The 71,342-nt window shown below is 45.0% G+C and overlaps 3 protein-coding genes across 5 annotated transcripts; 1 reads left to right on the forward strand and 2 right to left on the reverse strand.

Annotated features, from left to right (window-relative positions):
- Nucleotides 1-733: 733 nt before the first annotated feature.
- Nucleotides 734-2,654, reverse strand: mrpl27 (mitochondrial ribosomal protein L27). Its single transcript, XM_079334151.1, has 4 exons — nt 2,554-2,654; nt 1,847-1,975; nt 1,326-1,393; nt 734-1,246 (listed from the first exon to the last, which is right to left on the reverse strand). Exons 1-4 carry the CDS (start codon nt 2,591-2,593, stop codon nt 1,040-1,042), a joined length of 444 nt encoding a protein of 147 aa, XP_079190277.1. The 5' UTR covers nt 2,594-2,654; the 3' UTR covers nt 734-1,039.
- Nucleotides 2,655-3,196: 542 nt separating this feature from the next.
- Nucleotides 3,197-7,371, forward strand: eme1 (essential meiotic structure-specific endonuclease 1). 3 transcript variants are annotated; one of them, XM_079334221.1, is made up of 9 exons: nt 3,197-3,303; nt 3,775-4,416; nt 4,506-4,633; nt 4,936-5,025; nt 5,252-5,373; nt 5,723-5,861; nt 6,036-6,151; nt 6,248-6,437; nt 7,040-7,370. In XM_079334221.1, the coding sequence occupies exons 2-9, from the start codon at nt 3,801-3,803 to the stop codon at nt 7,214-7,216; spliced, it is 1,578 nt and encodes a 525-aa protein (XP_079190347.1). In that variant the 5' UTR covers nt 3,197-3,303; nt 3,775-3,800; the 3' UTR covers nt 7,217-7,370. The 3 variants fall into 3 exon arrangements, with proteins under 3 accessions (XP_079190347.1, XP_079190349.1, XP_079190348.1); XM_079334223.1 differs by having other exon boundaries at nt 3,207-3,303; nt 3,793-4,416; nt 7,040-7,371; XM_079334222.1 differs by having other exon boundaries at nt 3,299-3,387; nt 7,040-7,371.
- Nucleotides 7,372-11,024: 3,653 nt separating this feature from the next.
- On the reverse strand, nt 11,025-60,575 carry LOC306842216 (NACHT, LRR and PYD domains-containing protein 12-like; the record flags this gene model as incomplete). The annotated part of the gene is made up of 17 exons (XM_079372340.1): nt 11,025-11,650; nt 12,134-12,307; nt 13,375-13,548; nt 14,630-14,806; nt 15,674-15,850; nt 16,491-16,664; nt 17,019-17,195; nt 18,095-18,271; nt 19,074-20,919; nt 21,071-21,198; nt 22,482-22,622; nt 23,344-23,383; nt 24,026-24,336; nt 25,402-25,542; nt 58,136-58,413; nt 59,514-60,106; nt 60,197-60,575. The coding sequence occupies 17 exons, from the start codon at nt 60,573-60,575 to the stop codon at nt 11,641-11,643; spliced, it is 5,097 nt and encodes a 1,698-aa protein (XP_079228466.1). The 3' UTR covers nt 11,025-11,640.
- Between the last annotated feature and the right edge of the window lie 10,767 nt (nt 60,576-71,342).

The following is a 71,342-nucleotide window of genomic DNA, read 5'->3' on the forward strand; positions in this document are numbered from 1 at the left end:
AACTGACTCCGACCCGGACTGTCAACAGAACGCGGTTATTCAGTAACTGGCTCTTTTCTTAAAGGCGTAGAACATGTTTAGCGTCAGACATGCTTCATACACATTTATAACACATCGGGCTGAGAAGATCACAGAGTCTCACATCCATCATCAGCTCCGCCTGGTGACAGCGCTCGCCCTCCCGTTCAGAGTACCAGGCGTCGCCCTCACTCCCTCCGCATACCACCGCCGCTCTCCGTCTTCCTGTTTACCTCCCCTGCCCTGCAGACCGCTGACTAATGATCTCTCCGATACGCTCGTACGCGGGGGAAAAGTTCATGTGAAGACGAGATTAAGGGAGCTAATCAATCAGGGGACGGGTTGATCATAAATCTCAGATTCAATCTTTGCATAATAAACAACAACATACAGTGCAGTTAGATTCCATTGAAGGAGCCAGAACAGTAAATCAACAATGAGTGCGACATCTTGTGGTCAGATTGAGGTACTGCATGCTCTGAACATCAGAAACGGAATGAAGGATCTTTTTTTGTTTTGTTTTTTAGGAATGCACGCAGCCATTCATTCTGTTTCTAAACCAGCACAGGGTTCAACTCGAGGGTTGGGACCCAAAAGAGGGTCGCAGAGACCTTTTCAGCGGGTCACGATTCTTCGCCTAAAGTTCCAAACTTCCATGAATAGTTTGAGGACAGAGGAGAAAATGTTAAAGTTGTTTTAAGAAAAAGACATCTGCCCCGTTCTGCAGATTTTTAAGTATAAAACTTTAATACAGAACGTACAGCACATATTCGGGTTGCGTCTGTTCTTTAAGGATGTACGAGCTGACACGCCTCTGACTCGTCTTTTGACCGTGGCGACCGTTTCAAGGAGAGCTCGGGGCGATTTCTTTCAACTTATAAATAAACAACAAAAAAAAGTCCAGTTGATTTTTCTTCAGGCGGTAAAAGTGAAACGATCTGTAAAGAAACCTCTACGGGCAAATACTCCACATCGAAGTGCGTCCACCAGGTGTCGGGAGGAGAACGAGTCCGGTCCAGTTTCAGACCATGTCCACCAGTTTGAACTTGCCCTCCTGTTTGAGCGGCAGCACGTTGATGAAGGTCTTGTAGAGCACGGCTCCTTTGGGCAGCTTGGTGATGATCTTGGTGGACTCGGGGCTGCGTGGCGCCGGGACGTAGACCTCCTTTGTGAAGCGGACGTATCCGTCCTCCAGAGCGTACAGCGTCTTATTGGTCCCCATCCCGACCTGAGGAGAGAAAGGACGGGACTCAAGACGTGTCGACCGCATCAGATTAACATTCTGAGAGACAGAAAGTTAAACTCACATGAGCGCCGGGCTGATACCTCATCAGCCTCTGTGTGGCCAGGATGTTTCCTGCATGGACAAAGTTTCCTGTTGAACACACAGAAACAGACGTTAGGTCTCGTTAAGCTACTTGACTTAAATATTTAAACTTCAAGCTTAATCTGATGTCATTTATTCGAATATCACTCATTGATTAGACGCTGCAGCGGATCAGACTACAGTGAAACTTCTGAACGTGAGCGGAGTTTTAAACATTTAAAGGGATTATAAACATCAGTGAGTTTGTAAAGAGTCGGTCTGTGATGAGCTGGGATTAAAAAGATAGATAGATAGATACTTTATTGATCCCAAGGGAAATTCAAGTTCAAAAAGAGTGACATGAAGATTAACAACCAAATAGGAAGCGCTATAACGATAACGATATAATGACCCCTCAGAGTTTCTGAATGTCTGACGGAGACGATGATGAGGATGGAGACTGTCAGACACGTTTTACATTCACACTTATTTATCTCAGTAATGTTTTTATCTTTTATTTACCGTCCTGTTTCTTGAAGCCGTATCTCCTTCCGGCGCTCTTTCCTCCCACGTTCTTGCTGCTTCCTCCGGCCTTCTTCGACGCGAACCTCACAGAGTCCAGGAGAACCGAGGGAGCACGTGACAGCACACCTGGGTCCAGCAGAGACACACACTGAGAAGCTGCATGCATGCTTTAAATCAGGGGTGTCCAAAGTGCGGCCCGGGGGCCATTTGTGTCCCTTGAGTGGATTTTTTGTGGCCCTTGACTTCAAATCAAAGAATCAGAAGATTTTGGCCCCAGGCCTCATCAGATGGCATATTTCGTTCTTTTTTTCTTTATCATGTTAGCGAGGGAGACCTATAAAAGCCTGACTATTCTCTCCAAAAAATTAGAACACAACAGTTTCCCACTGCCATTAGTTATTGTGTATTTACATTATTTTTTGAAGAGGTCAAAACACAAAAAGTTCCTTCCAATATTTAAAAAAACAAAAAAAACCCTGTGGCCCGTGAGCGATTCTAACGAGACAATTTTGGCCCGCAAGAAAAAAAGTTTGGACACCACTGCTTTGAATCAATCAGGGGCACGAGCGCATGAATCTATAACATGAACTACAAACGACCTTAATGTTTCCAGAAACTTCTCATGACGCTCAATACAAACAAACACGTCGATGTTTTACAAAATGAAAACGTCTAAAAACGTGTTTTATCAAAGAAACTGTTACCTGCTCTGAACCTGGACATCAAGGACGCCAGCGCCGCCATCTTGAATGACGTCACTGGCGAAAATGTCCGTATCGCTTCTTCTGGGTATTTTCTGGCAGTTGGCAAGTACATTTTGGCGCCCTACCGCCACCTAGTGGTACGGAGTGTGGGTCATAACGTCTCATGTGGATCTTTGTAAATAATAAAATAAATAAAAAAACATGGATTAAATAAATGAATACAATGAAATAATAATTCTATAAATGAATTAATGAAAAAACAATGTAGCACATAAAATAAGTAAAATACAATAAAATGTTATAAAATTAAACAAACTAAAATAAGATAAAGGTGTATATTTCAATTTTTGATTTTAGATGAGGATAATGATAATAATAATAATAATAATAATAATAATAATAATAATAATAATAATAATAATATCCACTTGTGAGTTCCTCGAGAACTTCACACCATGGAGACATTTTTTTTTTCAGTCCCTGAATGAATGAAAAAGGGGAAGACAGTTTGGAGGAAGTCCCCGGCATCCGACCAAGTCTGACTTTATCCCAAAAAGGAGCTCAACTCATGCAGTCCTCTTCTATTCGTCTTTGTTTGTCTCATTTCTACAGCCTGTGGACGTTGTCCTCCGGTCCAGGAGGTGGCGGTAATGCACGTTCAAGCTGGCTGTTGGCCGCCATTAAACACCACAGAAGAAGAAAACTAGAACCCGGGGAAACCAAACGAGCTGAAATGTAACTTCACCTTTGGTATGTTGATTTTATTACAGAGTTACACTCAACATATCTTATTTGATAGTTAACTCACGTATGTGAATAAATGTGTTTTTAAAAGTGAGTAAAGTTTCTCTCAGCGTGACGTCAGAGATCAATTCGCCAGTTTAAAAAAAAAGTAAAATTCTAGTGAAATAATAAACGTTTTCTTTCTTATCTACGCGGCGAATTGTTGAAAAACGTTATGTCTAGTGTGTTATTTAATTATAATCCGGTATTTAACATTTAAATCAAACGAGTTTCCTTTGAGTGCTGTTTGATTTGTATAATGTGCCAGGTCATGTTTTTATGGATAACATGCATATACATTTAAAATTAGCAGGTTAGTGAGCAGTTTGGTGTGGAGTCTGGAGATCATAAAATTAACTGTTAACTGCTGTCAAAAAGTTTCAAGTATTTGATCTGAACGTGTTTCTTCATGAATTCTGTTTTATTTCTGGTTAACAGTCTTTTTCGGCGTGACAGGAAGTGACATGGGCAGCTACAGTGACTCCACCAGTGACCTGGACGAGGAGCTGCCCGTCTTTGACTTCCTCAGCCAAGTCTCCCAGAGACGCACGGAGAAACCAGAGGAAGCGGCCAAGTTCACCGCTGTGAAGGGCATTGTGGGTAAAAGAACGGTGGATGTGATGACGGTCAGCAGCGATTCTGATGACGATGCACCTTATGTCCCGCTGGCACAGAGACTCAAACAGAGACAGGACGACGTGATTATCTCCTCCTCCGCCGTCACTAATGGGAAAGATGCTGAGTCGTGTTTAACGTCCAATCTGTCCAGCTTCCATCAGGTGAGGACGGCGACCAACACGGCGGCGTCGGATGGCTCAGAGGACTCAGCGGCGCTTCCTCTCAGGCCTCTCTCCTCCCCCGCCAAGAAGAAACCTGCCAAACGCTCGGCCGAGGAGATCCAGGCGGCAAGAGAGGAGGCCGTGAGGAGGAGGCGGGCCGGGGAGGGACAGCAGAGAGACAAGGAGGCGCTCAGGCAGGAACAGGAGAGGCAGAAAGCGGAGAGGAGAGCTCTGGCGGAGGCGGCGAAAGCGCTGAGGCCGGAGGAGTGCATCAAGCACATGGTGGTGGCGGTGGACCCAGGTAGAGACATGAAAACACTTCGTGGTCAGTCGTTTAAAAGGGTTGTGAGCACACGTGACGGTTTGTTGTTGTTCTCTTTCTGTCTGCAGCTCTCCTTCAGCTCGAAGGAGGCGGGGCTCTGCTGGCGTCCGTACAGGCTCTGGGCTGCAGCTGCGCCATCGAGAAACAGCTGCTCCCGCGCAGTGTCAGCTGGATGAGGAGGACTCCCTGTGCTCAGGTGATTACACACACACACACACACACACACACACACACACACACACACACACACACACACAAATAGAACAAAAGTTTCCCACTGAAGTAAGTTATGTTTTTTAAGTTATTTTTGTAGAGGTCCAAATACAAAAATATTCCTTCCAGTATTATTTAAGAAAACAAAAAAAAAAACCTCTTGCCTGCGAGCGAATCTAACGCGACAATTTTGGCCATCAAGAAAACAAGTTTGTTACATCATCCTGCTTGAAGTGTAGGCTGTTTCTAAAAGCAGCCTCTCTCTCTTCTCTCTGTGTGCCTCAGAGCGAGGGTGGCGTGTGTGAACCGGAGGCTCAGGTTGTGATGCAGATGACCGTTGACGACTTCATTACTCTGATCCACAACTACGTCCAGGTCAGTGTTTGGACACCACGGCTTTATAGGAGCCACGTCTTACTTCCTGTCTGATCACACCGTGAGGTCACATGACACCAGGGTCATTTGTTCTTCTCCATGTTTAGAGTTTTAAACCCTGTTTCCTCTGAACCGCTTGGTGGAAACAGGCTTTTATGTTTAAAAGGTACCAACCAAGGCTCACCTGTGGGTGTGTGTGTGTGTGTGTGTGTGTGTCCCCCTGCAGGAGGAGAGACAGGGCAGGTCTGACTCCGGTCCATCTCTGAGCTCCTGGGTCCAGGAGCAGCAGAGACGCCATCCGGACAAAATCCTCAGCCTGGTGGTCGTCGATCTGGAGAAATACTTCAGGTAGGCCGAGGCGACACCTGATCCCAAAACTAAAATCCACGGACCCTCCGTTTACCGCTGCAGGTGGGCAACAATCTACGGAGCTTTTCTGAGATTCGTTCTGCAGCAGCTTTTTCAAAAAGTTGCAACGTTTTGAGTTTGTTAACGTTGAATGACGTTAAACATCGACCAATCAGGTTAAAGCTGCCTATTGGCTGAGAGAACTGTGACATCACTCCACACTGCACGTCCCCTTTTCAACACTTTAACAACAGCATAGGGAAAAATCAAACTTCTTGTTTTCAACGGGTGGATTCATATCACGTGACACAAACGCTCTTTGACGTCAACATGATGTCTCCGTCCTCAGATCCAACAAGTCTCAGAGTCAGAAGAGGTTTCGAGAGGCGGTGGCGGGCGAGGAGCAGGCGGGAGGGAAGGCGAAAAAGAGGAAGAAGAACGCCACAGCCGAGGTTCTTCCTGAAGTGTCGCGGGTGGAAGTGGAGGAGGTGGGTTTGTATTTTCATTCTTTTCTGTTAATGAATCCACGAGTCAGCATGTAGGCGGTTAATCAAAGCCCGGTGGTTAGGGACCCCGGAGTTAGAGCGCCGTTCTCCCTCTGTGCGAGCGTTGAAGTAGGACCGTCTTAACTGAAATCCTTCCGTCCTCTGATTTCCCATCAGGCAGTGGTGCATCTCCAGCTTCACACGGGCGTCTCGGTCCGCTTCCTGTCAACCTGGAAGGACTTCTCCGATCACATCACCATGACAACCAAAGCGGTCGCAGAAGCTCCTTTCAAGTAAGCCAGCTTCATTGTTCACAGGCTCCGCCCCCAACCGTCCTTTTTCTGTCTTATCGTCACACTGACATTTCCCATGATCCTCTGTGGTTGCAGGCGAGAGAGGGACAAGACGGGCTTCTCTTTCCACCTGGAGAGCGAGTGGGCGGGGGGGCAGAAGGTGGATAAGTCGGGGAAGGGGCTGCTGCAGGCGTGGAAGAGACAGATCCAGCAGCTGAACAGAGTCAGTCCAGATATGGCCTCGGCCATCTTGGCGGCGTATCCGTCCCCTCGGCTGCTGCAGAAGGTAAGACCGCCAATCACTCCCATGATTCCCCGCCAGCCTCGACGCCATCATTCGTCTTTCTTCTGATGGAGAGCCCCCTGGTGGTGGAGTTCACACACTGCGTTTTAATATTAAATTAAGTTTTAGTGTTTAGCAGACCAATCAGACTCCAGGATTTATTTACCAAAGAATTATTTTTATTTTTTTTGTGGGCGCTAAACTTTTGCAAACAAGACGAGAAAACATCTTATTCACAAAGCTCAGGGCTCGTCACAAAAACAGTATTTTATTTTTAGATACAACGCATAGCGCATGGGATTTTCTAATTTCTTGTTTTGAACCAGAAATGAAAGAACAACTCCCGCACACCATCCAAACCTAAAAAGTACTTTGACAGCGTCTTATTTAATTTAATTTTAACATTTATTTAATGTGTGAGCGTTGCATTAAAAATGTTTTCCTACAAATGAATCACATTTTACGGCTCCTGCCTGACTCATATGTGGCACAGTGTTGATCCCTCACAGTTATCTAACACTGCTTGTTGTTACAGCGCCCTCTGCTGGTGAAAGACAGCTGCTGGTGTAATAAAATGAAACTGCAGCTTTCTCGTCTCCCTGCAGGCGTACGGTCTGTGTAAGAGTGAGAGTGAGAAGATCGCCCTGCTGTCTGACCTTCTGATCCGCCGAGGAGAAGGCGTCACCTCCACGACTCGACGGGTCGGCCCCGAGCTCTCCAAGCGCCTCTTCCTCCTCATGAACTCCCGCGATCCGGAGCAGACTCTGGACTCCACCGTGTGACCCAGCAGAGAGCGAGACGCCGTTTTTTGTCAGTTTATAATCTCGATGTCTGAGGCTGTTTTTGGTTCACTGTTTTTCAACGGATATAAAAGTCATTTTTAATGTTTTGTACATATTAAAGTTTTATAAAAAAAACGTCTGTGTGGGTCCTTTTCTCCAAGCGTCCTGTCTAATCTGAGTAAATGAAGCATCATGTGCAGAGTAACACCTCGCTCCTTGTGTGTGTTAACCGCTGTCCAATCGAGTTACACGTCACACTAACCTCTGAGCTGTCGGTGCCGTTGGGTCCCCTCTTGTTTTCATTACCTGTGTGTGTGTGTGTGTGTGTGTGTTTTCCTGGTCATGTTTGTGTTTATTCACCGTGTGTCATGAATCTGCTCCAGCTCACTTTGCAATGCCCACGGCTCATTTCCAACACATTAGCAAAAAATGGAACCTGACCAGGAAGTGATGAGTGGCTGGAAGAGAGGGGGAGAAAAGAGGGCGAGCGAGAGGGATGTGTAACGAGCCGTTAAATGGGCTTAAGAGATGAGCAACGTGCCTCACCCGGGGTCCTGCAGACCGAGGAACACAACAGGAAGTGAAGTGAGCTCCCGAGAGGAAAATAAAATGTGTGTACGACATTATTTTACACAAACTTTGAAAATGAAAGTGTGTGTGGACCAAATCTTCAGCTGGAGAGGTGCCAGTCCACTTCCTGAGCACTGCAGAGATGCTCTTGAGCAAGGCAGCGACTGAGGCGGCCCCCCCACTCTGACATCTCTCCATCAGTGCATGTTCACACGATCCTGTTTGTGCGTGTGTGTGTGTGTGTGTAGCATGTTCAACAACAGAGTGCAAACATGACATTTTCCCAGGATGAATAAAATTAATGAATAAAAATCTTCTTATCCCCCTCTGGTGAGAAGTGTGTACGTCTTTACCGCACTAGTTCACACAGCAGGACACGATGTTTACATGCACAAGTCCACATCGACGCACAGAATGTGACGGGTCGGGACCCAAAGCACCTTCCAATGGGTTGGGAATTTTGAGACTTACAAAAAAATGGCGTCAAATATTTTAAGAGTTGATTTTTAAATATGTTTAATATGTTGAGTCTCTCTTTTTTTACAGATTTTTTTTTTTTTTTACTGTCTGAGGTCCAAACTGCAAAATGTTCATCAAATAAATCTCAATGGTCACGACGGAGGCTAACAGGAAGAAGACGGATGAAGCAAGAAAGAGAGAGAGAAACTGAGCGAGAGAGAACTACTTCTGTGCAGAATCACATTTGATTTGAAAACTTTGTGTAATGTAAAAAATAATTGATTCTGATTCTGGTGCAAGAGCCCAAACAAAACGAAAGGAGCAGTCTGTAACTCTGACCCCTAGTGTTTAAAATGGGTACTGCAGTCCAAATTCAAACCATCGCAGAGAAAGCACAGTGTTCTAGTTTTATCTGCAGCAGTCATTTCTGTTCTACATTCCACATTCTATACCTGTGGTGTCACAGACTTTGACCTTCAGTCATTCTATGTGAAACATTCTACACATTTCTGTCTGATCCTGAAGAAGCACGTTGAACCACTTCATCAGACACCTTGCACAGAATGAGTTGCAATTACAGTACCTCCCCTCTGAGGTCCTCAGAGACCGACGTCCTCCACGTGGACCACAAAGGAGAGGGATGGAACAACAACGCCTTTATTCTGGCAGAAAAACAACAACAGAACAGGAAGTTTCCAGTCCATAAGCTCGAGAGACAGCTTCAGAGCAGTGAGAGTCCGGAAACAACATGTGATGCATTGATGGCAGAAGAAAAGGCCGCCTGGGGAAAATGTAACACCCTTCAAAAAAGAAAGAGCTACCAGCAGGAACAGCTCCAACATGAAACAGCTTTGGGGCAAAACGTCGCCTTGCAAAAGGAACTGATTGAGCTCCAGTTCAGGTGTCAACATGTGAAAGCTATGGATGAATCCTATAACGTCTCAAAGGCGAACAGAGAGGCGATTAGCAGGCAGAACGACGCTTTGCTGCAGGAGCTCGATGACCTCCACATGGATCTCCAGAATGAAAAAGCTTTGCACAAAAAGAACGAGGACATGAAAGAACTGGAGGAGTTCATGAGGCACCAAAATGAAAGCCTGCGGCAGGAACTCCAGGAGCTGAACAAAAAGTACAAGGATTTAAAGGTCTGGGGTGACTTGTGCAGGGAAAGGCTGCAGCGCGTGGAAGACTTAAAGAAAGGAAAGTACACTTTGGAAATAGACATCAAGCGTGTCACCAGACAGCTCCAGATCACAGAAGCTTTGAAGGTCCAATATAAAGGACTGAGAGCTGAGGAGAAAGTCCTGCAAGCCAAGAATAACATTCTGATTAAAATGCACGATGACGCCGTCAAGAAGCTCCAGAACAAAGAAGACTGGAGACGCAAGAGCAAATTGTTGACCGAGCAGGTGGAGGACTTGAAGAATCAAAACACAGCCATCACTCAAGACATCCAGATTTTAACCGATAAATGTATAAATCTGAGAGCCTTCAAGGAGAGTTATAAGTCAGCCAAGGCAGAGAAAGCCGTCCTCCTGGTCCAGAATCAGGCTCTGATGAAAGAAGTGAAGAAGCTGGAGAGGAAGCTGTCAAAGGAGGAAGCTTTGGAGCAGAAAATGAACGCGACAATGACAGTGAACCAAGCGCTGAGCCGAGAGAACTGTGCTCTGCAGCTCCAAGTTCAGACGCTCTGCAGCTCGATGCGAGGTGAAAAAGTCCTGGCTGTCAGTCACTATAGACTCAAAGAGGAGAAAAAAGACCTGAGCCGACAGAATGAAGCTTCGCATCAAGAAACCAACAGCTTTGAAATCAACAGCTTTAAAAGGCAAATGTGATTCATATAAATCACGTTTCCTTTCTTTGTGCCGTTGATGATCTTTCAGGGACACGTGGTGTGAAAACCTGATTCCATCTGAACTCTCAACATGCTGTCTGGCTGTTTGCAGGTTCTTTGGTTTCTACCACATCTAAAAACTAAAATAAAAAAGTGACTAAATAATTTGTTATTGTGAGAGTCAGATATCTTTATGTATCCAGGTTTCACTGTTTGTGTCGTCACCCTGCCAACACACAATGACTGACTTAAATGGCAGTGAACTACGGCACAGTGTGGGGGGACACGGAGTTACCACAAAATGTGGGTAACTTTCTGTCAACCTGACACGAGGCAAAGAAAGTGATATTCTCCTTACAAACAGCTTCAGTATGACCAATGTCAGCGGGCTCAACCGCACTCCTAATAATGTGTACCTCTTGGCCTGATCACAATGGATGAAACATTAAATCCCTCACAGCAGAGTGCAGATGAAGAAATCAGCTAATCAGATACACTTTCTGAATAGAGCTGTAATTGTATGTGTGTTTTTTTTTTTAAATATGTGTGTTGTGGGGACGTTTGGGGCTTTTGCAGACGACCTCAAGTGGACGTTTTTTGGAACTACAGTTTCTTTGCTCTTCCACTTTGGTTTTATTTTCAAACATCTGGAGGTAAATTGCAAGTAAAAAGGTGCAAAAGTCTTTTTTGTGTTAATAAAGAGGCTTAAAGGAGTAATATGTAACTCTGACCTCTAGTGTTTACAGTGGGTACTGCAGTCTAAATTTTGAACATTACAGTGAGCTGTATCCCTTTAATCTTTTTTTTTTTTTTATTATTGCAAGACAGTATACTCATAAAGCAACATAAGAAACAATTACAATGAAAACAGGCCAGACATTAACTCTGTTTACGTCCTACATTATGGGGACATCTTGTACCTGTTGGGACAAAGGCCACGTCCCCTCAATACACGCAATGTTTTGGTCCTCAGCATGCTGTAACCAACTCCCTCCTGCTTTTCCTTAAACTGACCCCATATCCTGAAAAAACACACTGTTCTTTGGGTGTCAGTGTGTTTCAGACCCTACATCTCAGTTTCTCTTAGATGCCGTCTCCTCGCTCCTCGTCTGAACAGGAAGTAGTTCTGGACCTGCCATGTTTATGGTGAAGGGTACGTGTGATTACCAGATGACATCAGTTAGTCAGGTAGATATTTAACAGAATAAAATCTGTGTGTTTACAGGAGGGATGTTGTAAGTGTGTGTGTGTGTGTGTGTGTGTGTGTGTGTGTGTGTGTGTGTGTGTGTCACAGTTAACAGGAACAGCAGAGGCAGAACAAGCTGAGTATACCAAGTCTCACTGACTCTCAGTAAATGAATCATTATAGCAACCAAAGTCTTTAAATGTTTAGATTAATAGAACCAGGGCCGACTGGTTTGTGTTCAGAGATTGTAAAGAAAATTAAAAAATAGAGCAGATGAAACCAGGTTCCAGGTGGAAGAGGTGGTCGACTGTGTAGCAGGAGGACAGAGCAGCAGCAGAGCAGTCCTCAGTCTTCATCCTCACATTATGACAGAGATCACGGCCAGCTGAGGAGAGAAGAAGAGACGCCCTTCTTTAACTGGAAGTCATCAGATTCTCTGTCAGCGCTGTAACAAAGCTCCGCCCTCACTTATCAAACACTGAACGCTATGGTTGGTTTGAAGGTGAACAAATATAATAAAACGTAGTTTGGACATGAATACTCACTGGTGTTTCCTTTTTTCTGCCAGTTGTCCTTCCTGCAGCCTGTTTGTCTTCAACTTCTTCATATTATTCATACAGTTTGTTCAGAGTTTGTTAGATATGAGGATCTGCTGACAGCAGATGATTGTGATAGGTTAAGGGGAGTTAACCCCGCCCCTTTTATGTTAAGGTGCTCTCTGAAACTCTGATTTCACTTATCAGGATGATAACCAGCTTCATGTGACTGTTGAACAGCATCTCTTATCTCAGGGTTAGTGAAGCTAGATCACAGAAAACAAACCTAAGAATCTAAATATATGTATGACGTGACATGTGGAGAGACTGACCTCAGAGTCTCCAGTCCATAGTTTGGATCCTTCCTAAGATCACCCAGCAGCTTCACTCCTGAATCCTGAAGCTTGTTCCCTCTCAGGTCCAGCTCTCTGAGATGGGAGGGGTTGGACTTCAGAGCCGAGGCCAGAGAAGAACAGCTGATCTCTGACAAACCGCACCAACTCAATCTGAATAAAGATTAAAAGATGTAAATGAAGATGACAGCTTTATGCACAAATGCAAAACAACAACAACAAACTGTCTTTAAAAAAGAGGAAAGAAGAGTAAAACATACACAGTGTCAATTATTCTCATGTGTCTTATTTTTCATTTTTTCACTGATCGAGGTAACACAAGAGTGTTTTTCCTGACCTCCTTCCTGAATGTTACTCATTGATTGTCTCTTTTACAGGTTATACTGTTTTCCTGTCTTGTCAATTTAATTGTAAGTAATGTTTATATATTTATGTTTTTAATACTACTCTCAAATTTATATACTACTTTTATTTTATTTTTTTTACGTTTCTTTGTTTTTATTTGGTCATTGTATTTTATTCATTAATTTTCATATACATATTTATCATTTTTATTTATTCTAATTAAGAGGTCTATTTGTTGGTCTGGGAGGGTTGTTTATGAGGCGAGTGATGCAGGGTTTTTGAATGTTTCTGGGGAAAAAAGTAAAATAAATAATGTTGACCAGTTGCACTTTATGTCTTGAACTTGATTTGATAAAATATGTTGATAAAAAGTGTTTTCAAAAGTGTTTTAAAACGAAATGTTAAGTATAACTTCCGAGTGTAGGTCCATCACTCCCGATTTTTATTTAATTTGTCTCCTGATTCACCATCAAACCAAAAGTCTGTTTAGTTTTGAAGTGTTAAAATGAAAGGATCATAAATGACTCAGACTGCCATTTTTAATCTGATGATGATGAGAATAACAGTCTGACAGTCAGAAACACATTTTACATCCATCATGATTGTTAAAATACTAAAACGTTTTGCCTGTAGAAATTATCTGAAATGTGCAGGTGTTTGTTTACAGGTAAAGTACTCAGACTACACACTGTTACTGTCTGTATTTTTTTTTAGAAATAATACAGTGTGTATTTGTGCAAACATAAACTGCTGTCAAAGAGGCAAGTGGAGGAAACCTGGATTCAATTTAAGAGACATGAGAAGTTCCCACAGTGTTCATCATTCCTGAGGTGTTGAACAGCAGCACAGACTCAAAGAAAGAAAAGGTGTCTGACCTCAGAGTCTCCAGTCTGCAGTTTGGACTCTGCAGATAGTCACACAGCAGCTTCACTCCTGAATCCTGCAGCCTGTTGTAGCTCAGCTCCAGCTCTCTGAGATGGGAGGGGTTGGACTTCAGAGCTGAGGCCAGAGAAGAACAGCTGATCTCTGACAAACCGCATTTCAACAATCTGAATAAAGAACAGAAGATGTAGATGACAGTGAGCTTTATACATGAATGCAAAATACAATAAACTGTTTTGATATATGATCATAAAAAAGATGAACAGTATGAAAATGATCAGGTCCAGCATGTGTATTTTATATTGAGCTTGTTTGGAAATGAAAGGTGATGCTCATGAACTGTTTGTTATTATCACCACACATTCTTTAAACCTGTGAGCTGTACAGGAAGCTTTTCTTCCTCCTGAAAAAAGCTGATGTACACAGATTTTGCATTTGAGGAACAAGAACAAGGCTGGAGTACACAGGTGCTCCCAGTAGAGGTTGGATGCAGAGGATTTGTGGCCACACCCAAACCCTAGCTCCTGAAGAGGGGTGGGAGATCGGGGACAGTCCCTCAGGAAAGCCATCAGATCACTGTCAGAGGCAGCACAGCCAAGCAGCAGGTGGATTTGGATAAAAAGAAAGGACACCAACTGCAAAGACCAGTAAAGAGGGGTCAAAGCAGAAGGAGGCTCACCTGGGACATCAGGTGTTTTAACATTGAGCCCTCTGGAAGTGTCGTGGGCCTATCAACGAAACACCGGTGAAGGAGGCTGCCCACCTGATGACCCTGATTACATTATTACCCCTCTCCCCACCAAAAATCCTTTGTGAATTACTTAGAACTCAATTTAAAATTATATAGAAAAGACCACAAATCTTCAATCTGAACTGCTGAGCGGGTAAATTTCAAGCCAGCAGAATCAGCCATTTTCCTTCCCCATCTCCTGTCTTCCTTTCATTATTACCACGGATACAAACAACAAGTCCTATGAGCGGAAACTTAGATCAGAGGCTCGACCATCTAACAATGTAATGAGTCATGAAGGCAGGCAGGACAAACACAACATGACATCCAGAAACATGAGATTAGCAGACCCTCTTCAGTGGACTCAGGAGGTTAGTGGGGGATGGGAGCAGAGCTGCTGCTAATGTTAGCTTGTTTCATGGTGCTCAGCTTGTTTTTAGGTTAGGATTCACACAGTGTTCATCATTCCTGAGGTGTTGAACAGCAGCACAGACTCAAAGAAAGAAAAGGTGTCTGACCTCAGAGTCTCCAGTCTGCAGTTTGGACTCTGCAGATAATCACACAGCAGCTTCACTCCTGAATCCTGCAGGTTCTCGTTGGAGGTCAGGTCCAGCTCTCTGAGATGGGAGGGGTTGGACTTCAGAGCTGAGGCCAGAGAAGAACAGCTGATCTCTGACAACCTGCAGCCCCACAATCTGAATAAAAGAAGTACATGTAGATGACAGTGAGCTTTATACATGAATGTGTGATGTTGTCCACATGAACACACTGATGTGATCATCATCTGTTCATTCCAACATTGAAGGACTTTATTAGGATGCATTAATACTTTAGTTCTTCCTGATCCTTCTTAGATTCAAACACTCAAAGCTCCTGTGAGGAACTTTCATTGCGTGTCTGTTTTGGCGCCCCCCTGTGGACAAAGTGAAACCTCTTCTCTCTTTACTGATCTTGTCCTGTACAGTATTCCCTCACTAAAAACTCCTCCTGCTTTCTTTGAACTCTACAAACTACAAGTCAGTGTGAATCTCTTCTGTAGGAAATGTAAAGAAAGGCTTTTCCAGACAGCGTCCTGTGATTCTCCTCATGTGACAGCGAGCAGCTGGAAACAGGCAGACTTTCAAAAGGACTTTATAATGTTGGTGGTCTCATTGACTTTAGCCAATCATCAAGAGAAATAAAGAGGTGTTTCATCAGCAGATCAAATCTCCTCAAAGTATATTTCAAATCACAGAGTTGATTTTACAATATGATCATAAAAAAACGGTATGAAAAGGAAGAAGAATGATCCATAAACAGATGTATATAAAATCTCTTAAAAAGTTGACTGTCATGAAGAATGACTCGGTCCAGCATGTGTATTTCATATGAAGCTTGTTTGGAAGTTAAAGGTGATGAGAGGCTCATGATCTGTTTGTAATTATCCTCCACACGTTCTTTAAACCTGTGATCCGTACAGGAAGGTGAGCTCAGCTTGTTTCTAGGTTAGGATTCACACAGTGTTCATCATTCCTGAGGTGTTGAACAGCAGCACAGACTCAAAGAAAGAAAAGGTGTCTGACCTCAGAGTCTCCAGTCTGCAGTTTGGACTCTGCAGATAATCACACAGCAGCTTCACTCCTGAATCCTGCAGCTTCTCGTTGGAGGTCAGGTCCAGCTCTCTGAGATGGGAGGGGTTGGACTTCAGAGCTGAGGCCAGAGAAGAACAGCTGACCTCTGACAAACTGCAGCCCCACAATCTGAATAAAGAATAAAACATGAAAATGTAGATGACATTGAGCTTTATACATGATTGTGTGATGTTGTCCACATGAACACACTGATGTAATACTGACGAAAAACGTATAAAACTTAACTTTGTACAAATCAAAGGAGTAAAAAACCAACAACAACATTGAAGGACTTTATTAGGATGCATTAATACTTTAGTTCTTCCTGATCGTTCTTAGGTTCAAACACTCAAAGCTCCTGAGAGGAACTTAAAATGATTGTGTTGTTTAGATGTTAAAGGTGTAATGTTAGCACCCTCTTTACGCTAGCGATATAACAAATGAATACACAGAGGACCCACGTGTTTGCTCAGCAGGAACATTTACGTACAACCCGTGTGTTAAGCACATACCGCTCCAGGTTGCAACAACTCATGAAAGATCCCTTTACAGAACAAACAAGGTGATGAGAGGCTTGTGAACTGTTTGTGATCATCACCACATGTTCTTTAAACCTGTGAGCCGTACAGGAAGCTGTTCTTAGATCAGAGGCTCGACCATCAAACAACCTAATGAGTCATGAAGGCAGGCAGGACAAACACAACATGTGTTTATTGATCCTGAGGTGTTGAACAGCAGCACAGACTCAAAGAAAGAAAAGGTGTCTGACCTCAGAGTCTCCAGTCTGGAGTTTGGACTCTGCAGATAATCACACAGCAGCTTCACTCCTGAATCCTGCAGCTTGTTCTCACTCAGCTCCAGCTCTCTGAGATGGGAGGGGTTGGACTTCAGAGCTGAGGCCAGAGAAGAACAGCTGATCTCTGACAAACTGCAGCCCCTCAATCTGAATAAAGAATAAAAGATGGTGAGATAGAGTTTAGGCCAGCGACAGACAAGCTCGTTGGTGTGGTTTGACCTTTTAATGTTTTCTTTCTCTCCACAAGCGGAGATGATTGGATCTTCTCATTGTGCTATTGATTAGATGCTGCATCTAAGTGGTTGTGCTAATCTTGTTTTACAGCTGCTGATGCTAAAATAAATGATTGCAATCAATTTTTCAGAGTACAGCTGTGAATCTTGACACTTTTGAAATTAATTTTTCACGATTCCGCGATAAATCTTTACGTCTGTAAATCAGAGAGTTGATTTTGACAAAAAAAAGTCTTTATAAAAAAGAGAGAAAGAAAAGGTGTCTGACCTCAGAGTCTCCAGTCTGCAGTTTGGACTCTGCAGATAATCACACAGCAGCTTCACTCCTGAATCCTGCAGCTTCTCGTTCTCACTCAGCTCCAGCTCTCTGAGATGGGAGGGGTTGGACATCAGAGCTGAGGCCAGAGAAGAACAGCTGATCTCTGACAAACTGCACCACCTCAAACTGAATAAAGAATAAAAGAAGAATAAAAATAATGTGTAATCCAGTCACATGTGTTCAGGTTGTGATGAGTATCTAACATCACTTTGTCCTGATGAATCAAGTTTTCTCTAAATGATTAGAGGATCATTTCTGATTGTGTATTCACTAAATCTAAATCCTTCAAATGTCAGCTCAACATTCATCCAGCTGTTCATGTGCACAGATGAAGAACAGGCTGCTGATGTTAGTACAGTTATCAAACCAGACATTATTGAATCACAAGTCTTCATGATTTTACTTCTTAACAGAACCAAAAGAAACCAGAGGCTTCATGTGCACATTGTTTTCAATCTTCATGAGAAGTTTTAAACTTAACATTATCATACATCTTTGAATGAAGATGATTCCTAAATCTGGAACAATTTCACAGGTTATAGAACTATAGATTCTCAACCAGTGGCTCTCGGGCCACATGTGGCTCTTTTGTGACTCTTTGGAAGAAAATAAATACTCCTCTTCCAAAAAGCCGAGTGCTGAATCCCCAAAAATGTTCAAACAAGGTTAACATACAATTTTGGAGTGTGGCCCTGATTGTCTTTGTCTTTTCAGACCGAGCCTTCTTGAAAAACAATTCCCTAAAAAGGAAACACTGATTTTTTTTATTAAAGTCACATTACTGTGTTTCCATGGCAATGTATACAACCCCCTCCCCAAAGAATCATTGCTGACCTTTTTTAAATCTGTATTTAGAGAGAGAGAGAGACTGTAGAGCAGTCTGTATTTGTGTAACTGTCAGTATGTCTGTTAAATAATGCTTGTTTGGATGTTTGTGTATTACTTTAAATTTGAATTAGGACCCCATATCTCTTATTTTCATATATATATATATATATATTGAATATTACAGTCAGTGATCTGACCTCAGAGTCTCCAGTCTGCAGTTTGGACTCTGCAGTCCCTCACACAGCAACTTCACTCCTGAATCCTGCAGGTCGTCGTTCCCTCCCAGGTCCAGCTCTCTGAGATGGGAGGGGTTGGACTTCAGAGCTGAGGCCACGATGTCACAGTGAATCTCTGAGAGGTAGCATTCAGAAAGTCTGTTGTGACACAAATGATAGAGGAATATTTATAAAAGAAGCGTTTGATATTGATGCCTCACTGTTGAGTAAACAGTTTGTCCTGTTTGGTCTTAACTTTACACATCAGTGGAATCTGTCACTGACACAAAAAGTCTCATCACTCGTTTTCAAACCTGTATATTCTTCACCTGTCAATCATTCACTAAATGTTACTGATGAATGGAAACAAATCTAGTTTTATTTAGGATGACTTCAAGTCTGTAGTCTGTGATCTAAAGTGATCTATTCAGAGGACTCTCTCTAGAGTAGAAAACCATTTGAAACTCATTGAACAGTAACTCTGGAGGAGGACCATCTCATTCTCGTCTGGCTCACTTCTATAAAGGTGAAAATACAGAGACTGCTGCAGAATGATCCAGAAATCAAACAAGTCAGCAAAGAATCAAATGTAGTGAGGTGAAGGATCTCCTGTATGAACAGTTTATCTGTGATCGACCTGCTGAGATGATGCTCATGATTGATTAGTAATGCCTGCACAGGCTGGAAGGGGGCGCTCACAGCATCTGATATCTCTCTTTTCAGGGATTAACACTATCACACATCTCAGTCACTTCTTTGGGAATTCTCTCCTGAATGTGTTCACAAAAAACTATCAAAGACGTTATGAACTCAGGACAAAAAGTTAAAAAGCTACGACTGACTGTTTCTCCTGAACATTAACAGATGAACATTATTTGGTGAACAGGGATTTTGTTTAGTTTATATTAAAGTAAATTAGTACATGACACTGATTTATAATGTTCATCACATCTGGACTTACTCTGCCTTCCTGCAGTTCCTCACAGCTGGAATCAGTCTCCATCGTCCCTGGGCTGTTGTGTTGTACTTCTTCAGGTCCAACTCATCCAGAACCTCCTCGGACATCTGCAGCATGTAGGCCAGAGCAGAGCAGTGGATCTCAGAGAGTTCCTCCTTTGATCTGTTCTTTGACTTCAGGAACTCTTGGATCTCCTGATGGACTGAGAGGTCCTTCATCTCCGTCAGACAGTGGAAGATGTTGATGCTTCTGTCAGGAGAGATATCTCTACTGTTCCTCTTCTTCAGGTTGTTGATGACTCTCTGGATCATTTTTGGACTGTTGTGTGTCTGACCCAGCAGGCCTCCTAAGAGTCTCTGGTTTGACTCCAGGGAAAGACCATGAAGGAAGCGAACAAACAGGTCCAGGTGACCATTTTCACTTTTCAGGGATTTCTTCATCGCTTCATTTAGGTGAACATCCAGAGGTGAATCTACATGCTTTTCTCCTAGAAAATCCTTCACTACTGATGTGTTCCTGTTGGTGAAACAGTGGAACATGTAGACTGCAGCCAGAAACTCCTGAACGCTCAGATGAACAAAGCAGTAGACTGGTTTCTGGAACATCACAGACTCTGATTTGAAGATCTCTGTACAAACTCCTGAGTACACCGTGGCCTCTGTGACATCCAGACCACACCGCTCCAGGTCTTCTTGGTAGAACAGGATGTTTCCGTCCTCCAGATGTTCAAACGCCAGCCTCCCCAGCTTCAGAAGAACTTCCCTGTTGGCCTCCATCAGCTCATGTGGACTCATCTGATGTCCCTCACCAGACTTGTTCTTCTTCCTCTTTGTCTGAACCAGCAGGAAGTGTGAGTACATGTCAGTCAGGGTCTTGGGCAGCTCTCCTCTCTGCTCTGTGCTCATCATGTGCTCCAGAACTGTGGCAGTGATCCAGCAGAAGACCGGGATCAGACACATGATGTGGAGGCTCCTGGATGTCTGGATGTGTGAGATGATTCTGCTGGACAGATCTTCATCACTGAACCTGCTCCTGAAGAACTCCTCCTTCTGGGCGTCAGTGAAGCCTCGTACTTCTGTTACCCTGTCAACACATGAAGGAGGGATCTGATTGGCTGCTGCAGGTCGAGAAGTGATCCAGATGAGAGCTGAGGGGAGCAGATTCCCCTTGATGAGGTTTGTGAACAGTGTGTTTAACGATGACTTCTGTGTGACATCAGACACAACCTCCCTGTTTGTGAAGTCCAATGACAGTCTGCTTTCATCCAGGCCGTCAAAGATGAACAACAGTTTACAGACAGCGAGCGTCTCTGCTGCTACCTTCTGTAATGTTGGATGGAAAACACGGAGCAGCTGAAGAAGACTGTAGCTCTGATCTCTGATCAAGTTCAGCTCACTGAATGAAAGCAGGATCAGCAGACTGACGTCTTGGTTCGCTAAGCCCTTGGCCCAGTCCAGAGTGAACTTCTGCACTGAGAAGGTTTTTCCAACACCAGCCACGCCGTTTGTCAGAACCACTCTGATGGGTTTCTGTTGGTCGGGTTGAGCTCCTGTCTTTGGTTCCTGTTGGTCGGGTTGAGCTCCTGTCTTTGGTTCCTGTTGGTCCGGTAAGGCTTTAAAGAGGTCCTGGCACCTGATTGGAGTCTCATGGACGGTCTTCTTTTTAGAGTCTGTCTCCATCTGTCTCACCTCATGTTGGGTGTTCACCTCTTCACTCTGCCCCTCTGTGATGTGGAGCTCAGTGTAGATCCCGTCGAGGCGGATTCTACTTCTTGTTTCATCACTTCCTTCAGTCACATGTTCACATCTCAGACTGACCTTATGTTGATCTAAAACCTCCTGCTGATCTACTGAAAGAGAGAATGATAGAATCTGATTATTGTTTTCCGATGTTTCTGTAAAAGAAGTAAAAAGAGTTTTAATTTCTAGACTTTTGACATTGACCAATAAAAGTCGTGTTTTAGGAGGAGATCACAGAAGCACAAAGGTGTACAGTCTTACTTTGTTCAGACTGGTCCCAGTATGAGGTGATGCACTGTCTGCAGATCCAGTATCCACAGCTGGTAGAGACGGGATCCTTCAGGACGTCCTGACACACAGGACAGGACGTCTGAGTCCTTTTCGTCCTCCTGTGAAGACATGTCTTTAGAACTAAACTGATTGAACAGATGAAGATTCATAAAACACGATCTAAACACTCAGATAATCAGGTCCTTCCATCATGCTGCACTCAGACTGTTTAACCAGCCTGCTGTAGAACAATTCACTCCTACTTCTAGTGCAATAACAATGTTATAAGATGTCATCGCCACTTGATCTTATTTGCATTTTTAATTTGATTCCCATTGCAATAATTATTTATGGGACGAATTGTGCAATAACATTTCCATCCTTATACAGTACGTATGCACTGTGTGCATGATAGAGTTCATACAGTTTATACAGACTTACAGCTTGAAGTTAGAGGCTCCTTTAATGATTTTTTGATGCATTTTCTTTTATATATTTGTATATTTTTATCTAATTTATTTCTGCACTGTGTGATTTTCTTCTGCTATCCTACTTTGCCGCTGTAACTCTGTAAATTACTCAGTTTGCGAGATGAATAAAGGATTATCTGATCTTTTCTTATCACAGAGAGCAGGTAACACCTTTTTACTTATGTTTGGATTTTGTATTTATTTTACTAAGTAATGCACAATGCACATGGTCCGTGACTTTCCTGCTACCATCAAGGCAAAAACAGCTGTACCGTTTAAAACAGACCAAAAAGAGTCTGGGCTCTCTCTCTTCTTAACTCTGTTTTCTTTGTAACCGACTAAATATTATGATGCTTTAGTTGAATGTCAATTTCAGTTCATGATCTTCTCACGCAGATGCAGAGTTCTCGTTTTCGTTTTCAAAAAGGGGAAGCTGTGGTTAAGACACCGTGTGCATAAAGCACGTTTTATAGACCGCGTTCATAAGTGTAACTATGCAGGCAGTTGACAGGTCGGGTCATCATGAGGTCTCTCCAACTCAGTATTTTTCCATCACATATTTATTACAAAAAAATGCATCTGCTTCTTTATCTGCACGTCGGAGAACAACACAGAACATGGCGGCTACTTGAAGGAGTTTGTGGTTATTTTGAGTCATTTAGTCACATACAAACAGAACACTCAGGGGTAATACTTCATGTTCACGTCGTGCTCACGTACTTTGCTTGTGCATGAGAAACCGTACCGTGCCTAAGCCAACCCTTTTCCATCCATCCCAAGACCACGGATCAGAGCACTCCCACGAGTCAAACTAACTGGACTTTAGAGGTCAAACATGCCCGGGCATGGTTTGGATTGTCAAGAGTGAGTGTGCACTTAGTGACCGTACAAGGAAACATCTGAAGGGACAAGGAGTTAGCAGGAAGACTTACTTTGTGTCTGAGGGTCCAGTTTCTTTACTGAAGACTGGAAGTTCATCATCATTGGACGGAGACGGACCGCTGGATACAGGAGACTCTGCTCCGTCCTCCTCGTCCTCTAAACGCTCACTCATGTTCTGATGTGAAGTCAGCCTGAAAGGAAACACAGTAACACTCACTGAGAGATCAAAAGAAGAAAAAAGCAGTTTGATCTAACGCCACACACAGACGCAGTCAGAGCTGATATCAATCTAAGTTGACTTCAGTTCACAGGAAGAAAACTGAGACCACAGAAGTGAAGATATAAAAACACTGACCCCACTTCACACTTTGCTCTCTGCTCGATTCTGTCGACACTAAATGGAGTCCTAACTGACCGAACTCTTTAACACTTTCTCTTCCAGTGTCCCGCCTCCTCTCATGTCTGGCTCATGTGTTGCCCCTCCCTCTTCCAGTTGAAGGAAATCAGCTGGGTTCTCACAGATTTACGTTTTTAAACTTCTCTCTCAGCTTGAACACTCTGACAAAGATTTCACACTTTACACCTATCTCCTGAAAAAAACCAACAAAAAAAAAACTCCCAATATCTCCCAGATGAGCTGAATGTGAGAACACAAACAGCGGTGTGTGTGCACGCGACCTCTACGATCCCCGTGCACGTAGTTAAATGGCTGCATTACGTTGTCTGTTGGCCAGTACGTTGTTCTCCTCTCTTTTGTTGTTGTCATTCTGTTGGTCGACATTGTGTTACATCAAAACACAAAGTAGATGCAAACACACAACTACATGATATAAACACATTAAAAGTCACGTCGAGTGTCCAATGCAGGGCTGTTAACACAGAAAGACACCGTGAGGTTCATGATCTTCTCACGCAGATGCAGAGTTGACGTTTTCGTTTTCAAAAAGAGATGCTGTGGTTAAGACACCGTGAGGTCGAAGCACGTTTCAGAGGCCTCGTCTCGACACCGTGTGTATTTTAAAAACAGCTGTGTTTACTTAGCATGCGGCCGTTATCGTCTCTGTGCATGTAATTAAACGTTTGCATGTTGTTCTGCTCTTTTATGGACGTTGTCACACATAGCATAGATATAAAGACAAAATACTTCCATTATAGCGTCGTGTAGCAGAGTCTGTTGTCTGCATTGTTTTCTTCCAGGGATAGTCTCCAGCTGTGAGGAGAATATGTAACCAGCCAGGTGCGGAGACAATCCAGATCCGTCCCCCTGATATGATCCAGATATTTTCCAGAAGTGTGATACGTTTCTGAACTCGTCTCTCAGTGTAGCTTGATCAACGCATGAACTCTAGACCTCAGTAAATGACGACAGTAATGTTGTGGCAAAAGCAACCGGACAACTTTTTTTTGTCTGATTGGCACGGACTAAAAATACTTCTGTGAAATTTTTGGAAATCTGTTGTAGCGACGGAGAACTCAACATTATCAGTTGAGTTTGATCATTTGAGGTTATCTGAATGGAAGGCAATTTGCTAAAGTAAACTTTTATTTTCTCTGCAGTTCTTGTAGCCATATATATTCATCAGGATGAATTTGCCCTCATCAAGGGGTAGGATCTGGGTCAGGGTCTGGGTTAGGATCTGGGTTAGGATCTGGGTCAGGATCTGGGTTAGGATCTGGGTTAGGCTCTGGGTCAGGGTCTGGGTCAGGATCTGGGTCAGGGTCTGGGTTAGGATCTGGGATAGGCTCTGGGTCAGGGTCTGGGTCAGGATCTGGGTCTGGGTCAGGGTCTGGGTCAGGATCTGGGTCAGGATCTGGATTAGGATCTGGGTTAGGATCTGGGTCAGGGTCTGGGTCAGGATCTGGGTCAGCAGAACCAGCCTGCTGTAGAACAATTCACTCCTACTTCTAGTGCAATAACAATGTTATAAGATGTCATCGCCACTTGATCTTATTTGCATTTTTAATTTGATTCCCATTGCAATAATTATTTATGGGACAAATTGTGCAATAACATTTCCATCCTTATACAGTACGTATGCACTGTGTGCATGATAGTGTTCATACAGTTTATACAGACTTACAGCTTGAAGTTAGAGGCTCCTTTAACGATTTTTTGATGCATTTTTTTTTATATATTTGTATATTTTTATCTAATTTATTTCTGCACTGTGTGATTTTCTTCTGCTATCCTACTTTGCCGCTGTAACTCTGTAAATTACTCAGTTTGCGAGATGAATAAAGGATTATCTTATCTTTTCTTATCACAGAGAGCAGGTAACACCTTTTTACTTATGTTTGGATTTTGTATTTATTTTACTAAGTAATGCATAATGCACATGGTCCGTGACTTTCCTGCTACCATCCAGGCAAAAACAGCTGTACCGTTTAAAACAGACCAAAAAGAGTCTGGGCTCTCTCTCTTCTTAACTCTGTTTTCTTTGTAACCGACCAAATATTATGATGCTTTAGTTGAATGTCAATTTCAGTTTATGATCTTCTCACGCAGATGCAGAGTTGCCGTTTTCGTTTTCAAAAAGGGGAAGCTGTGGTTAAGACACCGTGTGCATAAAGCACGTTTCATAGACCGAGTTCATAAGTGTAACTTAAAAAAATGCATCTGCTTCTTTATCTGCACGTCGGAGAACAACACAGAACATGGCGGCTACTTGAAGGAGTTTGTGGTTATTTTGAGTCATTTAGTCACATACAAACAGAACACTCAGGGGTAATACTTCATGTTCACGTCATGCTCCCGTACTTTGCTTGTGCATGAGAAACCGTACCGTGCCTAAGCCAACCCTTTTCCATCCATCCCAAGACCACGGATCAGAGCACTCCCACGAGTCAAACTAACTGGACTTTAGAGGTCAAACATGCCCGGGCATGGTTTGGATTGCCATGAGTGAGTGTGCACTTAGTGACCGTACAAGGAAACATCTGAAGGGACAAGGAGTTAGCAGGAAGACTTACTTTGTGTCTGAGGGTCCAGTTTCTTTACTGAAGACTGGAAGTTCATCATCATTGGACGGAGACAGACCGCTGGATACAGGAGACTCTGCTCCGTCCTCCTCGTCCTCTAAACGCTCACTCATGTTCTGATGTGAAGTCAGCCTGAAAGGAAACACAGTAACACTCACTGAGAGATCAAAAGAAGAAAAAAGCAGTTTGATCTAACGCCACACACAGACGCAGTCAGAGCTGATATCAATCTAAGTTGACTTCAGTTCACAGGAAGAAAACTGAGACCACAGAAGTGAAGATATAAAAACACTGACCCCACTTCACACTTTGCTCTCTGCTCGATTCTGTCGACACTAAATGGAGTCCTAACTGACCGAACTCTTTAACACTTTCTCTTCCAGTGTCCCGCCTCCTCTCATGTCTGGCTCATGTGTTGCCCCTCCCTCTACCAGTTGAAGGAAATCAGCTGGGTTCTCAAAGATTTACGTTTTTAAACTTCTCTCTCAGCTTGAACACTCTGACACAGATTTCACACTTTACACCTATCTCCTGAAAAAAACAACAACAACAAAAACTCCCAATATCTCCCAGATGAGCTGAATGTGAGAACACAAACAGCGGTGTGTGTGCACGCGACCTCTACGATCCCCGTGCACATAGTTAAATGGCTGCATTACGTTGTCTGTTGGCCAGTACGTTGTTCTCCTCTCTTTTGTTGTTGTCATTCTGTTGGTCGACATTGTGTTACATCAAAACACAAAGTAGATGCAAACACACAACTACAGTACATGATATAAACATTAAAAGTCATGTCGAGTGTCCAATGCAGGGCTGTTAACACAGAAAGACATCCACTGATTTAAATTTGTGGTCTTTCAGCGTCGCTTTAAATTCAACTTGAGTGACCAGATCTCTCAGCTAGTGAGCTCCAGGAAGAGGGGGCGGAGCTTCCCAAGGCCTCATTACCTGACTCTGTGCAGACCTTAAGTACAGGTAGTGAAAACAGGTCAGACGAGCGTAGGCTACAGCGTGACATTAGTCTGCAGTGAGATGATTATTTCTTGTGTTTTCATAAAGACTAAAGAACTACATGTTCTCTCTCGCTGTCTTTGGAAACATTAATCATCTGTTTGTTTTATTCATTCAGACTGAAGACCACGTGCAGCTTCTTAGAATCAAAGAGTCTGATCCTGTCATCGACTGTTTCCCCGTCACTTCAGTTTCAAAAAGGGAAGTTGTGATTAAGACACCGTGAGGTCGAAGTACGTTTCAGAGGCCTCGTCTCGACACCGTGTGTATTTTAAAAACAGCTGTGTTTACTTAGCATGCGGCCGTTATCGTCTCTGTGCATGTAATTAAACGTCTGCATGTTGTTCTGCTCTTTTATTGACGTTGTCACACATAGCATAGATATAAAGACAAAATACTTCCATTATAGCGTCGTGTAGCAGAGTCTGTTGTCCGCATTGTTTTCTTCCAGGGATAGTCTCCAGCTGTGAGGAGAATATGTGACCAGCCAGGGGCGGAGACAATCCAGATCCGTCCCCCTGATATGATCCAGATATTTTCCAGAAGTGTGATACGTTTCTGAACTCGTCTCTCAGTGGAGCTTGATCAACGCATGAGCTCTAGACCTCAGTAAATGACGACAGTAATGTTGTGGCAAAAGCAACCGGCCAACTTTTTTTTTGTCTGATTGGCACGGACTAAAAATACTTCTGTGAAATTTTTGGAAATCAATTTGCTAAAGTAAACTTTTATTTTCTCTGCAGTTCTTGTAGCCATATATATTCATCAGGATAGATTTGTCCTCATTAAGGGTTAGGATCTGGGTCAGGATCTGGGTTAGGATCTGGGTCAGGATCTGGGTCAGAGTCTGGGTTAGGGTCTGGGTCAGGATCTGGGTCAGGATCTGAGTTAGGATCTGGTTTAGGATCTGGGTTATGATCTGGGTCAGGATCTGGGTTAGGCTCTGGGTCAGGGTCTGGGTCAGGATCTGGGTTAGGGTCTGGGTCAGGGTCTGGGTTAGGATCTGGGTTAGGCTCTGGGTCAGGGTCTGGGTCAGGATCTGGGTTAGGATCTGGGTCAGGATCTGGGTTAGGATCTGGGTCAGGATCTGGGTCAGGATCTGGGTTAGGATCTGGGTCAGGATCTGGGTTAGGATCTGGTTTAGGATCTAGCGAGCAGGACGTTAACTTTGGTCAGTGGAAGAAAACAAGCCGTAGACAGACTGCTGCACAGCAATAGACACACTTCTCTGTCATCCATGTTGCTGTTGTATTTCCTGGGCGTAACCTGTTACCATAGAAACCAATGTGGACAGTCAGTCAGTGAGATCAGATTCTGATTGGATGTGGATGGCAGTCTGAACAAAGCCTTTGACCTATTCCCTGCACGTCTGTGCTCTCCGCCATCTTGCCGCCGACTCTCGAGAGCAGGCCCCATTAACCTGAGCTCCAGCTCCAGCTAGTGGTGGCTGGCTGCATTGCAGTTTGAGAGCTTTAACATTTGACAGCATTGAGAGCCAATATAAAAAATAATTAGTGAGGGGGATGACAGATGACCACATCATGTTTAAACAATAACTTTAAATAACTCATTAGCAGTCAACGGCAGCTAACATTAGCATTCAGGTTCTCATCAACCAAAAAAATTACGAAAATATTCGTTGACGAAGGTCTTTTTAGATTAGTCGACTGTTACGACGAGGAGATGAAACTCTCGCCTACCTTCTCTGGTCCAAACAAATCCAGACCCTCAGAATCTAAAGTTAGAAGGAGGACATACTGGCTGCTGCATTGTTGTCAGAGAAGCTTCAACACAGCAGGTTTCCTTCATGATCACAGAGGAAGAGAGCAGCTCTCTGATTGGATCTTTTCTTTATTGGGACCGAATGTTGCTGCAACATGTTTGCATTTATTCAAATCAGCACAAACTGTTAATGAACATGGAAGGTCCTGAGGCTCTGGAGCTGCTCCTCTCTTTGCCTGGTTGGAAATCCCGCGTTTCTTTGTGTTAAACCCCTGAGGAAGCTTAACTGGCTGATTGTGTTAAAAAATGTAGAATAATTATGTGTTACTATCTGTGTAAATCTTCTTGAAGTTATTATTATTGTCTCTTGACAGCTTGCAGGTCTAAAGCTGTGTGTGAGAATGAATGTTGAAGAACAGAAAAACACACTCACTAATTAGACGAAGGCGATAATGAATCTACACATGCTCGTCTTTAGATGGGGAAACAGATGTGTATGCAGGGTTGGGCTGGTTTCACAATTATGATGCTGTTCGGCCACTAGGGGGCAGGCTTGTGCCGCATACAGAGCCAGATGAGGGCTATGGAAAAAACCCAAAAAAAACCAGCATCATATCAGGAGCTCTGAGGCAGGATGAATTATCAGGCAGGCAGAAAATATAACCTGTAAACTAAAAGATGGAGGAAGATGAATATGCACGGAGGAGAGGGTGAAGATTGTGATAAATGTCTGAGAGAAGTTTCAGATGATTTGCTACATGTTCAGAGAAGATCTGAAATTGAAGGGTGTGTCCGCTGGTGGTTTATGTTCGTGTGGATCGTGTAGGTCGCCTTGTGAAGAGGCTCATTGTGTGGAATAAGGAGGGCGTGTCAGTCTTCTGTACGCCCCCAACAAAACAACGATCCTGGAGTGTCAGCCTATCAGGGGGATCGGGCCGCCTCGCTGTGCACATGCACAGTGTGTCTCTCTTCTTTCTTCCCCGCACACGTCAGAGATCTCTCTGCATGTGTTTCTCCGGTGACAGAAAATGGCAGCTGTGACATCACAGTTTGACAGGTGGCCAGATGTGCAGCACACTTTATATATCTGATCTTGAAACTCTTTCCTTTACATGCATACGCCTTAATAAGAGAAAGCTGCTAGGAGGGAAAGGTAATAAATACAATTAAAGGATTTCTTGATTCTAATTAACCTCCCTACTCTACATTGAAGGAAGGGTTTGTAATTTGGGAAAATTAGCACCCACCTCTTCCCCTCTGTGCTCCCTCTGAAGCCACGCCCCCTCACTTATGGCTGTGGCTCCAGAAGGTGAACTCAGCTCATCTCTTCATCGTGTAGAAACAACGTTGTCCCATTCAGCGGTGAGTAAACTCTCAGTATAAACTCCGTCATCGGTGACGAGCTTTGAGTGTGAGCTAGAGAACGAGCAGGGAGACAGGGAGGCTGTGATTGGTTCATCAGAGAGCAGGGAGACAGGGAGGCTGTGATTGGTTCATCAGAGAGCAGGGAGACAGGGAGGCTGTGATTGGTTCATCAGAGAGCAGGGAGACAGGGAGGCTGTGATTGGTTCATCAGATTGGTACCTCGTGGCAGACATTGGTTAAAGTTTTTACAGACTTACAAACTGATACAGATGATGGATTTACTTTGTTCCTTTTTCAGAGAACCTGAGTTATTAATTTCTGTCAGGACCTAAAGACAATTTCAACCAGAAGCTTAAAAAGTGGATCTGGAGGAAATGACCAACCTGGCCTAAATGTCCACAGACATTTGAGTTTAAGAGCTTTTTCACACCTAACCAGCTCGATTGGTTAAAATGAACTTGAGTCTGTTTGTCTGGTTAGTTTGGTTCATTTGCGCCGTTCAATCAAACCTATACGGACCAAACAGAAGGTGTCAGCTATTCAAACTGTGGTGCAGTAAGAAGATAAATCTGCATGAAATGAAGGAAGCTTTGTGCTATTTCGACTGTAGCCAGTCGTGCAGTGCATTATGGGTAGGATTATTGAAAGGCATCCCAGCATCAAACTACAGCTCTCTTCTAACCTGAATGCACCTGTGTGTGTCACTGCACCATCCCTCACTCTCGCTCGTATCTCCCTCTCTCACTTTGAGCGCACTTCACCGTAACACCATGTGGTCGCAGAACGGACCCGGCTGGTAGCTTTATGAGCTTTTCCTCCTCATTATGTCAAATAAACAGGGATATACTGTTTATGTCCTACACTTTATGGAGAGGAGTTTTTATTTATTTATTAGTCTGAGACAGCAGGTGAGCAGAGTCATACACAATATGTGCCTGATTTCATCCCTGAGCTAATGCGTAGGTAGGCATTATGAACTTTGCACCCTTGGAATATTTAACTGCCCCCTCAGCCTTTTTATCATGGCGCCAGGCCTTAGCAGCATGACGAATCGCACGAGGACGTGGACTCGGGAGCAGGGGAAGTTGCTCACAGAGATTTGGTCGAGGACTTTATGAGCTCACAACTTCCAAAAAATGCACACGAACACAGAAATCTACAGAAACACATTAAAAACACAGCCGACATCACTCTGTGTAGTCGTCTGTCTATTTACGAATTGGAAAGTGTCTTTAGAGCAGCCACAGCCAATCAGGAGTCGACTTGTCCGTTAACTATCAAAGATATTCTGAGCAATCAGATGGCATTTTCCTCGTGCCTCACACATTTTGGTCCACTAGTGAATATCCCTGCGTGAACACAGACCAAACCTGATGAAATATGCAACACTGGAACAAACTGTTCCATTATTCAGACCAGAGCAAACGATGGGAACATGCTAAAACTAAATCTCATCCCCAGTAGGGAAGAGGGCTCATCCTCATCTTTTCTTCTCTCTTTCACCACAAACTTGAGAACCTGACCCTGTTACCATGGTGAAGAAATGGACTCCATAAGAGTAAAGTGTTTCAATCAGACGGGCCTGGTTTTCATCACTTGAGTGAGTGAGGTCCATGAAGTCACAGTCAGTATGATAAATGGCAGATGGGCGTGAGTTTGTATCTTTCTTTTCTAGTCTTCTACTCAAAGTGCTGCGAGCCCGTCCACTTGGGATGCAGAGCTGCCAAAAGGAGAGCCATCAAGGCCACCATCGAGGCTGCAGAGAGGGCCTCTCGGTGGCTTTGGATCTAGAGGTCCGAGTCCTGGGCCAATGCTGCAGGGACAGAAGCCAGGGCCGGATCAACCTCGGCTGGGTCGCCTGATGGAGGGATTCTGATGTTTTAAACGTTTAATTCAGGATCATCACTGATGATCCCAGCGCATCCTATGGGGTTTCTTTAAAACAACACATTCACACACTGATGGCAGAGGCTGTTATATGCAAAGTAAAGGGAACATCAGTGTTAGATAATCCATTCATACATATTCACACCCCGCCGACGAAGCAGTGGGAGCAATTCAGGGTCAAGTGTCCTGCCCAAGGATCCATTGGACATGTTGCTGCAGGAGCTGGGGGTCAAACTGTCGAGTGTGTACTTGAGGCTGACTCCAGGAACGCTGGAAGTCACTTACACATGACCATGAGGCAAATAAGCCGTTTTGACAGCATAAATAAACATGATGTTTCAGATGGGACTCCCTCATACAGGCCTTTTGCCTTTTAGACAAAATGAGGAAAACTCTGGATCAGAGTAAATGACGGATCTCTTCAGCATGCTGCCCTCTTCTTGTTTACAAAAAAACTAGAACTTTTAGCTCATCAAAAAACAGCCCGCAGAGGATCTCTACGGAGGCTTAGTGCATCCCTGAAGATGAGAGTGTAAAGACTCGACCGGACCCCCTGGCCCCTGCAGACTGCCGCCTCAGCCCTCAGTATTCACTCCACACGGGTAACAACAGCAGCTCGGGCGCTCCCGCAGGCATTTCTTTTCATTATTAACATTCCAGTCAGCTGCCATCCCTGTTGCTTGATCCGCAGAAACAAATTGGGAATAGCCTTTGATACGGGGAGTTCACAGAGCACAGTTTCCTAATCGCACATATCGCAGACACGGACAAATAAACGCATAGGATGAAAATAAAAAATGCACGCATCTTCCACGCGGCACTCCCCTGATGTTTAAGGACTTCCTCAGTGGATGTTAGACCCTGGATTGTCTTCCTCCATTCAAATCAATCACACCTCCTTGGACGTGAAGTGTCCGGCTCCCCTCGGCCCTCCAGCTGCATGGCAGGAAGCAGACAGGCCCTCCAAGTGGTGCGCAAGGCCTTCTTTTAAGCGACTGCCAGCAGCAGCATCGTCATGTCTGGCTGCACCGCTGTGAGATGCTGTCCGCTCTTTGTGAAGCATCACAGTTACATCCGCCGCACACAACGGGGACGAAGACGAGCCTCTTCTTCCTCAGAGGGAGAGCGGTGAGATAAAGAGGGTGAGGGAGGAAGAGAAGGAGAGAGAGAGGAGGAAGGAGTGTGGTGTCATTCATCATCATCTCTTCTCTCTCTCTCCCCAGTGAGCCTCCGTAACCTGAGCCGCACACACAAACACACATGGTGGGAAAAATGTAATTCTGATCAACGCCCCGTGGTGCAGCGTGATATACGAACTATAAGAGATATATAAAACAAGCCTTTACTCAAGTATACACTGAACAGATGCACTTTTAAAGCTGCATTCATTGATTTTCTATCAGAGCCAGATTTATGTCTCAACAAGCTGAAATCAACCCCTCACTTATTTCACCCTCTCATTTGTGCTCCACACATTACTTCCATGTTGAAAGAAAGACAGACAAGCTGTAGACTACAATAATATTAATATAGAGAATTCTCAATAGACTCAGACTGAACTTTATTGATCCCTTTGGGACGACTCCCTCAGGGAAATTAAAGTTTCCAGCAGCATATAAGACAAAAATAAGATGTAGCGGGTAATAAAAAAGTAACAATATAAAAAATAAGATAAAATAAATAATAGAACACTCTCTGTTGGAAAAAAGAAAAAAAAAAAATATATATACAAATATATAAGCAGAATATACAACATATGGCTAAAAAACAATGATTATTATTATTGCACTTTGGGTGAGATTATTGCACATAAAAGTCAAACAGCTTCAACTTCACAAATAATAAAAACCTCGCAGGTGCTCTAGCTACAAGCTGCCTCATCCTGATTGGTTGTCCTGCTTCATAACCACTAAAAACCTTCATGAGGTCATTTTTTATCAACTAGTTTTTATGTTTTATGGCTGCATTAAACAACACGGTAAGACTGCACCACGTGATAGGTGTTTGCTTTGTAGTCCATCTTCACAGATTGTAGTTTTTAAAACATCTTATTCTCTTATCACCACGTTTCCCTTTTTCTGTCCTTTACCCTGGGACCTTGCCAAGGAAGGAAGGAAGGAAGGAAGGAAGGAAGGGATCGGAAAGGACTTGGGTGGTAGTTTTTTTGGAAATACTCAATTTGAAACCGAACTATGCCAAAAATGGCACGCTTAGCAGGTACGCAACGTTTGTTGTGGTCTCCAAAAAGGCCCGCAAAAAGTGGAAGAAGAAGACAGCTATTTTTGTCAGTTTTTCACTCGTGTTGAAAATTGGCAAAGAAGGATGTGTGAAGGCTGGAAATAAAAACAAACTTAACGCTAAAAGACACCAAAATGAGTGTAGACCTGAGAGGGGCCTGCAGAGTGTTACGCCTGTACGTTCATCACTGTAAGCTGCACCTTTCAGAACTCACATGCTCTTTGATCCATTGTGAATTTAAAAAAATATTGATTAAAAAACGTTAAGGATGATAGCTTCTGACAGCACGCTGTGTCTCCAGGGCACTAAAAGCATGTTGACTTGAGTTATTACACGTCTCCCGCTGTTCCCCGTCTCTGTTTAGCCCCCTTGATTGAAAACCACGACCAGCCAAATGACTCCTGTCAAGCACCTTCGCACAAGATTTCCGCTTCATAAAAACTTGAATAAATGGTATCGAATGCAACCCTGGCCCCCGGTGTTGCTCTCTATCAGCACTTCCTCCACCTCAGCCCCTGTTTACTCCCTCCTGTCCAGCCCATTAACCAAGATGGAGGGGGGAGATCTATTACTCTGACTGGCTGCTACATTTGAAAATCGCCTCGTGAATAGTGTAAAAAAGTCATGTTTGGAATCAGGCAGGAAAATCAAACTACTCCTGCACTGACAATTAACAAGATAATGAGGTGATAATTAATTCTAAACTTGAATTTAGATGCTCTGAAGTTGTGTAGTGTTGCTTTTCTCTTGATAAAAAGGCACAAAATCCGAAATATCACAAACGGGGAGAGTAATTTTCTGCCTTCTGTCATCGAGACGGACCGCAGCCTCAAGAGTGAGGAGAGAAAAAAAAGTGCAAAGTCATTTTCTGCTGCCAGGATTGGCTAAGTGTTGTGTGTAAGTAGAGAGAGTGATGTGGCCTGCCAGATAAATTCAGGCTTCATTGCCATTTTAAAATTGACCCTGATGGAAAAGAGACGGTAGGCTGGTGCTGAGATGCGACTGCAGCTCAGGTCTGACTGAGTCCAGTCTTTGGCTCCAGTGAGTCTTGGATTCTGTACTCAAGGTCTTTGTGACCAGATATTTATGTGTTTCTTTTAATTAAATTGGATTGGACTAATCTTTATTCTTTGTTGTTTATTTGACTGGTGAAAAATGGATGGATGGATGGACGCCATGGGAGGGTGGATGATAGAAGGATGGATGGACGCCATGGGAGGGTGGATGATAGAAGGATGGATGGATGGACGCCATGGGAGGGTGGATGATAGAAGGATTGATGGACGCCATGGGAGGGTGGATGATAGAAGGATTGATGGACGCCATGGGAGGGTGGATGATAGAAGGATGGATGGACGCCATGGGAGGGTGGATGATAGAAGGATGGATGGATGGACGCCATGGGAGGGTGGATGATAGAAGGATTGATGGACGCCATGGGAGGGTGGATGATAGAAGGATTGATGGACGCCATGGGAGGGTGGATGATAGAAGGATGGATGGACGCCATGGGAGGGTGGATGATAGAAGGATGGATGGATGGACGCCATGGGAGGGTGGATGATAGAAGGATTGATGGACGCCATGGGAGGGTGGATGATAGAAGGATTGATGGACGCCATGGGAGGGTGGATGATAGAAGGATTGATGGACGCCATGGGAGGGTGGATGATAGAAGGATGGATGGATGCCATGGGAGGGTGGATGATAGAAGGATGGATGGATGGACGCCATGGGAGGGTGGATGATAGAAGGATGGATGGATGGACGCCATGGGAGGGTGGATGATAGAAGGATGGATGGATGGACGCCATGGGAGGGTGGATGATAGAAGGATTGATGGACGCCATGGGAGGGTGGATGATAGAAGGATGGATGGATGGACGCCATGGGAGGGTGGATGATAGAAGGATGGATGGATGGACGCCATGGGAGGGTGGATGATAGAAGGATGGATGGATGGACGCCATGGGAGGGTGGATGATAGAAGGATGGATGGATGGACGCCATGGGAGGGTGGATGATAGAAGGATGGATGGATGGACGCCATGGGAGGGTGGATGATAGAAGGATGATGGATGGACGCCATGGGAGGGTGGATGATAGAAGGATGGATGGATGGACGCCATGGGAGGGTGGATGATAGAAGGATGGACCGATGGAGATGTTGGATTGATTGATGAATGGATAGACGGATGAATAATGGATCAAAAGATGGACGAATGGACAGAAGTATTAATTGATGGATGGCTGACAGATGATGGATATGTTGGTGGGAGGATGAAATGGAGGTAGAGGAGAATGGCGGCAGTAGCTCAGTCTGTAGGGACTTGGGTTGGGAACCGGAGGGTCGCCGGTTCAAGTCCCGGCACGGACCAAGTCCGGAAATTGGTCTGGTAGCTGGAGAGGTGCCAGTCCACTTCCTGAGCACTGCCGAGGTGCCTCTGAGCAAGGCACCGAACCCCAACAACTGCTCTGGGGCGCTCTCTGTGGGCAGCCCCCTCACTCTGAGACCTCTCCATTAATGCAGAGTGAAAACCGAATTTCCCCTCGCGGGATTAATAAAGTATATGAAAAAAAAAAAAATGAAAAAAAAAAAAAAAAAAAAAAAAATGGACTGGATGGTTTGATGGATAATGGAGCAAAATATGGATGGATGGACGGATGAATTAATGAATAATGGTGCCAAAGAAAGGATTTCCCCAAACAATAATTTGATGGGTGGCTGTAAGAACTTATGGATGGACAGATGGATGGAAGAATGAACGAAGGGATAGAAGAATGGATGGATGGTTTGATAAATAGATGGAAGGAAGAAAGGATGAAGGGATGGATGAGGGGCAAAAGATGGATCAACAGAAGGATTAATTCATAGCTACCCTGCTGGTTGGTTGGTTGGCAGTAAGGATGGATGGATGGATGATGGATGGATGGATGATGGATGGATGATGGATGATCGATGGATGGATGGATGGATGGATGGATGGGTGGATGGATGGATGGGTGGAGGGATGGATGGGTGGATGGATGGATGGATGGGTGGAGGGATGGATGGATGGATGGATGGATGATGGATGGATGGATGGATGATGTATGGATGGATGGATGGATGATGGATGGATGGATGGATGATGTATGGATGGATGGATGGATGGATGATGGATGGATGGATGATGGATGGATGGATGATGGATGATGGATGGATGGATCATGGATGGATGGATGGATGGGTGGATGATGGATGGATGGATGGATGATGAATGGATGGATGGATGATGAATGGATGGATGGATGGATGGATGATGTATGGATGGATGGATGGATGGATGATGGATGGATGGATGGATGGATGGATGATGGAAGATGGATGGATGGATGGATGGATGGATGGATGGATGATGGATGGATGGATGGATGGGTGGATGATGGATGGATGGATGGATGATGAATGGATGGATGGATGATGAATGGATGGATGGATAAAAGAATGGATGGGGCTTTGGCGGAAGGATTACTGAAAGGACAGGAGGATGGATGGGTCGATGTTTGTATTTTCCAGTGGAGTTCATCCATCCATCTATTATATTTCACACTTGCTCGTTGTATGACTCTTGTTAGATATTCACATCACAGGAAGTATTTAAAGTATTTCACTGTCCGGTTACATCAGGTGACCAGAGGTCCCTGTTAACTAAAAGGTTGTAGCCTATAGATCAACGGCTCCTATTTCTAATCGGGACTGAAACTTTTCAGTTTGAAGACGGAATAATCCAAATATGCAAACGGATATCTGAAATGTCTTTGAATCCCAAAGATTCATCAATTCATTGTGTTCTTGTAGAAAAGAACTGCAAGCAAACTTCTGAACACGGTCTAACTAGCAAAAAACATTCATTGGCAATGTTTGAGTACATGACCTTCTTCACACACCTTCTGTCTGATGAAGACTGCCAATAAGCTTCATTTCTCAAGTGTGTTTGTTTGAAATGTCGTTCTCTCTATTTCTCTCTAGAAAATGGATGTGTAGTTTTTTTTTAAACTTATTGGATGTCATGTAATTTTGCATCAACACATGAAGGCTTCACAGTAATGTTTACTTGCCTCCAAGAAAAAGACGCTTCTTAACATGTCTTAAAAAACATCTCAAAACTCACATTTTATTTCTAAAAAAAAAAAAAAAAGGATATTTTTAAGACTGAAAACGCATAAATATGAATCCATGCTACAAAATAAGCTGCAGTCAATCTATAAAGCTTAAAGAAACAGGCTGGCTGTTAGTTACTTAGTTTCTATCAAACGTCTACGTCCATCCCTTCAGCTTACCTGAGGTTGGGTCAACCCAGACTTCCCTCTCCTTCGAAAGGTTTTCCATCTCCTCCTGGGGGAATCCCAGGTGTTCCCCAAGAGTTACTGGTGGTGAAAACTGGAGCCAATGTGGAAGTGCTAAATCCTGCAGTTGTGGGTGTCCGTTTGAGGCTCCAGAAACACATGACACACAACATTTACAGCAGGTAAACTAAAACACATTGTATGGTCGGGATTTTACAGTCTGTGGCGTTCCCTGGCCAGACGGGATATGCAATCCATCAGGCCAATTTAGGGTCTTCCTCTGGGTCTCCCAGAAATATTCCAAAGAAAGGCATCAAGGAGGCATTATATCTGACACTTTTAAAATACATAAATGAGCCTTTCCATTATCAAAATTCTGAAAAATAAATAAAAATCTCAGAGATGTAATGGCCACAGAAAAAAACACATTTTCCCCAGTTATGATAAAAACATCACAATAAAAAAAATGTAATCCAGATATCATTTAGATGTGTATCTTTGTGTTTGTGAGTGGATGTGTTGTACGTGTGTTCGCTTTGGTATCACAGATATTCTGTTTCCATGACAACCTCTCTGACAACACCATCCTGTGATCCTGTTCGAGCTGAGCTGGTCCTGATTCCTTTTTCTCTGCGAGAGGTTTCCTTAAAAAGATACGAGCTTTAGATGAGGCCTCTAACTCCTTTGTTGCCTTTTATCTGAAAAATACCAGGATTGTCTTACAAATGGGGTCCATAATAATTTTCTATAATATGCCGATAATGTTCCTGCAGTGACTGTGTGCCAGTGTAGTGAAGCGGGCTGACTTTATGAAGCAGGTTTTTATCATTTCTCGCAGCACTCCCTTGATAATGCTTTAACCCTCCTTCAGGACGAGTTATACAGCTGATCATTTGGGTCTGATATCCCTCTATCAATTACCATCAGACATTATAGTTATTTTACATCGTGAAGCCTCCCAGACAAAAGGTAAATCCAGGGAGCAGTGGGGGAACATTCTGCTGTGAGATGCTGCAGAGAAGATAAGGAATGACTGAAGGTCTAAATCTCTATTAACTGCAGTCTTCCTCGGCGCCTGGATGAAATATAAACGCTGATGAAGTTTACAGATCTGACGAGTGACGACAAGGTTATCATAAGTTAGGCCAGCACATGTCCCGCCTGTGTTAATCTCTCTGGTGGAGCATTGTGATCCCATCGCATGTCCTTGAAATGGATAGTTTATGAGAGGAGGCTCGGCTGTGTATAACATCAGGAACAGAGGTGCTTATCTGAATAGCACAGCCTCCTCTGCTTATCACAGAAACTCTCCCTGTATGTCTTTTATAATGTAGCTACCGCAGCAGCCCTGAAGGATTTACTATCTGAAACGGAGCTCCTCACGACAGAATCTCAACAGAGCGTGAGGGTCGCCATGACCGTCTCAATCAACCTAAACTCATTCCAAGATGGTCCTCATTTTGTTTTCTGATTTTTAACAGTCCCAGAACTCCTGAGACCACATCAACCTGTAAACCTCCTGTCACATATCCTCCTCTTTAAATAAAGTAAATCTCAGAGCTCCTCTTCCACATGTGTGTGAAGTGTGTTGCTGTTATTTCAGCCCTGCTCAGAACAGGCTGTTTCTGTGTCTGTAGCTTTAAATATGTAAATGAGCTGTGTCTGACCACGCCCCCTCTCTGGAAGGGCTCGGGTGTACTCGCTGCTTTCTGGCTCCATGTCCTATTGTTTACGGTGAGAAGGCAGACTCAGAGGGCAGAACAAACACCTAGCTGTGGGAGTGTCACCCACCTGGGGGAGGGGCTACTGCCCTTTGTGATGTCATGAAGGGAACATCTCCAAACGGCCTGTTTGAGCACACATTTTCTGAACAGTGGAGCAGGCAGAAGACGGAGAGGATGGACTTTTCTCATCATTGGGGGGTTTGTAGACAGATACAGACACATGTTAGAGGAACATGGAGAAGTCTTGTCGAATATGTGGCCTTTAACTTCTTTGCTCTGCAGATTGACGTTTCCCCTTGTAAGCATTATGACCTGTCAGGTCTCTGTTTTGAAGGTGGATGAACTGAAGAGAGACACTTTATTTTGAGGACTGATTGACTCAAATCCCAACACTCGTAGGCTCGTGCAGCCCCCTCCCTTGATCGGAGTTATATTAAAAGAGGCGTCAGGGTAACAGCGGCGCTTCCCTGCTTCGCCCTCCGGCTGACACTGACCTTCTGAGCGACCTGTCAGAGCTGGAGCACTTCCATTGACATGGCTGCACTGTTTTTATGTTGTGTGTGTGTGTGTGTGTGTGTGTGTGTGTGTGTGTGTGTGTTTCTTCCCTTTCATCGTTTATGCATTTGCAGCGTTTCTGATGTTAATGCAGTTGTTGCACTTCTTCTTGCAGCATGTTTCGGTGGTTGCATTTGTTTTGGACCTTTGCGTGGACTTCTGAATCTGCAGCACGTTTTGCATAATGCAAACTACTGGTCGGTTTACCTTGTCCACCGACGTCGAGATGAGGGAGAGTCGTATAAATACACATTTATTCCTACTGAAAAATGCAGCTGAGCACTTTTGATTACTGTCCGTTTCAGAGAGAAGGCAGATAACATGTTCCTCAGCTCATATAATATTTAGAAGGATTTCACCACAACCCTGCTCAGAGTTCAACTTCACTCAAGGTTGTTTGATTCCACACGTCAACACCCGTCCACATGATGCGCTGTGAAAGTGCTCCGAGCGAAAATAACTGGGAGAGACTCGGAGAAAATGACACTGAGTTTGTCTTCGGGGCGTAACAACTCAACAGACTCGAATAAAGCAGATTTTAAAAGACTGCACACACTGTCAATACTACTCCTCATAGGACTCTGGACCGGTTCATCTCACACACACACACACACACACACACACACACACGTTTCTTCCCCTGGTTTTACCTGCACGAACTGACCCTGAAATCACCATGGCAACCGCAGGCATGCCTGTTGGTCTGTCTTTGCCCTCCGATCATGAAATAAATGTGCAGACATTCAGCTGACAGGAAATGTTTGTTCTGATTTAGCTGCTGGTTCAAGCAGCTGTTTGTTGGTGATACTGGGGGAGAGAGAGAGAGAGAGAGAGAGAGAGAGAGAGAGAGAGAGAGAGAGAGAGCGAGAGAGAGAGCGAGAGCGAGAGAGAGAGAGAGACAGAGAGAGAGAGAGAGAGAGAGAGAGAGATGACTGTAGTACACAGTCTGACCTCCACCTCTGTCTGCTGGAGTTCTCCTCTGACAGTAGTGAACGCTCCGTGCTGATTTCTTTCGTACATATTGAGCTCTCGAGGTCACGCCCTACAATCGGACCGCTCAGCGCCGGCACATAAATCGAGAGCTCTGGTCGTGGGACGCCGTACAGTGTGAGCTGACATTCAGCCTCCGCCGGTTTCTAATCGTCCGGTCAACGCCGGGCTTTACAAACTCTCTCACCTCGACAGAAGTGTACAATAAAAGAAGCGTCTGAATTGACCTTTTTTTTTCTCAGCCTTTGTGTCTCGACAGGTCGGAGCGGGCGAACATTTACACAGAAAATTACTCTCTCTCTTCCTGCACTCAGAAAAAATGAGCTTTAAGCATCTCGTCCAATTACAACCACGCCGTCCTAAATTCCACCGCTTCACGCTGTGTGCAAATTTCACCCTTCAATTGACTTAATACCCGTGACTTAATACCCTTCCTCTAATTTAATTCCAAAAAGAGCTTTTGACCTGCGTACTTGTGGCGCTCATTATTCTGGATGGCTCCATTTATCTTGTCATAGTGGCGTTTAACTGCAGCAGAACGCCACTAAGCAGTTTTTAACAGGATGTTTATTAATCAGTTCGACATGACGTGATGCTGATTTACCCGACAGCTAAAAGCTCCGTTTATCACCGTCGCTTTAAATACTTAAAAGCTCTTTATTTATTCTGTAAGTCTCTGCAGGAGCATCTCTTTCATTTACACTCTCTTCACATCGAGCCTGATGAACTTCAATAATGTCTCTGTTCACAGGACTCGATCCAGCAGAAACATCAGGCTGACCGCTCGAGCGATGAAGCAACAGGGAGGACGCTTCGGAAGAGTTTGAGAGGAAGCATGAAAATATGAAACTTAATAATCCTCCTCGCTCAAACACACCAGAAACATGTTTTCAAAGTGAAACAGAAGAGAGACTCGGTGTTTACACTCCAAAGGTTCACAACAGTCATTTACGTTGGCGTTTGCAATATCCAGTAAAACGTGTCTCACGGGGAGGAGGAGCCAAGTGCAGAAACACGAAAATATTTATTTCAACAAAAAGACGAAAAACAAAAACGTACTTAAATAATGAATCCAGAAAAAGTGAAACACCGAGGAAACTAGGAACGCAAATCCAACCAGGAACAAAAGACAATGATAGATAGATACTTAATTCAAGCATGAGCCGACACCGAGGGGAAGAAACACTGAGACTAACTAGACGGATCTTTTACATTTGATTTTATATCAAGGTACAAAGTGAATGTTTGTAAAAGTCAGCATGGAGTTAGAAACAGTTAAGCAGCTCTAATCTCCCGCACGCCTTCTGTCCCGTCAGACCGCCGGCTCAGGCATCAGCCTGCTGGTCACAGAGTCCTGATCCACAAACAGCCCGACATCCGGGCGCCAATCATCTGAGAAATTGATCGTCCCAAAGAGCGACATCCAGACGACGTGTTGTGTGTGTGTGTGTGTGTGTGTGTGTGTGTGTGTGTGTGGGGCGTGTTTGTTTGGAGGCGCCGTTACGTTCAGTGAGTACAAACAGGAAGCTGATCAAACTCGTGTTTCCCTCGCCATCTCACATCAGACTTGGACAGTTGTTTGTCTTTAAATATAACGAGTCTCTTAGTCATGATAACTTCTGTTCTTCTGAAACCGCCTCCTGCTCTTTAAAAGACTCAAACGCTGGAATTAAATGAAACCAACCTCCATGTATTTTTGAGGGGGGTCTAAGACTTGTACGGGGAGGAGGCAGAGAGAGAGCGAGAGGTCGATGACCTGCAGGGATCGAACCCTGGTCGGCCGCCCGGCCTGCAAACTAACCACTAACCACCAGCGGCCCTTCTTGTGGGACTTTAACTGCCAATATCCACGCACTTCCTGCACGCCGCCATCCTTTAGAAAAAAAACCCACAAACGACAAATTCATTAAAGGAGTAAACGTGTCTTTCTAAACGCCGTCTGCCCCGCTTCCATTCTAACAAATCATTACTCGAACCCCCCGCAGTGTTTCTTCACATCTGTTATTGTCTAACAACAGGAACCCCTCTGGTTTCCTCACGCCGTACCGACAGCGGCTGACACGAGGCCGTCCTCCTTCGTCCAGGACAAATTCCTCGTATGTGTAAAAACAATAAAACCTGATTCTGATGACATTCGTCCCTTTGACCTCTGTCCCTCAAATCTTTCCATTATCCCGTAACCCCACGACCTTCATCCCTCCTTCCTGATCCACAACCTTCTGATCATCCCACCTCGCTCATCACTTCCATCTCTGCCAACAAACGTATTTGTGAAAAGTAAGACATCACGACGTGTCCTGAGTCGTCTGTCGACCCGTTTTCCTCTTCCTTAAATTTACAGTTTAACTTTGACAAACACATTTATTGAACTGTGCGTCTCTGCAGGATGCGCTCCTTAATTAATCATTTGATGCTGGTGTCGCTGGGCGTGCTCTATCTTTGACACAGAAGGTGTGTGAGGAATGGTCCTCGTGCACACACACTATCAAAGCGGGCTGTCATGTGCGTGACAGTGCAGAGCCCGGTACTTGAATAATTTAAATCCAGCAGGAGGCGAGGGGTCTACTCTGAACCCCCCCGCTGTGCCAGCTCTGTAAAATCACTTAAAAATGGAACAACACAACGGGAGCCAGCCGAAAGAGAAGAATGAAAAAAGACAGACTCGCCCTGCGCCGACTTATTTTGACTCCGGAGCTGTCCAAGGTAGCCATGATAATCCTGTTAATGTACTTTTCTTGAGGCGAAGCTTGACTGAACCAGAGAAGCATGGCCCTGATCATCAATAACTTCACCTTTCTCAGCTGAAAAACACCAAATGCTGCAAACTTTCCCTGTCTGTCATCCCGACGCCCTCAGGTTCTGTCTGCTACGACTCCGAGAAAAATAGAGATCTCACTTTTTGTAACAGGAAAAATACAACTTTTAATGCGTTTAGACCCCAAGAAGCAAACAAAACCAGCCTGCATAGCTTCTAAGTCCAACATCGTCTGCAGGAAAGCAGCGTTCAGAAACACTCGAGTGTTTTGAACAAACGTCTTCAGAGATGACGTTCCTGCAGTTCAAACATTAATGACCTCTGCTGCACGATGTAAAGTGCTTTAAGAGCCTGCCAAGATGTGTTTTGGTTGATGTTAGAGCTGCAATCATGGGTTCACTTCTTGTTAGATATAACAACGCTGATTCTCCCGCTCCAGCAGAAACACAACTTTTTCTCCTTTTATCGGTGGAGTTTGAGATTTTAGAGAATAACAACATGATCACCTTTAAACTAGACGCTGTTTTCTGCTCAGATCAGAGAAATGACGCTCAGACTGCATCAGAATGTGTTTTTATTTTATTTATTGGAGCTTCAAAAATAATGATCGACTGAATGAATCTTAGAAGGGAAGTCTGCAGCTGGTTTTAGTATCGGTGAGGTTTTGTTAAGCTCTCTCTGTGAAGCGGTTAGACTCCTGACCCTCTTGGTCCGATGGGTTCGAGCTGCAGTAAAAAATAAATAAATAAAAAACTAGCTCTGGGATTGTGTAGGGATATAACTGCAGGAATGGCTGCTGTAAAACTCCACATTTAAATACAGCCTGTAGCGGTCTCTGTCTGTCCTGAGCGAACTCTAACCCCGGAGTTCCTCTCATCAGAGCTGGTCCGGATGCAGAGGGGACAGGGTCGTCCAAATGTGCTGCAGGCGATGTTCTCTTCACAGGGCTGTGACCTTGGGACTGGGAGAGCCATTAAACTGTGATTAGTTTTGATGTTATTCTGCTGACTCGACCCGAAGGTGTGTGTGGACTCATAAACTCAGACCTGCTCACCGCTGCATCAATATGATATGTAAAGGAGCAGAGACATTTACTTTGTTTATTCTGAGGACTTGAAACGTGACTGTTTGAAACGTATGTGCTGTCCCTGACACACAGAGTGTCAGATCATTGAAGGCAACATGCAGGACTACTTGATATTTTATGAGCGTCAGTAATGGAGCTGAAAAATGCATGCATGATGACTCTATACTTTAATAATGCTGACAATGCAACTACACTTTTGTTAAACAAGAGTTTTGGCACTTTGTGTTTGAATGCAGAACGCTTTGAATCAATGTGAGAGTCTGAAGGTTTAAAGATCATCCAGATAAACAGGTATAAGTTCCAACAACTGGCTTCAACTAGACCGGTCACTTGAACACAGAGTGGTCAGGCTAGGCTCAAAGTTGGGGGGGGGGGGGGGGGTCCAGTGTAGGCCGAGGACTCAAAGGTAACAGGGCACATGCAGAGCCAGCATTAAAATAAAACATATAAATAACATTCAAAAAGGAAATGTGTGTTTTCATGACTCAGAGTGTTAAAAGGAAGGCTTGGGTGGCTCAGTCGGTGCAGTTTAAGTCCAGCTGTTTTAGCCCTCATGGTCGTTAGCAAGTCCCCCCTCTAACAGGGCAAACAGCCAATCACAGTTTAGGATTTATGGGTGTCATCTTGGTTGGCTAATCAGATTGGGGTGAACGGGGTATGCGTGTTGGTTTGCCTTAAATTCTCTGGTCCAATCAAATCCAGAGCATTCAGGAGCAGAATCTAAAGTCAGAAGGAGGACATACTGGCTGCTGCATTGTTGTCAGAGAAGCTTCAACACAGCAGGTTTCCTTCATGATCTGTCTCCATAGAAACAGTTAGGAATCGTAACAGAGCCCCTGTTTGATCCCTTCATGGAGAAACCTTCTTCTAACTATAACTGAAGGGATTAAGAAACCTCAGTGTCTCCTTCCGATTGATCCCTTCCTGCCTGATCGTTTGTCAGACGGCCTAACGATGGCGTCTTTATCGCAGCTGGTTAAAGACAATCCTGGGAGGTTCAGCTGAAACTCAGTGTGTCGTTATCCTGAGAGTGTTTGCACAAATAAACCCACATGTGTGATATTAAACACCGGCACGAGAATCAACGGGACATGATTGTTTCAACACTTTGAGTTTTTATAAGATGATGAGCACAAAGATGAAGGCATGGGGATTATTTTAACACTCTGGATTCTTCAACTTTAAGGCCAGCAGAGTCAAATGCAAATCCTCAGAAGCTGTTTTTACCGTCTCTGGCAGACGCCACGTCTCGGTCAGGGTGTCATGCCGTCTTCTTTGCAAAGTCAATCGTATCAGATGGAACATAAAGACGGCGCTCCCGTTTGAAAATTCTCACCTGCAGAGCTCATTGAGAGGTTATCTTCTAAAGCGAGAGATCATTACTTCTCTGTGAATAAAACCCCGGAGGTCATCACTGAAGGTGTTCACGCTCTCAGAATCCAGATGGTGAAGGAGGAATATATAAAGTCGTGCAGCCTCTTCCACTCTGCAGACAGCCGACGTGATGCTGTTCTCACCTTTATGAGGGAACAGGAAGAGGCCGGAGAGACGGGAAGAAAATGTGGCTGTTTTCAAAACCGCGACACGATACTGCGAGTGCGTAGCCATTTGGCTAAAATGCAGTATGTAGCATAAAAACTACTGTGAGAGCCGCAGTAAAACACCAGGATGTCACACATCGGACCAGTCTCAACCAATCAGAGCCCAGGATGCTGATTCAGTCGCTGCATGCAGGTGTACGGGTTCATAAAAGGAGAAAGATAACTTTCAGGATAAAGTCAGGGAATGTTGAAAAGCTGGAATAAAACATGATGTCTGGAAATATTTTTTTTTGCCTTTGCATAATGACCTTCACCCTTTGCAGATATAATCGCTCCTGTCGCTCGTCTAAAGTGCAGCCTGAGAGAGAGAGAGAGAGAGAGAGAGCGAGGAACTTGAAGCTTTAAGGAGCCACCTAGGAGTTCTGAATAAATGAAGAGAGAAGAAGAAGAAGAAGTGAGGTCCTTTTGAAGGCGTTGAGTATTTGTTCGTGTGCACGCTGGCAGGCTGCCCTGTTGTCTGTCTTTCATAAAAGAAAGTTGCTGACAAAGAGGAAAAACGTCTGAAGAGTCGTCTCCTTCTCTTAGTGAAAATACACCGTCTGTATTCCTCGCTCTGCGTTTTGATGCCACCTGTCTCCCGCCGGAGGGGAAGTTGTAGCCTTCAGAGTGAGAAACATTCAAAGCTGTTTTATTTTTCACTCTATATTTTGGGAATAAGGACGTCTCGCTCACATCGAGTTTAGCGCGAGGTTACAAGAAGTCAGCGTTCATCAGGTCGACGGCGAGCCGCAGAAAAGATGAAATCCAAAAACAAACATTTATTCCCACGTGCTGCACGAAGCCTTACAGTTTCCATCTGAAATCTGTGGATGTAATGAATGCCGACGTGTCGGATATCCAGCCGCAGACCAACATCCATGAAATCAATTACCTCTGTCGGGTGGAGAAACATTTGAAGGATGCAGCTTGCCGTTATCGAGAGCCTGCGGTTTAATCAAATCAGAGCGCTTGAGTGTGAAAGCCAAACGGAGCATTATTTATCCTGCCATGACACAATGTGTGTGTTTGTGCCCAAACCCAGCGTAACCTCGGATCAGAGCGCACAGGAGGGGAGAGAGAGCAGGCGGGGGGAGATCCCACTCAGGTGAAAAAACTTCCTGCATGTTACCTGAATACAGACGACAGCTCTCAGAACGTGAAGGTCACACTCAAACCTGTTTCCACGTTTTCTCTTTTCCCATCCAAAAGCTGTTTTTGTGTCGATGTCCAACCTTGAACGGACGACCTGAAAGTCTCGAAACGATGACGCACGCTCCTTCATGAAACGGTGAAAAGAGCCAATGAGGAGGAGGAGGAGGAGGAGGAGGAGGAGGTGAGAAGACGTGTAAACATCCACACACTTTTATTCGTGATTAACTTCGCTCTCTTGTTGCAGCATTTCCCTCCTTTGTGATCGTAGACCCTGCCGTCTTTGTCTTCAGTCTGATGATGCCTTCAGGTGCTCCTCGGATGCTCCCAGTGTTCATGTTGGAGTCCATCGGTACCCACTTTCTTTCTTGTGTCCTTTTAAGTGAAGAAACTTCCTGAGACTTCCTGAAACCTCCCGTTGAGCGAACAGGTCTGGGAGAGGTTAAAATGGTTATATTGGACTTTGTAGTCCGGCTTGAGTAAACCCAGAGACCGTCCCTGGTGTCTCAGGCCAGCCTTACCAAACAGGAGTAACCTCTGTGAGTCTGATCCACCAGGGCCGGTCTCTGGGTTCACACCAAGCCCCCGCACCACGTCAAGGCAGAGTCCAAAAAGACCGTTCAAAAAAACACATCAAAGATAAAAATAAAATGCTGGAACTGAAAATGTTTTCAGCATTTCTAAAATAAAAATAAAAACACATTGAACCTGAAGTGTGATCGAGGCGCCTTGCAGCCTGTCCCCGGTCCAGTGTTGCAGCGAGGTGGGCGGGTTAAACTCGCTGATGCTAATAGAGGTTTAGGACCTCACGTGACCTTTAGACGCTGTCTCACTCCGGATTTGTGTTTTTGTTTGCAGCCTCGACGTTGATGTGAATAAATGAACGCTCTGCAGACAGAACACAAGAAAAGGTTAGAGGAGGAGGAGGAGGAGGAGGAGGAGGAGGAGGAGGAAGAGGAGGAGGAGGCCGCTGTATGAAAACATCTCAGACGACTTAACAGGACGAGAGGAATTCACAGTATCAGCACACGCTCGGGTATTTATCCTTCCTGAGACGACAAATCCAATAAAACAGTGCTGAGGCAGGCTCGATGCACTAAGCTGATCATCTCACAATCTCGCCTTTTTGTAAATTAATTTTGTGTCTTAAGTGCAGCGTTGTGTGTCGGAGCAGTGGCGTGCTGCGGCCGCTTTAATAAAGACTGTAAGGAAGTGCGGATCATTGAAGCTGACTGCTGACTTTTATTAGAATAATGTTTTTTTTCCTCCTGAATCCACAGAACAGAAAGTTTCTGCTGCCGTGAGAGAAACACGCTCCCAGACTTTCCTTTGCTTTTGGATAAAAAAAAAGAAACAAGTTGTCATGAAAAGATGATGAAGAGGGAAACAACACGCGCGTTCGTTAAACACAGGTGGACACGTCGGACTCAAACCCCGTTTCCACCAGGCGCTCCGGCTCAGTTCAGGACACATTTATGTTTCCTCTGCCAAAAGTGGCGAACAGTGCCACGATAAGCGATCCCTCCTGTCCTACTTTTTTGCGATCCGATCCTCAAGGTTGGAGCGGGAAACACTTCGGTCATCGGTCGGAAGAATCTTCACTTCCTGACGGACAAACACAAAAAGCAGCATGTTTAAACATCCTGCCGATTTGAAGGGAGTCATTTGAAGGAGCAGAAGTCCCCCCCCCCAACATGAAAGAAAGCGTCTGAAATCACCATGGCAACAGCAGGCACGTCTGTTTGACGGTGATCTCTCATGATCTGAAACAGAGAGTGGTTGAGTCTTTTTCAGGCGTCGTCCAGGTTTCCTGACCAACGACAGAAGAAGGCTTGAGCCGGGCAGTCGTTTACTGAAGGAGTCAGAGTGACAGGAAGCAGAGAAGAAGAGAGACGACCTGCTTTAAAGGCTCAGCGGCGCCTGAGCAGTCGAAAGCATTTCTTGTCTATTCTGAGCGGTCCGTCCCGGCAGACATCAGGGACACGACTCGGTACCTTCTCCTTCCTCCTCTTCCTGTTTTCATCCCAGCCTCTGCTCCCTGCAGACAGCAGCAGGTGAAGGTGCCTCCTGTCTCCTCACCTGCATATTTCAGAGAGTTTATTCTCGTCGCCCGGCCTCGTCTGTCCCCTCGCTGTTACCCGAGGGACACACGCATGCCTCCGCCCACGCGTGCAAATACTCTAACTATCACACACACACACACACACACACACACACACACACACTCACAAACACACACACACACAAACACACAGGCGTCTCCTTCAGACACTCAGTGAGAGAATTCACATGGTATCAGAGCCTGGCTGTCCTGAGACTCCGGATCAGAGTGGGAGGAAAGAAGTCGGGTTTAAAGAGGCCGAGTAAAAGAAGCGGGAGCATCCACGGTGAAATGAATATTTCCTTCAGTGTAGAAAATAACACTTTGAGTTATGGCGCACATTCAGGCATCGAACTTGTCACCACATTTATGACAGCCAGGAATAAAGCAGCCCGTTTTACGAGGCCTCGGCCTGTAACGCAGCGAAGAGCTCGCACACTGCGACAGCTCAGTGTGTTTTTAAAGTGAAAGGACAAGTTGAGTTGGGAACCAGGAGGGTTGCCGGTTCAAGTCTGCAGACGTGCCCTTGAGCAAGGTAATGAACCCCCAATAACAGCTGTGTAGCAACCTCACTGGTGTACGTCCATGTGTGTGTGTGTGCGTATGCGTGTGTGTGTGTGTGTGTGTGTTCTGGGTCTATGGGTGTGTGTGTGTGTGTGTGTTCTAGGTCTGTGTTCTGGGTCTATGGGTATGTGTGTGTGTGTGTGTGTGTGTGTGTGTGTGTTCTAGGTCTGTGTTTGTGTGTGTTCTGAGTCTGTGGGTATGTGTGTGTGCGTGTGTGTATGTGTGTGTGTTTGTGTTCTGGGTCTGTGTGTGGCTATTTTTCCACTCCTACTCAGAAAATGTCTTTTTTTAATGGTAAATGTAAATATCTGCTGTGATTTCATGAACTATTTAATGTGATAAAAAGGTAATAAACGGTAGAAACTTGTAAATAACGGTTGAATGAACGTCACCGAGGAAGAGAATCTCCTCTGCTGCTCTGAGTGGCTCCAGTCTGCTGTTTTTGATCCTTTTTTCATCAGTGTGTAAATTAGTTTCTCATTTCTAATTTGCAAATGTGCTCAATAATTGTGATTGCAGGGCCTAAATGAATATTATCCTAACTTAGCATTAATTAATTATGATCTGGGTTAGCTGGGGAGAGAAAACAATCAGGGATTTTAGAAAAATGTAAATAAACTTTCTGTATAGCACTTCCCGTCACCAATCACATTTGATCATATTTTACCCCATAAATCCGCTCGCCTGACTCGAACCCACAGGATCATTAACTGATTCTTTAGTATTTCTTTCAAACCTCGGGCCGACTGAGACTTGGAATAGTGAAGGAAGGTTGTAAATGGCCAAATGAGGTGTCAGTCAAACGGTCAGTGTGGCCGCCTGTCTGAAGATTAAATTCATCAAAATGTTACAGCGAGGTCGGGAGGCCAATTTGAAGCAATCCGTGGATCTTTCTGGATTATTGCAATAAAATGTGTCAATCAGTCGCCCGTAAATCTGACCAGAGAGATTTGATTATTTAAATCTTTAGTCTCTCTGGAAGGGCTCGGGTGTACTCGCTGCTTTCTGGCTCCATGTCCTATTGTTTTACGGTGAGAAGGCAGACTCAGAGGGCAGAACAAACACCTAGCTGTGGGAGTGTCACCCACCTGGGGGAGGGGCTACTGCCCTTTGTGATGTCATGAAGGGAACATCTCCAAACGGCCTGTTTGAGCAGGCAGAAGACGGAGAGGATGGACTTCTCTCATCATTGGGGGGTTTGGAGACAGACATGTTGGAGGAACATGGAGGAGAGGAGTTTACAGAACATGTGACCTTTCATCTCTGATGAAATAATTTACAGATCTCGGATTGGACTTTGGTTTTGAAAATGTGCTTCCTGTTGTTCGAGCACTAACCTTCTACTGCTGGCAGTGACTGTAATGTAAAAGGCTGAAGGCTTCACGTGTGCCTGGTGTTAATCAATGGCTATGAATTTATTCATATTGTGTCCACGGGGATTAACCGCTCGCCTTCTGTACTCCAGTTGTATTGATGCCATTGAACTGAATCAGCGGCGCTCAAACACTCTCAAGGCCCAGCGCTGTTTGATCAGCGCATCATGACGTCCACAGGTGAATCACCGGATGAGTGCGGATGAATTTATTCAGGATGTGTCACGTTATGCACTTTTATCGTGTGCAACCTAGCCACAGGCGAGCTTTTAATTGGCTTCCCTGAGACACGTAAACATCAGCTCGTATATACAGCCAGCAAACATCAGAGAGGAGGAAACAAGGATGAAGAGGAGCACGCCACGTGTTATATAACTCTGAAGCCTATGACGTCTCTTCTTCATGCGCTGAGAGAGCAGCTTTGATTCTGCACCGCGTGTCCCACCGAGCAGCTTATAAAAACAATGAAGATCTTCTTCTTCCATCGGAGGGTAACAACGAGGTCATTCCTGTTCGCTACGTGGCGTTTAAGTGAGCCGATGTTCAGACACCTGGAGAGAGGTGAACATGGAGCAGCGAGCGCGAGCATCTTTCTGCGTGTTTGTGATGAGCGACCTTCATCCTGGCTCTGCGTCCTTCAGCTCAGATTCATTTTTATTAACTCGCCGCACGTTTTAAACTTCTGTTTTCAACTAATAAAGTCGATGACAGAGACTCTACAGGCTGTGATCACGAGACAGCCGAGAAAAACGGTTCCTCTTTGAGAATCCAGAGACGCTTTTTCAGTTCGATGTATTCTTACTATTATAACAATAAAGTCTCTCCCTTATTATTATCAGCAGCATGCAAACGTTCATCCATATTTTCATGGTTAGCCTTGAGGCAAAGAACAGGAAGTCACAAAGCGTCAGGTCAATTTCAAAATAAAACACTATGAATAATATATTTTCTCTCACTTCATCAACATAACGCGGCAACAAAGAGAAGAACGTGCAAACAACACGTCGCTTTGTCTTTCTGAAGATGATTTCTTCATTTGCTGTTTTGACGTCATGTCGGCTTATTCCTCTGAACTGTGACTGATTTTATTCACTTTGTACTCGCCTTAACTTAAAGGTATATTAGACTTTTTTCAATGCTTCGATATCAAAGCAAACGGCTGAACTCGAACATGAAGTGTCTTATTGCTACTCAAAGGAATTACCAGCAATCCTGAAAGCAAGAAACGTTTAAAGCTAACGTGACCATGGAAGAGAAAAGATACAACGGTTTGTCGTAAGATGTTCGATTAGTATCCATCCATGAGAACAAACCAACAGGCTGGGAAAGTTATGGAAATAAAAGAAAGATGATCCCATGCGTAGAATCTATGCCAGCAAACTAAATTCATAAATACATGTTTTTATTTTGGAGGAGATAAACAACAAGTTAGCATTCATACTGCAGGTGCAAACACATCACAAGCTTCCCAGAGCTCTGCGTCTCTGTCTCCACCATCAAGCCATGACGAGACAGCTGCTGGGGAAGATGTCGAGTCAAAACACGAACAAGATGTTGATAACGCCGTACCGTAACAAATCCAACAATAAATACCTCATGAGCACAGTTCGTTATACAACAGGATCCAAAAACCTGACCTGGAATTTCTCCAAAAGGAGCGCTTGTGCAGACGAGAAATTTACCGACACATGTAGGCAGAAGTTTTTGTGCAATCTCCTGAGGATGAGTACGACCTTCTCACGTGAAAAACACAAGGCAAGCGTGACACACGAGTGGATTGTAGCTGTCCACAAAATGCCTCCCGAAGCTGCTCAGCCCTTCTCAGGGATCCTTAATACCCCTCAGCTGTCATCATCTCCTGCAGGGATTCTGTGCAGAGATGTGAGTCGTTCATGGAAACATCCAGAAGTTTGCTCCTGCTACAAACACAAAAGGAAACGCTCCCAAGACTGACACTAAGCATCAAGTTGAACGTGATGCCGCGATAGAAGAAGCAGAATGTTGGTGATGAGACAACAAAGAAGAGAGAAGACCTTATTTGATTGGCCAGAGAAACCAGAAGGACCAGAGCGGGCGACTCGCAGGTTTTTGATCCCCAGTCCGTCCCTGCTGTCCAGGGAGGTGGACAAAAAACGACCTGAACGGCGGGTTAAAACTTCCCTCCCCTGCTGAGTCTCTGTGTCGCCCTCTTATTCAAGTCTAAAGAAGTCCGACCTCGCCTCAGATACTCCACCTGTCCTAACTCAACCTCTCTGCTCCCTCACCGTCCCGTGTCTCTCCTCTACCTGGACTTGTTGATGTAATATCCTAATGCACTCTACCTGTGTGTGTGTGTGTGTGTGTGTGTGTGTGTGTGTGTGTGTGTGTGCAGCCTCAGTCATTAAAGCTGTGTCATGTAACTTACTGTAATAACCTAATGGACTCAGCGCAGGATTACGGTTGGATGACTGCATTGTTTGTGAAAATCAGCGGATTAGTGCAATTAATAGATTGAAAATGAACGGGAGGGTGGACGAGGTCGGAGAACCTGAGGACACCAGGAGGAGATATTTCAGGACGATGAAGGAAAAATGGGAACAAAATATCAAACTTTAAATCTTTTTTTTTTTTTTTTTTGGGGGGGGGTGTGGAGCTTTCACGCTTTCAGCTGATAGATGCTCAAACAGGAACATTTAAAGGTCAGAACAGATTGTTAAGGCCGCTCAAAACATGAATGTAATGTTTTCAACACAAAGAAAAAACTCGCTGAGCGTTCGGTCCACATCAAGCTGAGACCCGACACACATCTCCACGCCGCTCGACTCCCCGCTGACGGGAGAACTGTGGGAGAGCGGCGCTGTGCCGGAGCCGCTTTATGTAAATCTCCACCTTCCTGACGGGGAGGGAAAATGATCGGCTGCCCCGGGGAAGTTTAGAGGGAGCAGTTTGTCATCGGTGGCGTCCTCGCAGCGGCACGCTTTTGTGTTCTGTGTTTTGGGTCAAAGGAGCGAAGAAGGTCTTGTGTCTGTTGTTTTTCTGCTCTAAAAACCCAGAAACAGGATATTTAAAGGACATTCAGTGTGTTTCTCTTCTCAAAGGAGCTCACATCGAAGAGAGAACATAACCACTGCTTTACCGACTTTATGGCTTATTTTGTGCTTTTTTTGTTTTTTTAACAGATGCAACGAGAACTCTTGAGGACTTCGATAAAACTTCATGTCCACGTTGTGTTTCCGTTTGTGTGCGTGTGCATGAGCTACTGAGCGTGCCGAGTCACACCTGGAGCTGGTACTGACTGGACCTGGAGGGTGACACTACGAGGATCAGGACTTGTCTTGTGAGTGCGTCTGAATCCGGTCTGTATTTGAAGGTTTCCCAGAGAGAAAAACACGTTTTCATGCTTTTTATCGTGTTCAGAAAAGTCTATACTGTTCAAGTAAAGTTCAAGTAAATCTGACTTGAAGATTAGAAACACAGATAGTTGTCAGGGGCGGACTGTGACCATGAGGTAACTTACAAGATGTGCAAAAGACACTTTGATCCATTGAATACATTGATTTCTTGACACGGGGCTCACACCTGCGGAGCGAGGAGCTTTCACCGACGGGAATAACCTGACAACTACACACTGCAGACTGGGCTTTCAAACCGCCATGTTGCTGTATCTACTCTGAAACAGGAGCTAAAAGCTTCCAGGGCTTCTAGGAAAGGAAATAGTTCAATAAAATCCAACTGTTCCTATGAAACATGTCCAACAGCGAGCAGTACTTCACATGTAGCCTGCACTGCATCCATCAGTTAGAAACAACTTCTGCTTTAAAAAGTGAAAGTATTTACTGGACCTCGCTGGGTGTGATCAGTCTGATCCACCTCCATCATGGCCTCCATCAGCTCCATGCACCGCTTGTGACGCTCCACACAGAGACGATCCACAGATGACAACGTCTCCTGACGACTCGCGGACGGTCTTTTTTTCTCCAGTCGTCCTCAGGCGTCTGAAAGAAGGTTCAAAGTGTTCATATGAAAATCTCTCAACATGTTTTTTCTGCACACATTAAAGTATCACTTGAAAAAAGCTTTTTTGCAGAATGACGTTTATCATTTTCTGCATGTGAACTCTTTGTTCTTTAACGTTTTTTTTCCCCCCATCATTGCCCCTTGCTGTCGACAACTGTAAGACTTTAACTTTGTGCTGAATACATTGAAACACAGTGGTCAGCTGTTTGCCTCCTGTCCTTCAGAGGACATCTTGAAAGACTTGTAAATGAGGTACAATCTCTGGGCAAAGAAGTCTGCTCTGAATGATAGCCACGCGGATCATTCTGCAGAGGATCATTCATAGGCATGGCATTTGCAGTTGTTTGATGCTGTTTGCTTTAATTTTGCTTGAATTTATGACGCACACACACACACACACACACACACACACACACACACACACACACAAGTAAAGAAAACACCCGAGCTGCCTTGATCTGTCCCCATATTTTATTCCCAAGCTATTACTGCAAAAGGCATTCATCCCCCTTTGGCCTCATGTAATATCTGTGTTGTTGAGCCCAGCAGATAACGACCTGTGTGATCCATGCTTTCCAGTCTCTGATGCACACACACACACACACACAATCTCATACTGTACACACAGCCTCCCACATGGACAGCGAAGCACCACCCTTCTTCCATTTCCTTCACTGAATACATTATCCCGGCCGTGTCGGCGTGCCTCGCTCTGACAGGGACAGATCGAGCCGGCCTCTGATAGCTGCAGCAGCTACTGTTATGGGAAATGGCTCATTCTATTACTTTGATGGATCTCCTGGGCTCCCAGGCTGCTTTTAATGGTCAGGTTGTGCTGTGTCTTTGAGAGTAATGCAGAAAAAGATTGAGGACATGAATTAAAAAATGCTTCAAGTGTGTTATTGGCCGCTGCAGACTTTTTGAGATCGCGACGAGTTAGCCGACCTAAGCATGTGAGGCTTTTTCTCTACGTTTCTCAGTGTTGTAATGATGCTGTTATTACAAGTTAAACTCTGAAAAGCCCAACAAAGGCAGCAGTCACACTTGAGGAAACATGGATTGCATTCTGTCTGGTTGACATTGGCACACAGACAGGGTACATTTTCACACTCTTGTAAGCAGTAGGGCCTGCTCACACAGCCAATCCCCATTAAATGATAGGCTAATTGTGACTCGTATAGTTCGCACGCAGAATTCAGAACAATAAGTGCATTAATATTCATGTTTCCTGCCAACAAACTAACCAAAAAAAGGAGCGACACAGAGCTCCAGATTCAGCTGAATTTAATCGGCAAACGAAGACAATAGTTACCCGAGCATTGTCTTCTGTAGCAAAAACATCACAGATTGTTCCATGTGGGCATTTTTCTGAGTTTTACAAAACTAAAAAGACAATAACGTACTTCTTTACAAATTATTTCACATCTTGCCCTGGTGGAAACTTACAAGAGAAGAAATCAAAAAAAGGAATCCGTGTGTGTGCAGTGGTTTGTGTTAGGTCCACAGAAGATCACCGTCCAATCCAAATAAAGAAGGGGCGGGGCTTCTGATATCAGACTGATAATAATGAGGTCGTTTTTATGTGAAGTTCAAATGCAGTGGACATGACACAACAAGAATCATGTAGAAAAGGCAGTCTGACGCTATACTGACAGTCTTCGCTCCTCACACTGTAGCTTCAGTGTTTAGCCAGCTCTGCATGTGGTGGACACTGTAGCTTCAGTGTTTAGCCAGCTCTGCATGTGGTGGACACTGTAGCTTCAGTGTTTAGCCAGCTCTGCATGGGTCTGTAAAGCTTCCTGCGTTCTAACCTCTCTCCATGTTTCATCTCCAACATTGATCCTAGTTTGAGCAGCTTTCTGCTGCTGGAGCTTATTAGAAACATGCAGAGGCTTTTTAGCTCGGGTACAATCACTTCTATCTGAAGCAGTTCCACTGCCCGCTTCCATCGCTGCAACACCTGTTCACCTGATAACTGCTCTCATATCTGGCAAACCCAGGGGCGTCCAAAACGGCCTTCAAAGCCCCGCCTACCTTCTCTGGTCCAATCAGATCCAGAGCATTCAGGAGCAGAATCTAAAGTTAGAAGGAGGACATACTTCTGTTTCGGTAAAAACATAAAGTATACAAGAAACCTTTTAGAGTTTTCCAAATCATCACATTTATTTTTTTGAGAGAGAAAAATTGAAAAAAAAAAAACCCAGTTAATAAAAACAGCAGTGATCGTCTACTTCTTCTTTATTGTTTTATCTCTTGTGTTTATAAAAAGATTAAAAACATCTCTTCATTGGTGTCCAACCCCCCTCCTTCCCCTCCCTGGATGCTTTGGTAGATGGACGCCATGTCAGCGTTGGTTCTGATCTGATTTGCAAAGTCGACCATGCTGGGGCTCCGCTCCACCTCAGGGATGGCCAGCAGGGCGGCGACAGCGCGCATTGCAGAGCGCCGAAGCTCCTCCTGCTTCCTCACCTTGGTGGTGCACGTGGCCTTCAGGGCCTGGACCAGCCGGTCCAGTCTTTGGAGGACGGCAGCAGGACACATGGACGCCAGTCTGGCTAACATCAGGAATGTTAGCATCTACGGTGAAAACACACAAACAAAAACAAAAGGAAGAGAGAAGAGCTGCTGTGGATCTGGACTGGATCTTTGACCGTCGAGTCTTCTGCTCACCCTGGCACTTTGTCAACAAACTGTTGTCATGGAGACAGGACGGACCTGCAGTGCTTCATGCTCACTCTCCTGAGTGCTGATACACAGGAAGTGAGTTTGGTACGTGGTCGCTAAACTTTGGTGACGTAGAGCTCGCTGTTTTCGCGGGGGGCTGCTCTGATTGGTGAAAGTTGCGGGGGAAAATATTTTGATTGTTCAAATTAGCAGAAAAGTTGCGGTGATTGGACAACATTGCAAGGTCGCCCAGAAATCGCAGGGATTGGTTGAATTGGCGTGAATGATTGCAATGGGACTGAATAGGTGTGATTAGCTCATGTCTCCGTCCACACACATGTTATTTGAAGTACTTTGTTTTATTCAAAATGCATTTAGAGACATTTCTCTGTTAAAATATAGAAAGAATGCTTATTTCACAACTTTTTAAAATTATTTTTAAAATTTTTATTGAAATTTGTGCCAAATCTTTAATTAATTCCGAATTTATATGTGGGAATGAACCGGAGCGTCCCGGAGAAAAAAACCCACGCAGACCCAGACTGAACAGGTCAAGTCCTGACGGGCAGAAAGTAGCCGGTTTCAGACTGTCAGGACTCTACATGTCCCCCCTGTGTCTGCTTGGCCTGTTACAGCCGGTGTGTCGGGGCAGCTGGAGGTTGGGGAGATGATGGAGAGGCTGACGTGGTCACGTACGGAGCAGCATCTGGTTTTTTCTGATGCTTGTATTGGCGGCGACCTCTTGGAGTGAAGGCCTTCTTGATCTTCCTCCAAGTAGAGATCTTCTCCTGCTCGCACAGTTTTTTCTCTTCTGCTGCCGGTTTAGCGGACAGCTCAAGACTCTCCTCAGGTTGAGGCCTGATCTCCTCCAGGTCCTTCTGGAGGCTCTCAGCCCTCAACAGTTGGGCCTCCTCTTGTTTTGGGAGGTCTTCTACCTTCTTCTGCAGCGCATGACTTGTCTCCTCCTGTGCTGTGAGTCCAGAGGACAGGTCAAGGCAGCTGCTCTTTAATACCTCATCCCTCAGGACCTCTTCCTTCATCCCCTCCGTCTCCTGCACCAGGGAGTCCTCCACTGCTGCCGGTTTGGAAGACAGCTCAAGACTCTCAGCTTGAAGCTTGATCTCCTCCAGTTCTTTGTGGAAGCTCTCAATCGTCAACCACTGGGCCTCGCTTTGTTTTGGGAGGTCTTCCACCTTTTTCTGCAGCCTCTGACTTGTCTTCTTCTTGGGTTTAGAGAAGTAATCACACATGTCTAATGTCACATTCAGTTGCTCGATTTCATCTTTCAGGGTCTTATTCTCTTTTTCACACTCCAGCCTGTTACCTTTCTCTACCTTCAACTTTTCCTCCAACTCCTTGACGACCTGGAGGTTTCTTCCTGACCCGGCTCTGTTCAGATGGATTTCCATCCGATTCAGTTCGATCTTCAGGTCTGCGATCGTCTGCCAGTCTGTTTGTTTGGAGGACCGCTCAAGACTCTCCTCATGTTGGAGCCTGATCTCCTCCAGTTCTATCTGGAGGATCTCAGCCCTCCACCACTGGGTGTCCTGTTGTACGTAGACGTCCCTCACTTCCTTCTGCAGGTTCTCGTTGGTTGCCTCTTTTGCTGCCAGTTTGGAGGACAGCTCCTGACACCTGCTGGTCATTTCCTCCAGCTGGTTCTTTAAGGTCAGAGTTTGCTCGGAGGTCTTGATGCCGCTGCCGAAGGATTCTTGCAGCTTTGGGCCACTTGAGTCTTTCTCCTGGAGTGCAAAGATGAGACTGATGAGCTCCTCCTTGGTTTTAGAGGATAAATCAAGCATGTCTGGTCGTATCTCTGAGGACAGCTTCAGGTGCTTCATTTTGTCTCTCAGCATCCTGTTCTGTTTTTCACACTCCAGTCGTAGTGACTTCTCCTTTCTCAGACGGGTTTCTGTACGAACAAGTTCGATCCTCAGGTCTGCAACCATCTGCGAGTCCATTGGCTTTCCCAGAATTGATGGGGGATGGGGATCACACTGGTCTTCCCAGTTCTCCTCCTCCCTCCTTTGACGGAAAGTTTGAGCTTCCCTGCGCTGGGATCTGTTGTACTGCATGACTGTTTGTAGGTGAAACAGGGTCTCTGACTGAGTGTGTGAACTGTTGGTCTCTGACTGAGTGTGTGAACTGTTGGTCTCTGACTGAGTGTGTGAACTGTTCGTCTCTGAGTATGTGAACTGTTGGTCTCTGACTGAGTGTGTGAACTGTTCGTCTCTGACTGAGTGTGTGAACTGTTCGTCTCTGACTGAGTGTGTGAACTGTTCGTCTCTGACTGAGTGTGTGAACTGTTCGTCTCTGACTGAGTGTGTGAACTGTTCGTCTCTGACTGAGTGTGTGAACTGTTCGTCTCTGACTGAGTGTGTGAACTGTTCGTCTGACTGAGTGTGTGAACTGTTCGTCTGGTATTTATAAGATTCTAAATGGCTTTGATGTCACAAGTTCCAGAAGAATCTTTGATCTCTTTATTTTTCCCAGACATTCTATCACCATGACAACATAACACCACATTTAAATCTGTGCTGGTTAATTCAACATGGCCGCCCCCGGCATTAACATTACACATAACCCGACGCTGATGGCTGAAATAAAAGGACTTGTACCTCAGTCTTTTGGAGCTTACAAAGGAAACTTTATTGACACTAATGTTATTGGCATTAACATTATAAACACTAACAATGACTTAAGTTACTTTTAAGAAGAAGGCATGTCATTCTGCAGTGCATTGTGGGATCTGTAGTTCCTTGACTCTAGATAGAACTTATGTACACAGAATTGTACCTTTGCCTTCCTTTTTATGACGTTTTGGTGCCAAATTAAATGTATTCACTGAGGAAGTTTTACAAAGTGTGCGGTCACTGTTGGGATGAACAATCTGATCGAATGTTAAGATTTAGACTTTTTTGGACAGATTCCTAAAGAGCAATAAAAGGTTGAAAGTAACAGTCTCTCCCTCTCTCTCTCTCTCTCTCTCTCTCTTCTCATTCTCGTCACTAAATATTTTCCATCTGACCATCCTAGTTTAAAAAAAACAATTAGGCAGTCCCTCCAGGATTTCGTGGACTTTTTGGGGGATTGCTGCGGCCTGATTTTGCGGGAGATTTTCCAAAAAGAAATGCAATGCATGTTGCGAGGTTTTTAGGTTTTTAGCAGTTTTTTTGCAATTAAATTGCAGCAGGAAGCAAAAATTGCAAAATAGTTGGGATTTCTTTTTCATGTCATTTACTTTCTTGCACACACTTCGATGTGATTGAGTGATATTTTAACCTGAACAGAGCGATTTACTTTGTGAAGCATATTCATCTGCCTCACTCACTGATGTCTCCCTCTCTCTCACACACACACACCCACACACACACTCACTGTGTGTGTGTGTGTGTGTGTGTGTTTGCTTGGATGGTTCTGTATGTAAAATCCGATGCTGAAGCTACATGCAGACGACCAGGCGCTCTGTGGACACGAGAGGACAAGCATGTTTGTGTACCTGTGAGTCTTACCTATGCAGTCTCTCAGCAGTGAGTCTACAGGAGCCGGCTCGTCAGTGCTGCGAGCCAGAGGAGAACCTGACCAGGACACGGACCTGTATCAGGATCTGATTCACTTACACATCAATATTTAACAGAAGCACGGAGGAAGGGTTGAGTTTTTTTTTTAACTCTGCCCGTAGTGTGTAAAATGAGTACTGCAGTTCTAAACTCTAATCATCACAGAGAGCTGTCTCCCCCCTCCTCTCACACAGCTCTGCATGTGGTGGACACTGTAGCTTCAGTGTTTAGCCAGCTCTGCATGTGGTGGACACTGTAGCTTCAGTGTTTAGCCAGCTCAGCATGTGGTGGACACTGTAGCTTCAGTGTTTAGCCAGCTCTGCATGTGGTGGACACTGTAGCTTCAGTGTTTAGCCAGCTCTGCATGTGGTGGACACTGTAGCTTCAGTGTTTAGCCAGCTCTGCATGGGTCTGTAAAGCTTTCTGCGTTCTAACCTCTCTCCATGTTTCATCTCCAACATTGATCCTAGTTTGAGCAGCTTTCTGCTGCTGGAGCTTATTAGAAACATGCAGAGGCTTTTTAGCTCGGGTACAATCACTTCTATCTGAAGCAGTTCCACTGCCCGCTTCCATCGCTGCAACACCTGTTCACCTGATAACTGCTCTCATATCTGGCAAACCCAGGGGCGTCCAAAACGGCCTTCAAAGCCCCGCCTACCTTCTCTGGTCCAATCAAATCCAGAGCATTCAGGAGCAGAATCTAAAGTTAGAAGGAGGACATACTGGCTGCTGCATTGTTGTCAGAGAAGCTTCAACACAGCAGGTTTCCTTCATGATTACAGAGGAAGAGAGCAGCTCTCTGATTGGTCCTTTATCTTACATTGCCAGAGTTGAAAAGTTTACCTGTTTGAGTTCTGAATGTAAATTGAAGGTCTGTGGGTAACAGACTTTATTGAAATGGTTCGTCAAAAAGGTGGCGAGCTGCTCATGAAATAAATGTTCCCTTCAGCTGACATGTATTATAAAAGAAGCTGTGTTTACACCCTGAATGCTAAGTTCCTGTAGTCGAAGAGTGCAGAGTGTGAAGCCTTGAAGAGGAAACACTTCATGGCTTTATTGTGCAAACAGAACTTCACCTTCGCAGCGACAGACACACTCAAGGCAACTTCATCCTCATCCCTGTCGCACTCTCCCGTCCTATGATACACCGAAAATTACTTTACATCCGGAGCTCGAGTGCAACTTTGAAAGCGAATAAAGTGTTTGTGATGTTGCCAAGGCAGCAGGTGTACCAACACGGCTCATACATTTGTGCTTAGTTCAGAATAATCAAAAACCTTTTCATGTTTATTTATCACACAGCCTTCTTCTTTCACAATCCCCCCTCACACTGCGATTATTCAGAGCTTTAAAACGCGCTTTTCTTTGATAGCAGATGGAAATATGCTTCTGTTTGTCCTTCAGGTCGAGTTAATTCATTGACAGTTGGTTTCCAACAGCGAATTAGACCCACCATTAGGATTCAGCCCAGATGAACTTTCCTGCGCTGATTTCTTTTTTTCAGAGCGGCCTTTGAATAGCTTCGAACAGCGACAGTAGGTAACGCTCTGTCTGAAATAAAAGCGCTTTTCAGGCAGAATTCAGAACGCTGCAGGCGCCATCTGGCCCGAGGGCTTTTCAATGGTTCAAAATTTGTTGCGTAAATGTTCTGTCATGGATTTATTCAAACATGTCAGCACTTTAAGAAAATATCAGGCATGAAGTTCAGAATATCTGTCAGCAAAGATGACAGTTATTCACATCAATCATCAGAGAATTAACCTTTATAGACGCCAAGAAGGTAGAAAGTGGAATGATCTACGTTCCTCACACCGCCTGCGACGCTCTGCCGAGTTTCTCCCCAAACAAAGTCTCGATTTATCGGCCCGAAGCCTGACCACCGCCCGCCACCATCGGTCTGTGACGTTCAAACGACCACTATCATCGGTCTGTGACGTCGAAATGACCGCCGCCATCGGTCTGTGTTGTCCAAACGACCACCGCCATCGGTCTTTGTCGTCCAAACGACCACCGCCATCGGTCTGTGACGTCCAAACGACCACCGTCATCGGTCTGTGTCGTCCAAACGACCACCGCCATCGGTCTGTGACGTCCAAACGACCACCGCCATCAGTCTGTGACGTCGAAATGACCACCGCCATCGGTCTGTGACGTCCAAACGACCACCGCCATCGGTCTTTGTCGTCCAAACGACCACCGCCATCGGTCTGTGTTGTCCAAACGACCACCGCCATCGGTCTGTGTCGTCCAAACGACCACCGCCATCGGTCTGTGTCGTCCAAACGACCACCGCCATCGGTCTGTGTTCTCCAAACGACCACCGCCATCAGTCTGTGTTCTCCAAATGACCACCACTATCAGTCTTTATCATCCAAACGACCACTATCATCGGTCTGTGACGTCCAAACGACCACCGCCGTCCTCCTTCATGCACGGTCTACTCCGACCTCCACCTCAGAGGAAGAGGAAGTGTGGACGAAGAAGGAGAAATCCTTCCTGCAGAGGGAAGCAGAAGTCTTCTCTACTCTCGTCACCTTTAGCTCTGAGACGACGACATAAATATCAACCACATTATTTTATTTGATCTTTCAGCCTTTATTGGAGAGAGAGAGGTCGGGGGACAGCGATGGAAATCAGAGCTAGAGCGAGGGGGTTTGACATGCAGGAAAGGAGCCACAGGCTGGAGTCGAACCCGTGCCGCCACATAATTATTAACTCTCTGAACACCGTTATCATGGGGTGACGGTGCACGTCTCTATCTAGGACATGGCAGATGGTTTCTGCGTGGCGTCTGCACCCTGTTGCTCTGCCCGGCCCATAAAGTGAAACCCGCCATGCCACAGAGAGTTCCTGTTTAACAGGAAGGGAGAGAAGGGACACTGATTCGTCTCGACAGATTCTGGTGCAGACTCCAGCTTATTTCCAGCTGTGCATGCAGCAGCTGTGCACCGAAAAGCTCCACGACTCCGTGTCCTACATCATGTCGGAGCGGCTGTTGAGACTGTATTTAAGTCTGTGCACCACGGGCTCGTGAATGTAGAGCCGTGAAGAAGAACTAACCTGTGGTGGAGCCTTAACTTACGTCATCAATCCTTAAGTTAAGCCTCGAAAATCATCGACGTTTTGCTCATTTAGGATGACGTCGAGATGCAAAACAAACAATCCACAACTTTTGTGTACATGAAAAAACAATCACATGATCTGAGATTAATGACTCAATTCGTCAAGAGTGTTTTGCACAAGGTTCCACATGTTTGGGTCAAACACACTAAAAGCTGATTCTCCTTCTGCAGAGTGAACCGGCAGGATCAGCAGAGCGAGTACGGTTGGTCCTCCATGTTTGTTTCCTGAAGTCTCAAAGCATGTGTCGCTTTCTGTCATAACGTGCATGTCCTCTGTGTTTAAATATAAATGTTACTAAGTAGGATAACATATCCTTGTATCTCTTGTGCTTCACTGTTTACCATTTTCCAAACCCCTGCTGGGGAGAGGGAAGTCTGGGTCGACTTAAAGCGCTTGTTAACACCGCGGCCCGACCTCGGATTAACGGATGCTTGGATAGATGCATTTCCAAAACACTGTGAGAAGGATCAACGTCGAGGACATTCTCTCCAGCACGGTGGACTTTAGTTTAAAAACTTGCTCTTGGAAGAAAATCATCAGTTTTTGTCATGTTATATTGAACATAGCATTTATGAATAAATGTATAAGATAGGGCGACTCTTTCCACCAACTACCTTACGTCATCTCATCGATAATTATTTGGTTCAAATGATCTAACAATCTTCATTTTTAATTTGCAAAAATTAGCAATTCTCAACCCTCCGTAAACTCCCAGATTGCTTTAATTAAATCACCATCATATTATGTTGATTGCATGGCAGCAATCAAACGCTTGTCTCTTCAGCGTGTTGATGACTCTGCTGAGCTGGTGAAGCAGGAAGAGGCCTCGGCGCTCCGAACCACACGAAGGGGAACGACGGCTGCAAACAAGCTCTCGGCTACATAATTGATCGGCTCATCCGGAGACGGCTGGTCAGCAAACGAGGCGGCACACGAAGCGGACACGATTGAGCCCAGCATGTCGCAGATGCAAAAGTCATGTACGCTCTGCACTGTCACTTAAATAATAAAGCAGCAGCATGCACTCTGTGTCCATTTGGCATTCAGCGCAGAGCAGGACGCTTTTAAAGATGTTCTTCCAGGATGACGCCGCGTGCTGACACACAACAAGGCGCTTACTTCAGTGTGAAACATATGCATCAGACCGTCCTGCAAGAAGCTGAGAGGCATTCAAACAAACTGCTCGTTTTCACTTCCTATGTTTCCTAATTTAAGTTTATCCAACATTTTGTTTTCAGCGGAGCAAAGTGAAACCTGCAGTGTGCTGCACAGAGCGCGCTCCCTGGGTCAGCCACATGTCCGTTAATATTCTGAACAGCAGGTCATGTAGGATGCGTGTTACTGCTGCAAGGAGCAGTTTCATGTATGACTGGAATTTGTCCCATGAAATGCTCTAACTTTTGTATGATCTCTATTTATTTTTTATTATGTTGTAACTGCAGGACAGTGTCCAATATAATGTCCCTATGGGGACTATAATAAAGTATATCTTGATCAATTGGAGTAGAAAATTTTTTTTTTTTTTTTTTAACGTGCTGGTGAGAAATGTTAAATAAGTTTGTATACAGTATTTCTTTCCTTCTCTTCTGGCTACTCAAAATCTTTGAGATGTCTCTGGATCACAGAAATGACCAGTGACCATGAAGCTCATCCTGTGAGACAGAACGCCAGAAACCCGTTTGTGAGTCGTCAAAGATGCATGCATGCTCTTTCATTTCTTTTGGTTTCGTTTGTGTCTCTTTGCTCAGGACAAAAATACACAACGATAAATGACATGTTCTTTGTCATGTAAGGCGTCCTCGCTCCGGCAGAGTATTCCCGTTTGACAGAAGATCCTGAGTCTGAGTTCAGAGCTGTCTGGAAGAGAAGCTGAGTGAACATTAGGCAGGTCTGTCTGGATGGAAAAGTAGAGGAACTGGCTGCATCCCAGAGAGTTCTGTCAGATGAGACCGATGTAACACATCTGGCCCGTCGGCTGCTCCCGCATCTTTAATATTCACAGGAACTCCCAGGAATCCGCTGTGGAAAAAAAAAAAAAAAACCCCACAATGAATAATTGATGCGCGTGGAGCCACCGAGCTCCTTCCTTCTGTTAATTGGATTCAAGAAAAAAAGAAAAAGAGCAGAGGAGAAGGTGATAAAAAACGGGAAATTAAGAGGCTATTTTCATGCCTGTGGCGGTGCTGTTACACTCTGGTCAGTACGGGTTTAATTATTCATCCTGTTAAAGACGCTCCGTCCATCGGCTGACCTCGAGCGCTGCTGAAGTGTGCATTTCTCACTAAACGCCTCATGTCGGCCAGCTTGTCAGGCTGCAGCACAAATCTCAGAATAAATCAGGTAAATTGACACGCCTAATTGTGGATGTAAGGGCTTGCACACCTTACTGCCAGTTACTACATACTGTGCGTGCGGCGCGGTCCGTCAGCGGGCGCCATTTGCTGCCACTGTAGCCGATGATGATGTTTCCACAGCGAGCGCCCCCGCTCCGTCAGCGCCACTTCGCTCTGCTCTGTTTCAAATACGACGGAGATCACTCCAAACCTGCGTCAGAGCGAGCCGGACACGAAGTCGCACAGAACGTCGGGTCAGTCGCAAAACAACACACAAATAAAGCGTTTTATCAACATGACGTCACAACAGGCACCGAGTGAGCAACAAGTCATCCGCAGGCAGACGAAGCAACATGCTGCTTTCACGTTTCTCTCTTTATTCCTGCGTGAGGTGAGTCCAGCTGCTTACGGCGCCGCTCGCTCCAGGAACAGGCGATGTGGCGCTGACAGAGTATGTGCAGATCGATAGTTACATGTCGTGCTGTGTTGGGCAGAGCTTTGTGTGCAAACAGAAACATGCTGCATACTTTAGTATCTGCATCTTTAAGCCAGGCCAGGTGAGAATCTTCACACTGATTACAGCGTGCACCTGAAGCTCAACATGTTGTTCTTCATTCTGCAAGAGACAGCTGGTAAATAGGATGTTTCCAATGAGCACTTGAAGGCAGCATCAACCGGTGAAACATGAAATTAGAAATAAAGAGGATGTCGTTTCTGCAGGATTTACTTGAATGCAAACATCCCCTGCGTAGTCGGACTACCTGAGTAATCGTCCTGCTATTCACACCTGTCCCAGGGAGGTCTCATGATGCTCACACATTATCATCATCGCCCATGTCCTGTTAAATGTGACACTGTGCTTCACACCAATGAGCTTTTCCAGAGTGGCTCCTATTTCCAGGAAATGTCCGTATAAAGTGAAACACACCTTCACATTGGATGAACTCGTCGGGCCTCAGCAGAGGCGTTAAATTCAAACAGCACACAGGAGATGAGCATTTTGTGAGTCGCTGCAGGCTACAGCCGCGTAAGCAGCCAGGAGAGAGGGTCGCCCCATCTGCTGGCTAATAAAACCAGGTTAAAGCAGGCAGGGGAGAGAGAGAGAGAGAGAGAGGTCATAATACAGGCAGCAGTCCTTCATGTTTCACCGGCCCGCTGCAGCCTTTATACCTGTGGTTACCATCAGGAAGGAGACGCACTGAGCTGTTAAAACAGCTGCACACATCGGAGGGAATTTATGGCACGCAACAATAGAACAGGCCTGTTTAAGAGATCTAAAGGTTGTAATCTGTGTGTGTGTGTGTGTGTGTGTGTGTGTGTGTGTGTGTGTGAGACTCGGTGTAATAACCCGCTGCATGCGACGTTTGAAGGGGAAAAAAAAACAGCGACATGTTGTTACTCCACAAGCCCGCCGAGATGATCCACTGTTTTCATTACAGGGGGGGGGGGGGGGGATTTCTGGTCGTCGTGGCGACACTGAAAACATGAGGCAACATCTGTGGAAACAGAAGTAGGAATAAAAAGCCGAGGTGCAGATCTGACTCCTGTTTCCTCCTCTCTCCCTGAAGCTCATATCTGAGTCTGAATGATGCAATGAAACATAAACAAAGCGTTCTGTTAGCGAGCTGCTGTACTAATCAAACACACGTCACACAAAGTATTAGATTTTAACACGTCACCGAGGACATGAAGGTTTCTTCGGCTAAGACAGCTTCTTTTTTGATTTAAATAAAGTGTCAATAAAGCAGCAACTTACAGGAAGTGCAAAATCCTGCAGTTCCTACAGTGTCCACTAGAGGCTGGCTGCAGAGTTACAGGAAGTCACATACACACCCATTCAAAAACAGCTGAAATGAAGATAAGAAAACAGGTGTGTGTTGGACGTGTGTGTAAGATGTGTGTGTTCGGTGTGTGTTGGACGTGTGTGTTCGGTGTGTGTGTTCGACGTGTGTGTAAGATGTGTGTGTTCGGTGTGTGTGTTCGACGTGTGTGTAAGATGTGTGTGTTGGACGTGTGTTCGACGTGTGTGTAAGATGTGTGTGTTCGGTGTGTGTGTTCGACGTGTGTGTAAGATGTGTGTGTTGGACGTGTGTTCGACGTGTGTGTAAGATGTGTGTGTTGGACGTGTGTTGGACGTGTGTGTTCGGTGTGTGTGTTGGACGTGTGTGTAAGATGTGTGTGTTGGACGTGTGTTGGACGTGTGTGTAAGATGTGTGTGTTGGACGTGTGTTGGACGTGTGTGTAAGATGTGTGTGTTGGACGCGGTCGTCTCTGCTGCCTGCCTCCATGTTCTGTCTTGTATTTACTTTAAATGTGTCCTCTGTTTGTTTTTCTGTCTCGTCTTTATTGAACGCATGTTTGATGTTCGATCTGTTCGACATGTTGCACGTCTGTTTCTTTTTCTTAGGCCTTCTGTAATTACAAATGTATCTTAAATTTGCGCTCTATGATGCTGATTCACAACTAGCCGAGAAGGCTAACGCTGCTTCTTTTATTGTAAAAGGAAACGTCCATGAAATCTGAAACTAAACTACACCTGATAAAGTTTATTATTGTTAAAATGAGATCAATGACTCATGAGAATCTGCTTTTAAGCATTTTATCAAAACTACATCGAATGACTGTTTTTTATGAATTTTCACAGTGAAACAGGTTTTCTGCTCTAAGGGTCCAGAAGGTTCCAGGGTTCATGGGGGTTAGGGTTCGGGGGGGGGTTGTGGTTCAGCAGCTGCCTCACTGGTCGTCCTCCTGTCTGTGCGGATGAAGAGGAGTCTGAGGCGCAGCCAGCTGCTGAGGCAGCGAGGATACATGACTGGTGAAATTAATTAGGGTCCTCTGAGTCCAGGCTGAGTCTTTTTTTTGCGGCTCTCTGGGGCTTCGAGGCCTCGGAGGAAGCCGGTGATTACGGAGTAAGTAGATTATAGAGCTCATCCACGCTCATCACTCAGTGAAACATCGTCTTTAACTCGACAGTTTCTAAACAGCTGTGCACTCAAACGGCATGATGAAGATTAAATAATTATGAAACGAACATCAGGGGGATCGAACCACCGACCTCCCAGCTCTACCACTGATCCACAGCGGGTCTCTCATTGACCCCTGTCACCCGTCTGTCATGGTTTGATCATCTCTGACGTCCCTCTACCTTCAGCTCCTTCATGCCAGTGTCTCGAGCGCCCCTCCCCCTCCCAATCATCACCCATCGATTCCTCACCCGTCTGGTCAGTTTCACCACCACACAGCCGTATTTCAGGACACGCGTCATGTTACTGTAACGTGTCAATAATTTTCTTTATTCACTTGTCGCTCCTGATTGAAATGTAGCACGGCTCGGCTCGGCTCCAGCACCGAGACGCAGACGGATGAAGGGATGATATCAAGCCGTCTGATAACTCTGAGATTACTGTCTGCAGGCAGGGCTGCCGTAAACACATCTGGACAGGTGTGTCTCAGGAGCCAACACCGACCCGACACTCGCACATTTTCTATTTGCCTCGGCAGCTGTTCCTCTCCTCGCTCGCTCCCCGTGTGCCAGCGCCGCATCGTGCTCTTAATAACCCAACACCATTAAACGTCCAGCCGAACATCTGAGAGCAGCAATCCGCCTCGTTAGCTTCACTGCTTTAGACGGGGCCGCAGGGCGACACAGACCGCAGAGGTGCACCGCAGAGTCACGGGGGCTGAACTGGTGTGTGTGTGTGTGTGTGGGGGGGGGGGGGGGGGGGGGGGGGGGGAGCGCTTACCATTAAATCTTAAATCACTTGGCGTATTTATTATGTGCCCCACTTTGGCTTACATCGCCTAAATCAGGTAGAATAATGTCCTC

Source organism: Symphodus melops (genome assembly GCF_947650265.1).
Source record: "Symphodus melops genome assembly, chromosome: 21".
In the NCBI taxonomy this organism is placed as follows: Eukaryota; Metazoa; Chordata; class Actinopteri; order Labriformes; family Labridae; genus Symphodus; species Symphodus melops.

Bases quoted from the DNA above. Each gene is read 5' to 3' on its own strand.
- mrpl27 (XM_079334151.1), bottom strand. From the start codon at position 2,593: ATGGCGGCGCTGGCGTCCTTGATGTCCAGGTTCAGAGCAG. The intron at 1,976-2,553 runs GTAACAGTTTCT...TGCTGGACCCAG, and splicing joins GATGTCCAGGTTCAGAGCAG to GTGTGCTGTCACGTGCTCCC. The intron at 1,394-1,846 runs GTAAATAAAAGA...TGTGTTCAACAG, and splicing joins CGGCTTCAAGAAACAGGACG to GAAACTTTGTCCATGCAGGA.
- eme1 (XM_079334221.1), top strand. From the start codon at position 3,801: ATGGGCAGCTACAGTGACTCCACCAGTGACCTGGACGAGGAGCTGCCC. The intron at 4,634-4,935 runs GTGATTACACAC...TGTGTGCCTCAG, and splicing joins GGAGGACTCCCTGTGCTCAG to AGCGAGGGTGGCGTGTGTGA. The intron at 6,438-7,039 runs GTAAGACCGCCA...GTCTCCCTGCAG, and splicing joins CCCCTCGGCTGCTGCAGAAG to GCGTACGGTCTGTGTAAGAG.